Consider the following 72,089-nt stretch of genomic DNA (forward strand, 5'->3'; position numbering starts at 1 on the left):
AACACCATAGTACTGGTTGATCAGGCTTTAACAAATTAAAGAAATAAAAAAAAAATAATTTCACATTCAACTTTCACATACGATTGAGCTCTATACGTACGGATCATTAACTTATTTTGCGAGTAATTGCATGCATGCATGACAACAATAACATAAATGATGGTAATAGAAAAAGGGAAAAAAACATTGACAGTAATCTTGAACATTCATGCAAATTAAGAACGATACTTTCATTAATTGCAGATCAATGGAGGGTAATATTATATGATGATCAATATAAGAATTAACAGGTTTTTTTGGTGATGCATATGTATATACACTGTAACAGATTTGGCTTTTGTGACTGATGAAACCGTCACTAGAAATAAGCAAACCGTCACAAATATTTTTTTTATGACAGTTTGAGACCTTCAGCTAAAAGGCGTCATAGAAAGTAATTTGTGACGGTTTACTGTTCAATCGTTACAAAAGTTTTTTTGTGACAGTTAAAATCCATCATAGAAAGTAATTTGTGACGGTTTACTGTTCAACCATTACAAAATTTTTTTTTTTTGACGGTTAGAGGTCTTTCATGAGATATAACGTTCGAATGTGAATTTTTTTTGTGACAATTAAAATCCATCACAGAAAGTAACGTTTGCATGTAAAAACCTGACCGATTAACATTTGAACGAAAAAAAATTAGACATTCGTTTTTTTTATTCACATGATTAATATTTACATTCAAACGTAACAACGTTTGAATGTTTGCTTGGAGACGTTTGAATGTAGCATTAAGATGTTATTAGTGAAGCGTTCGAACGTAAAATGTTTAATGTTCAGATGTTGGGTTGACATTTGAACGTGTCTATTCTATTCATTCGAACGTTTAGATTGTTTGTGGGTGTAAACATTTGAACGGAGTGACTTACGTTTGAACGTTTTGTTGAAATTCGGTAGTATTATGTTCGAATGTTGGTTCGAATGTGAAGCCTTGTTCGAACATTTGTTCTTTACATTCGAGCGTACCGATCAAAAATACTAATTTCAAAAAATTAAAAAGCATATAAATTGTATCATATTACACCATAAATATAACAACTAATAATGTCTTATAGAGTTGTAAAATTAGACAATAAAAGTTTTTAATAATGATAATGATATATTCATTTCTTCTTCTTTCCTCGCCCACCGCGATCCTGCTGCAATAACATAACATGTTCTATTTGGACCAGCATCTCCCTCTATACTTGCTCTTAAATTTTAATACTTATTCTCTTCTCCTGATCTATTTGTCGCTCCTACAAACACGTCTCTAAATCAAACTGTCACAATAAGAGAGACTCCAACTCCTGCTGTCTCGACTTCATCTGCTCAATTTCTTGGCATGCTGCATCTGAATTTTTGGTAAGATTATTAACTTCCGAAGTCGAGATCATGGAGGATGAACTGACATGCTTGAAAGAACGTCCCAAACCTCTTATCAAACTAGACTCGCTTTCGAGCACTTGCATGGATATGTCCATGTCACTAGGAGAAGATTCCTCTGAGCCTGACTACATCTCAATCATTTTTCTTGCAATTATAAAGAAAATACACAATAAGTAACATATTAAAAGAAAAGAGAAATCAAACATAATATCTATTCACATGTTGCATAATTTATTCATAGAAAATAACCACACTTACATAATTATCTTTAGTGATAGGATCAATCCATTTAATGTGCTCATCAGTGTGAGTAACAAGATAGATAATATAATCATAAACTATTCACACTGGACAATTTAGGAATTCCTAAACAGATCTAAAATTATTCATGGAATGTCACACAAAATCTAACAAATAACATATAGATATATACTACACACAAGCTATGTCCAGAGTTAGGAGGCTTTGCTTTGAGTAATGTGTGTGGAGTATGTTGTTTAAATTACTTAGAAATTAAATATATTAATATAAATTAAATTAAATCAAAGTTATTGTTATTTATTAGTTATTTATTTTTTATTAGTTATCTGAAGTCATTAGTTATGAATTACTTAATATGTTTTTTTCTTATTTGATATATATTATTCTTAGTATGCTTTGATCTTATTTGTTTTATTTACTAAGAATGTTATGAATTACTTAGTATATTTAATATCATATTAGTCAATTAGCTTTTTCTTTTATATTGTTTTATTTCTATTATTCATTACATTTTTGTATTGTATAATATCATATTAATTAGCTATTTGTTTCAAACCTAGTATATGTTATAAATAATTTATTTGTTTTATACATATTATATGTTACAAATTATTTTTTAATAGTGTTTAATTACTTTTTTATATTAATAATATCTTATATTTTTATATTATTAATATCTTTTTTGTTTCAAACTTAGTATATAATATAAATTATTTAGTATATATTAATCAATATATGCTTATATTGCTTGATATCTTATTAATTTGTTATATATTAGTTAATTATGAATTCATTACTTTTCCTATATTTTCTATTTCCTAATTCTATCTCCTATATTCACAATAATCACAAATCACAATATATGCCCAAATCACAATATTATCATAAATCACTCAAAATATTTTTAATTCACAATATATTAACAAATCACAATATACGCACACAAAATCACAATATATTCACAATAATCACAAATCAAAATATAATCACAATATATTTACAATATATGCACAAATCATATTATGCTCACAATATATGCCCAAATCACAATATTATCACAAACCATAATATTTTTTTTATTCACAATAATCACAACATATTTACTATATATTTTTTTAAATTCACAACATATTCACAACAAATTATCAATATATTCACAACATATTCACAATATATTAAAAAAATCACAACATATTCTTCTTAAATTTTGAACATATTCACAACAAATACCAATATATTCACAACATATTCACAAAATATTCACAGCATATTCACAATATATTCACAAAATCACAACATATTCACAATCAATTCACAAAAAATACAACATATTCACAACAAAGTTTAGAAATATACATAGTCCAACAATATCCATTTACAAATCAAAAGCTTCAACAAGTCCCAACAAATAATCCTTAAAAAAATATAATACTAGTTAGTTCAAACTAAACAATACATCCTTACAACAAAATAAATCTAAATAAAAAAAGAGAAAAAAAACACAAGAAAATCACAAGTTTTCCCTTACCTCTCTTCAAGAACAAAGAAAAAAATTACACTCACAATCACAAAAAAAAAACCTCTCACTCTTAACTCTCTCACTCTCTCTCTATTATACACGAGTTGAAGGCAAATATGATGAATTTCCTTCAACTCATGCAAATTAAAGGGGCCCCAAACTTGTCTAGGGTGACTTTTTTTTTTTTTTTTGAATTTTTAAGACTTATTGTAGCGACGGTTGCTGCAATAGGTCTACTTAAACAGAACAATGACGTTGACCAAAAGTAGAAACCTTTTGTCAAAACCCTTGGATTTCTGTCCAAGGGGGAGGTTCTATAAACCTTTTGCCAGACCATGAAGGAAAGTGGAAAGGGTCTTGGTCTCTGATACCAAAAGTAGAATAAACAGAAGGTAAGGTAAGTAGAATAAACAGATTGTAGAATATGCCCAGTTAAGAGCAGGCGGTGAAACCGACCATATGCATGTATGAAAAATACAGAAAATAAATAGATGTGAAAATGACAATTTGCATTGAAATATAAGCTTAATAAAATTACAAGCTTGAACTTACAGAAGAGCAGGTGGAAGTGGTAGAAGAGGGAAGAAGAGAAGGAAGGTGAATTTGGAAGAAGGAAAGAGGAAGGTCTTAAAAATTAAGCCTACCTCTCTCGTTCATCAGGTTCTCCTTTTATAGACCAAGGAGTTCCTGTTTACAATAATTAAAGTAAAAGAGTAAAAGCATAAAGCTATGAGTGAACAGTAAATGTTACTGTTTATTCACGTGAAAGTAAAATCATCATTATGTTTTCAGCGCAATTTGCGAAAGCATCTTGCTTTCTGACATAAAGTGACAGGAATTTTGACAGAGAGGACTAGTCAGTTTGTGAGACGACAGTCTTCCTTTGTCTTCTAGTATTGGCGGATCATTTATCTTTAGATAACCTAAGGGTCCCTTCAGAATCATGTCCGAAAATATTGCTGTAAGGATCAGAGACTGAAGCATTAGATGATGCTTTTGACTTTTCTTCATCAGAATTATCATTTCCCAAAGACTTTTTTAGCAAATGAATTAAATCCTTTTTAGTAAGGCCATCAAGAACATCATTTTTCTTTTTGGTCTTTGAGGATTTATTAGAAGAAGCAGTTGCCTTTCCTTTTTGTGAGGCAGGTGGTGAAACAGGGGTCTGGATTTGAGGATATCCAGTTGAAGTAAGAGAGCCGTATGTGATTGCAGGGAATTCTTCTTTATTTTGCAGATCTGGTGCAGTTTGTGAGAAATCCCTTATCACATAATAAATGATATTTTGGGTATAAGGGAACCTATCCCACCATTTTGTAAAGTAGTATCGGACTAGGATATCGTCATTTCTTTCATAATTCCATTTCATGATCAAAAGAATCTTGTACCATTTGTAGAAATAGAAAGAGTAGGGAAATTTGGCCATATGTCTGTCCAACTTTGAAACAACAGCATTGGTAAAACACTTGAATGCTCTCAAGAGCATGTTAGGGAAATTTTCAGGAATAGGGCCAAACTGGTTCCACCATTTGAGAAACCAGAGAGGGAGTGTTCCCTAGAACTTTTTGTCAAAATGAAAAAAACTATGGATGACTCATATCAGGTATCTAGAACAACATAAATCTGGACCAAGAATCAATATAGTCATAATAGTGGTATGCAATATCATAATCGGCTAGCCTTTTTGATGTAAAGGGGTTGGTGCCCCATTCTTCTTCTGTAATGACTCGGAGGATATAGGTACTATGATAAATTAGTTTTGATTTATCAGTCTTGTCATAAATAGGAGTTATGACAACTGAATCAGTCTGAACTAAAACATTGGAATAAAATTGGAATGTTTTTGTGGAATTCTCTGAGATCCAGTGAAATTCAGGCAAAAAATAGGATGAAACAATTTTAAAGGGATCTATATACATAGACCGGTTAGATTCTATGTAAAACAGATTAAAAGAAAATAGTTTTCGGATATACTCAGTTTTGGATTTTGGAAGCAAATAGTGAGTAGTGGATTTTGAAGCAGATTTTGAAGCAATGACTTTAGCATATGAATCATATGGGGTTAGAATAGTAGAAGCATATGAAGCCGGTTGAATTCCTTTGCCAAGGGTGGTAAACCTACCTTCGATCACCAAGCTGTTAAGCATTCTCATTGGCAATATGTTATGTCTGCAGAATTATCTACACTAGAATCTAATAACACTTGGGTTCTTACAACATTAATTCCCTCAAAACAAAATTCTTATAGGTTGCAAGTGGGTCTATAAAATTAAACACAATGTTGATGGTTTTATTGAGGGATATAAGGCAAGACTTGTAACCAAATTGTATACTCAAAAGGAACGCTTAGAATATATATATATATATTTTAAACTTTCTCACTTGTTGCAAAAATGGTTGCAATCATATGTGTGTTGTCTGTTGCTACCATTCATAATTGGCATTTTTTCATTTAGATGTCAATAATGCATTCTTATAAGGAAGATGGCTCGTTCGAGAAGTGAGATGAGATGAGAATTTTATAAATAGTAGTAAAATAGTTTGTGAATAGTAGAGAGAAGTTTGAGTTGAGTATTTTCTAGATTTTGGGAAATGAGGGAGAAAAAGTAGAACAAAAAATATTATAAAGTCAAAATATTGTAAGAATATAGTCTTATAATATTATTTTTGTTCGAGATTTGAAAACGTTGGAATTGTTTTTTTTTTATTTAAAAATTTGAAAAATTGTAATGATTAGTTTGAAAAAGTTTTAATGATTAGTTTAAAAATTTTGTGTTTGAATTATGTTTGACAATAAGATGAGATAAGATAAAATGAGATGAGATAAAAAAATTTATGTCTTTTCCCATGCCCCAAATAGGCCCGAAATTTACATGAAAACACCTCCTGGTTATCTTAGTAAGGGGAACACAAGATTATGCAAACTTGTATAGATTGAAACAAGCGTCTAAGCAATGGAATTAGAAAAATTTACATCTGTTTTGTTTGATATTGGTTTCTCACAATCTAAGGCAGACTACTTATTGTTCACTAAAAAGGAAGGCAACTCATTTGTGGCCTTATTGTTTTATATGGATGGCATTCTTCTTGCTAGTAGTGACTTATCTTCAATTGATTCTGCAAAAGCATCTTTAAGTGCTCAATTTAAATTGAAAGACATCAGTCCTACCAAGTTTTTTCTTGGGATGGAGATTGCAAGTTCACAGAAAGGTATTTCTTTGTTTCAAAGAAAATATACTCTTGAGTTGATTTCAATCATGTTTTACTTGCTGCTAAGCCAATCCTTTTTTCTCTGGATACTCATACCTAACTATCCAAAGAAGATGATGAGTTAGTTTCATATATTTCTGCTTATAGAAGATTAATTGGCAGATTACTTTATCTTTTTCATACTAGACCAGATATCACATATATATCCAGTCCATCATCTAAGTCAATTTCTCGACAATGCTAATGTACCACATCTAGAAGTTGCTTTAAGAATTCTTAGATATCTCAGCTTAGCACCTAGTCAGGGTTTGTTTTTCCCAGCTTCTTCTGATGTTCACATCAAGGCCTTTTTAGACTCGGATTGGGCTAGTTGCCCTGATACTCGTCGTTTAATCGGTGGCTATTGTATTGTTATTGGTGAATCACTTGTTTCTTGAAAATCCATGAAACAACATACATTTTCTCGATCCTCTGTAAAAGCTGAATGTAGGTCAAGGGCCTAGACAACTTGTCAAATAACTTGGATTCATGCCTTTTTTTTTTTTTTTTTGAGAACCAAAGAACTTCATCCATTATGAAGAAAATAAAGTGTAATACAAAGCACAAGACAAACAAACTTAACAAATACATTAAGCCCGTAGGCTAATTTCAGCATCAACATCCAAACTGGCTTGAAGAAAATCTTGAGGGTAATGCCACCATTGAAGAGTACTCTTCACCACCCTTGCATACTGGCCAATTTATATGCCATCCCATTTCCCTGCCGTCCAACATGTAAGACATCATAAGATTGGAATTGAGATAACAACAGTTTAATCTCCCTAATAATAGGGCTGTAACTAAACTCTTCAATAGTATTTGACTGAATGGCTTCAACTACAACAAGTGAATCTCCCTCCAAGATCAAGTGGGAAATTCCCAAGTGAGAAATAAATTGTAAGGCTCGTAAGGCTGCAATAGCTTCAACATCCTCTACCAACAGGATACCTTCTTCAATTCTAGACATGGTCATAATCATACCTCCATTGTCATCCCTTAAGACAGCACCCACTCCAGACTTAACTTCCTAGTAAAAAATAGCTCCATCAAAGTTTAACTTCAACTGCCCAATTGGTGGAGGTTGCCAACACAACCGAGTTTAAGGCTGTACCACTTGCATGCACTGTCGAGCCAATAAAAAACAATCAACATAGGAAAAGCAGCCCTTCACAACATCAGTGACTGTATCTAAAGATTTCTGTAAAATCTTCAGATTCCTAAACTTCCAAATACCCTAAAAAACAATAGCAAAGCAAGAAATAGCACCGGGATCATGTAGATCCAAAATAGCCTCAACCAAGCTGTCAATCCGAGAATAAGAATTCAAAACATGAAGATGTTTTCCAAAGTATTTCCCCCACACACTTGAACTGCTGGGACATTTACAAAGTGTGTGATACACATCCTCAGGAGCAACATGGCATAACTCACATATAGTAGAATCAACTATTCGACGATAATGCAACTGATTTTTTGTGGGTAAGCCATTAGTACAAGCTTTCCACAAAAAATTCTTAACTTTATTAGGAAGATTCAAAAGCCAAATGTTCTTCCAAAAACCATTATTCAAGCCTACAAGAGAGCTACTTTCAGCAGCAGCAGTACTTCTCAACTGAAGCACTAAATGGTAGGCAGACTTCACACTAAACTGGCCGTTACTCGTGCAGTCCCATACCATTTTATCAACAGGCCAATGAGAAAATAAAAGAATGTTAAGAATCTCCCAAGCTTCAAAAGGAAGAAATACCTGATGCAACAAATCAGCTTTCCACCTTCTTAGCTAAGACAAGTCTATTAGATTGCTAACACGTGCATCAGCATTGAGGTAACTACAGGTGGTAATTATTCTCCTGCTAGGAGAATTGGGCAGCCAATTATCCCTCCAAATCTTCACTTGTTCACCATTTGCAATGCGCCACAGATGACCAGCCTGAATAATAGGTCGAGACTCAAAGATGCTATGTCACACATAAGAAGGATTAGAGCCAATAGAGGAAGATAAAAAATCACAATGTGGGAAATATTTAGCCTTGAAAACAAGGTAAAACAGAGAATTAGCATGGGTTTGCAAACGCCATCCTTGCTTTGCTAAGAGAGCCAAATTAAAAGCTTCCAAATCCCGAAAACCCATCCCACCAGAAAATTTAGAATAACACAAACATTTCCAGCTCATCCAATGAATCCTCCTCGTTTGCTCTCGTTGTCCCCACCAAAAACGAGCAATCATTCCCTCCAACTCACTACATAAACCTTTTGGAATTTTAAAACAACTCATTGCATATGTGGGTATGGCTTGAACAACTGCTTTTATCAAGATTTCACGACCAGTTAGTGACAAAAGTTTCTCTTTCCAACCTTGTAACTTCGCCCAGACCTTGTCTTTTATATCCCGAAAAGTACTTAGTTTTGACTTGCCTACAAAGGAGGGAAGTCCAAGATATCTATCATGAGAATGGATAGAAGTAACTCCCCAAAGTTCCTGAATGGCAGTCCTTACTCCCCCATCCACATTTCAGCGAAATAATAACTCAGTTTTCTCCATATTTAACAATTGCCCTGAGGCAGCCCCATAAAGATTCAAAATATTTTGCAAATGCACATTTTCTGCCACTGTAGCTCGACAAAAAACAATGCTATCATCAACAAAAATAAATGACTAATCTATGGAGCTCTATTGCAAACACGAACCCCTCTCATCAAGTGACTTGATTCAACCCGCTGCAACATTGAAGACAAAGCTCAGCGCATAAAACAAATAGGTATGGAGAAAGTGGGCAACCTTGTCTTAAACCACGTGTTGGGATAATTAAATCGGAAGGTGTACCATTAATAAGAACCTTATATGAAGCTGTAGAGATACACATCATAAGTAGCCGAATAAAATTAGAAGTAAAATGCATCTTAGACAAAATCTTCTCTAAGAACACCCATTCCACCCTATCATAAGCCTTGCTCATATCTAATTTAATCGACATACAGCCTGTTTTGCCCCTTTTTCTTCTCCGTATAGCATCTACTAACTCATAAGCCACCAAAACATTATCCGTAATAAGACGACCCGGGATAAAAGCACATTGAGATGGTGATATGACAGAAGGGAGCATAAGCTTCAACCAGTTGGCTAAAACCTTAGCAATGATTTTATAAACCACATTGCATAAGCTAATGGGCCTATAATCCTTAATAAACATAGGCTGTCTTTTTTTTGGAATCAACACAATATGGGTTAAATTCAAATCAATAGGCATAATGCCAGTATTTAAAACCTGCAGCACCGTATCCAACACTTTTCCACCCACTACATGCCAATACTTCTGAAAAAATAATGGCGGCATCCCATTCGGACCCGGGGCTTTATGAGCTTGCATCTGGAAAACTGTACTTCTAATCTCAACATCAGTGAAAGGCCTGGTTAGCTCAGCATTCATAGAGTCCGAAACATGTTGCTGCACATTACTCAACACAACAACAACATCAATGGGATTAGTGGACTTAAATAAATCAGCAAAATAATGTGTTACCACAGGAACCAAATGACAGTCGTCATATACTCGACCAGATTCATCTTGAAGACTATTTATTGTGTTTTGACGACGGCGCTGAGAAGCTTTAAAGTGAAAAAAATTCGTATTCTGGTCGCCAGCTCCCAACCAGTGTACTTTAGACCTCTGTCTCCACATCAATTCCTCATTTTCCAGCAAATAATTTATATCCTTCTTCACCTCACACAAGGCTTGGTGGGAAGGTATGGGAGAGGCTTGAAGTGAAGCCAGTTTCCTCCTTTTAGCATCCAAGTCTCTCCGGATATTACCAAAATGGGAACGACTCCAATCCCTTAAACCAGCCCCACAATGCTTCAGAGTCTCTACTAAAGGAGCATTTTTATACATATCCCATATTTGCTCAATTGTTGTGTCACATCCCCTCGTACCTACCCACATAGCCTCAAATTTAAATAAACGGACAGGACTAGAGCCAGAACAAGCCATATCCATAGTATTCAAAAGCAAACAACTATGGTCAGATGTAGACAAATGAATATTTCTAATCCTGCAGAGAGGATATTGATCAAGCCAATCAATGGTACTAGTAAACCGATCCAATCTTTCTTGTATTAAATCTCCCCCTTCCCTCAAATTGCTCCATGTAAAATTAGAACCCAGTGTATCAAGACTCTTCAATTGACAATAATCCAAAGCAGCCCGAAAATCATGCATCTGCCGAGATGGCCTTACCCATCCACCCAACTTCTCAGATTGAGAAATAATTTCATTAAAGTCACCAAAAGCCAGCCACGACTCATCTGACTGAGATTTCAGATTGCACAATAAATCCCATGTTTGATGTCTAAGGTGAGTTACAGGTTGACCATATATGGCAGATAGTCTCCAGGTACAAGAATTAACAGGGTCCGAAACAGCATCAAAATGAAAAATGGAATAAGAGCGAAGAATGAGAGTTACCTCACGACGCCAAAAGAGACCGAGCCCCCCACTTCGTCCATTACTAGGCACATCAAGACAACCAGAAAAACCCATCAGAAATTTAAGCCTTTCCATACACCAAACATCACAATGAGTCTCCATAACAAAGACTACGTTGGGATCTTCTCTTCGTACCAAATCACGGAGTACACGAACTCCCCGAGGGTTCCCAAGCCCTTGGGAGTTCCAACTTAGGATCCTCATGGCGTCCGGCGGGGCTGAGCCTCAGCCTCAGCCTCCGCCGATGTGATCGGAACCTCCAGCAAAGCCCCTTCATCGAGACACTTCAATTTCTTGAGGGGACTCAAAGAAACCGCAGAGAGTGATGGAGACGCACCGTGGCAATGGTTCCGTTTGCACGGAATCTCCATTCCCCGCTGTGAAGCCCCGCGCCGAACTCGTGCTCCCCGATTCTGCACTTTCCCCTTTCCCCTTTCCCCTTTGCAGATTAGAAACATCACTCAAAACACAATCAGGTAGGGCAACATAGGAATTTACTGGGCCGGACTCCATACGAGGCCCACTTAAATCAGCATTAGGCCTCAAGCCCACCTCCATTGAGTCACGTAGCAGCGCCAATTTTTCTCCCAATTGAAACTGGTTCACAGCCGAAATCACGGGTGACGGACGAGTTGCATAATTCAATCCAACTAACGGCTGCACCGGAGATGGAGACCCATCATGCCCCCCTAGCGACGCCTCTCCCGACAAGGATCCATCCACCATGTTCTGATTCACCTCGCCTTTGAAGTTACTGCGAACTAAAGGCCTCTCAACCCGTAACCAAGGGCCATAAGGAAAACCATCCAACTCGAACTTCTCCTTATTTGTATTCCATAGCAAACAATCCCGATCACCATGCCCAAGTAAGCCACAACAATAGCAAAACTGCGGTAACCTCTCATATTTGAAATGGATCCACACGTTATCCTGACTTCCCATAGAAATTTGCTTACCACGCGGCAATAGCAAGTTTATGTCCAAGGATATGCGAACCCGTACAAATTCTCCCCACCCAGGTTGAGACTCCTTCAAATCAATATCCACAACTGAGACCAAAGTCTCTGCAATCTTTCTCACTGCTCTTGTATTCATCCCATCCATTGGCATATCATAAAATCGTACCCAGAAGGAAGCCACAGAGAGAGGTATTTTTGAGACCTGTAACGAACCATCATACTCTGCCAACACCACCAAACTGTTACTAAATGTCCATGGGCCATTATTCATAACTCACTCATTTTCTCCATGTTTCTCAAAAGCAGCCAAGAATAGATTATCGCCCATATCATAAATTCGGAACCCATTAGAGGGACGCCATAACTTAAGCTTCATTGTCTTGAAAGCCTCTTTATTAAAATACTTCCTAGTTAGAAGCTTGAAAATGAGACATTGATCAGTAGCAAAAGCCCTATTCGAGTCCCAACGATTAGATAAATTGACAATTGTTTTCTCAGATTTCGATAATGACAGTTCCTTCCATTTTTCAGAAATATCCTCCACCATTGCGATGAAGAATGATGGCCAAAACACTAGAAAAATATAAGCACAAACTAACGGTAGAACCAAGCACAACAAATGATAATCGAACTCTCATAAAGAGAGAAAGACACTCTCATGCAATAGAGAGAAGAAACAACTCCCGAGACAAGAAGCAGTTGAAAACGGTTACATAAAATCGCCCGTAATCGCCGGAGCACTACGGATGACCTAATTTCGCCACCCCGGTTGTTATAATAACGTCACTTGGATTCGTGCCTTGCTTGTTGATCTTCATCAACTTCATCCTCAACCAACACTTCTTTTTTGTGATAACCAAGCTGCACTTTTCATAGCAACTAATCTAGTTTATCATGAATGTACTATAACACATTGAGTTAAATTGTCATTTAGTGCTTGAAAAGCTGCAAGAAGGATCCTTAACTGCTTTACATGTTGCTTCAGTTCACTAAGTTGCTGATTTGATGACCATGCCTTCATGTTCTAAGATTTTTCAGTCCTTGTTATCCAAAATGAATGTGCATTATATATAGACATCATCTTGAGGGGGACTATTACATATTTAATATATTGATATGTGATGTGTATAGATGTTAGATGTACGATGTGTAATTTTCTCATTGTTTACCACCATGTTTCTCTGCATATATAAATAGACTTTCTTGTAAAAGAATCATAAAGAATAAAAGTGAATTCTTCCTCTCCGAGCCAAGATCTTCTTACTTTTCTCCTCTCTGTTTCAAGATCTTCTTATCTGCCCCTGGTCATGTGTTGCCTAAAATGATGTTCTAGAATCTTTATGCAATGTATAGTATACTTTTATGCACAAATCATTTGAGTATTTTTCGTATTAGTTTATCCAATATAACACGATCGTGTCATAAATATGTGTTACGTACGTACCCATCTCTCGGTCTAGCTAGTTGTGATTGAAGTTTATAAATTTTCATTGTGGAAGTTGTTGTTCTTGCCTAATATTGATGCTCTTAATGAAAGTTCTTGAAAAATCAGATCAAAGCTATTCAGTTTTTGGTTTGAAGCTTGGAGAGGAGATCCTATGGTTCTCTTAAGAACCGGGTTTATGCTGTGACTAATTTTGCTTTGCTTTCGAAAGATTATTTAAGATGTGAGTACTAGATTTCATCGTGCATCAACAAGAAGTGTCTCCTCCACCCCCAGCCATTCACAGTACCTCTTGTATATATGCACCATATTGTAAAGTATAGTCAAGATCATTCTTGTCGATCTCTATTTTATTTATTAACAAAAAAAAGTATATAGTAGTACTACTGATGTCATACTCAGTACTCATCGTACTGTTACAATCAAGTGTGAAGATGCGTGTAAAAAAGACATGAATGTTGATATTTAAAAAATCATCTTCATCATCATCATCTTCAACATCACATACGTTATATATATATGTGCGTTAGAGAAAAGACATAAGATCATCAGTTCATTTTACATAATTTTGTTTATGATAACGGAACTGATCAACACCATGGTACTGGTTGATCAAGCTCTAACAAATTAAAGAAATATCAGAAAAATTAATTTCACGTTCAACTTTCATGTACGCTTGAGCTCTATACGTACGGATCATTAACTTATTTTGCGAGTAATTGCATGCATGCATGACAACAATAACATAAATGATGTTAACAGGAAAAGGGAAAAAAACATTGAGAATAATCTTGAACATGCATGCAAATTAAGGACAATACTTTCGTTTATTGCAGATCGATTGAGAATAATATTATATGATTATCTATATAAGAAACAGGTATTTTTGGTGGTGCACATGTGTGTGTATGTATATATATATAAATATATATATATATATATATATATATAAATATACATGATCAAATCAGTAAATTTGATGGAGGACTCCAACGGAGGCCTGACAGAAACCGTCCAGTGCACCTAGCTGGTTTGCCAGAGACTTGGGGAGACTGAACTTCTTCAGTTCACTGCCACAATCATTGATAATGTTGACCGCAGTCCACATCAGCCTGCTAGAGAGCGCAAAACGTGCCAGCTGCCATGCCTCATCTGCGTTCTTGATTTTTCTATCCACAGTCATCAGCTTGAAAAAGCAACGATTGCATGCGTTCTGTAACCCCGGCCCCAGGTTTTTGGTATTCTTCATATGCGAAAGTAAAGAGGATCGGAATATGTCAAACACTGAGAAAGCACACCGAATTGATGTGCGTCCTAGGTCTTTCACATTCATTTGTGAGCTTTGTCTGTAAAATTGAAAGCACGTTTTGCAATGGAAAGGCCTTGAAGTTTCGTTGCACACATCTTGTATTAGTGCCGCATTTCCACTCACAGACACAACCATACCCAGCAGGGAGACGCACAAAATTAGTACTGGAAAGAAAACTTTCCACCTTGTGCTGACCGCCATTCGCAAAATTAGAAAGATGAATCTGGCCTGCTGGATGCAGGGAATTAAAAATAATGTATTTAATATTGCAATTAATTAATTAGCTGTGTATTATATAATATTGTGCATGTATATTTGATCAATCAACGACCGGAAAATCATGTTGATCTTAAACATTAAGTAAACCTACATAACAATTAAATTCGTAATTAAACGTCGTATATACTGCATGCATGCAGATAACATGAGATCAGAGGAATACGCAGATCACTAGATAAAAATTAAAATAAAATATAATATCAGACTACTAGATCAAGATCGTTAAATATCAAGAAATTAATTAACATCGAATATTTTCCATGCAGTACTACTACGTACATGATATAATAATAATTAATTAATTAATTAATTAATAGCCTAGCTTTTAGATCGAATGAATGCATGGGTACTTGTTTCATTCTATCTTAGGTGACATGAAAACAACATCTCTATCAAAGTACGTACTCGAAAAGAGAATTTTATCCAAGGAAGAAGAAAAACAAAATCTTATCACAAGAAAGAAAGAAAGAAAGAAAGAGCAAAGGAATGGAAGACCAGAGCAAGAAATAGAACGGTAAAGAGTCTAACCTGAATATTTGATCAACAACTTGAAGGAATTCCGAACCAAAAGCGAGGCCGTCTTATATATATATTACTAGCATGCATGCATGCAGCACAACTTGGGCCCTGAAACTGATCAGGAGCCCCTTATTTAATTAGCTGGCCTAAAATAAGCTGTCGACTTGACAAAAATATATCGGTTGGAGATCTCTCTCAATTAAACTCTTTTGACCCAGCAATTATTAGCAATAATAATAGCATTGCATTTTGGATACATATATCGTCCACATTCCTGGGGAAAGTAAATCACTTTCAGCCATTCCGTTTTTGACCTCTCATTATTGCGGATGAAAATGATAAAAATAATAAAAGAAGAAATTGAAAATAATAATAATAATAAAATCTAATAAGAAGCCGAAGGTGAGGTACGAGGAGACTCGATCGATAGCCAGACATTCCTCGGAAGAAAGGAAAGTTCATGCCATCAAACTCAAGGCTATTGACTTCTAGTGCTGATGTTCAAACAGTACTAACAACTTCCTCCAACAAAAGTAGCACTGGATGCAGGTTGGTGTATCTTATCTAAATACGTACCTATGGTGGGTGTTAATGCAAAAAATTATACAATAGATCGATAAGGAAGAAAGAGTCATTCTCGATCCACGTTGGGGATTCGAGTTTTGATACGGTGTTCTATGTGTTCATCCATAAAATAAATAATAAATAAGTAAATAAATGGAGACACAAAAATTTACGTGATTCAGCATAAAAGCCAGCCTCCACGGGTTGTTGGGGCAAAATCCACTATATTATGTGATGATTTTACAATGTCTCGTAGCCTCACATATCGCTCAATACAATAGGAGAATTTAGTCTCAAAAAAGTTCCTCTAGAGAATTGGAGGAGAGTGTACGGAGTGAGCCTCCCAAATTTGTGGGGGAGCTGCTCCTTATATAGAGATTATTTCTTTAGAGTGAGAGGGTCTAACTTGACTTGTGATGTCTTTCCCGTTTAGGAGTCTGAACCAACATATTTGTCTTATCTCTTTCCTAGTGATAAATTTTCAAAGAGTTTGACCCAGTCAATTTAATAAAAAAAATAGACACAAAAACATATCTGATCAAGGCTCCAAACCTATGAGCAATGCTTGACTTTTGTCAATTAATTTGCATGCAGACGATGAGGTGTATGATAATCAATTCTCCACCCATTCATAGTTCCAAATGGTCCCATGTATATATGCATGTATGTATATATGTGAATCATTATATATATATATATATATATATATATATATATTTATAAGTTTTTAGAAGATCTATGTGGTGTTTTGAACCGATACTAACCCGTGGGGAAACTGTGTTAAGTGTTAGGCCACTGTAGGATCTTATTGGGCTTCAGCTTATTGTTAATTATTTCTTTTTGCATATGTAAAAATTGATGAAACTTTCTTTGGTGTGGCTGTCAAGAACACAAACCACACATAGTGTCTCTCGCCATACATAGTATTTTCCACGCCATATACACATGACTTTTATTCAGTGATGCAGTGAAAAAAAAAAAACACTCGACAGGGAATGGCTTCAATCAAGGAATAATTGGATGCAACAACCAAATTACTCGGGTTTGTCTCTTTCAAATTTGTTATTTTATTTTTACTAAGAAATTTGATTTTTGGAAGATTTTCCCCACAAAATTCCTCAAGGCTCCACGAAGACTTAGTGTCTAAATGTTTAGGGAATATACTTAGTTGGAGATCACCTACATGGCGTGAAACACCGGCTGCCTCTCCTTTCAAGCATTCTTCACCATCTTAAATTGTTGTCATCAGAATAGACCGATCGGTATTTTGAGCATCCCATCATTGCTAAAGAATGGTGGCCTACGGATGTTGCCCATGTGTCACCAGCCTTCACCACTCAAGTGAGATGAACCATGTTTTCAAACTTCAAACTTGTGATTTGGATTATTTAACCTAATATGTTTGTTTTTGTTATCCTTAGCTCCCGCCACAGATTCTTGTAGAGCTTTGTCTCCCACCTCAAAGGGTTACACGGTCGAGGCACTCTTCTGCTACACCCATCGCAAGAGTTACTCTGTTGAGTGCATCTCCCACTTCACTCGCATCGCCAGAGTTACGCGATCGAGGGCATCTCCCACAACACCCATCGCCAGAGTTACGCGATAGAAGGCATCTTCCGCTACACTCGCATCTCTAGGGTTACACAGACGAGGCACTCTCCCACTAACCTAATAATTAAAGGTAAAACGGTCAAGAGATCTCCCATTAACACCTTCTTGCCAAAAAGTGACGTGGTCGAGGGATCTCCCACTAGCCTAAAACTTAAAAGTTAAAACGGTCGAGTGATGTCCCACTAGCCTTATGCTTCAAGGTTAAAACGGACGAGGGGTCTCTCGTTAACACATTCTTGCCAAAAAGTGACGTGGTCGAGGGATCTCCCACTAGCCTAATACTTAAAGGTTAAAACGGTCGAGGGATCTCTCGTAAACACCTTCTTGCCAAAAGGTGATGTGGTCGAAGGATCTTCCACAAGCCTAATACTTAAAAGTAAAACGGTCGAGATATCTTCTGTTAACACCTTCTGGCCAAAAGGTGACGTGATCGAGAGATTTCCCACTAGCCTAATACTTAAAGGTTAAAACGGTTGAGGGATCACCTGTTAACACCTTCCTGGCAAAAGGTGACGTGGTCAAGGGATCTCCCACTAATCTAATACCTAAAGGTTAAAACGGTTGAAAGATCTCCCATTAACAGGTGGCGTGGTTGAGGGATCTCACACTAGCCTAATACTTAAAGGTTAAAACGGTGGAGGGATCTCCCGTTAACACCTTCTCACCAAAAGGTGACGTGGTCAAGGGATCTTCTACTAGCTTAATACGTAAAGGTTAAAACGGTTGAGGGATCTCTCATTAACACCCTCTCACCAAAAGGTGACGTGATCGAAAGATCTCCCACTAGCCTAATACTTAAAGGTTAAAACAGTCGAGAGATCTCTCGTTAACACCTTCCCGGCAAAAGGTGATGTGATCGTGGGATATCCCACTAGCCTAATACTTAAAGGTTAACATGGTCGAGGGATCTCCTGTTAACACCTTCTCAACAAAAGGTGATGTGGTCGAAGGATCTTCTACTAGCTTAATACTTAAAGGTCAAAACGGTCGAGGGATCTCTCGTTAACACCTTCTAGCCAAAAGGTGACGTGGTTGAAGGATCTCCCACTAGCCTAATACTCAAACGTTAAAACGGTTGAAAGATCTCCCGTTAACAGGTGGCATGGTCGAGGGATCTCCTACTAGCCTAATACTTAAAAGTAAAATATTCGAGGGATCTCTTGTTAACACATTCTAGTCAAAAGGTGACGTGGTCAAGATATCTCTCACTAGCCTAATACTTAAAGGTTAAAACGGTCGAGAGATCTCCCGTTAACACCTTCTCGCCAAAAGGTGACGTGGCCGAGGGATCGCCCACTAGCCAAATACTTAAAGGTTAAAACGAGTGAGGGATCTCCTGCTAACACCTTCTCGCCAAAAAGTGACGTGATCGAGGGATCTCCAACTAGCCAACTACTTAAAGGTTAAAACGGCCGAGAGATCTCCCTTTAACACCTTTTCCCATTACACTCACATCCGAGTGTCTCCTTCGAGAACGAGTCAACGGGTTCGGCAACCGCCTAAGATGGATCTAGGGGGTCGACAGGCACCCTGAGCTCTTAAGCGCGGGATACTACAAACAAACTCTTACATCTACATAAAAACGGAGAAACTCCAACAAAAAGATCACAGCACGGGGCAAAATCCCCTGAGGCCACTAAAAATCCAAAAACGATCACCGGGCACAGAAATATACGCACTACTAACGATAAACATTCACATACAATCACTACGCAAATGTTCTTACAAACAAGCTTCACAAAGGCCCATTCTCGAAGGCCCTTACTACAAATTTTACAATTTCTTCTTGACAACCACTTATGGAGATCTCCATTGCATAACAGTGAAAAACTATGAACCAACTACCAGAATTTCTTTTCCTGCATGTTGCCTCCACCACAGTTGACTTAAAGATTCTCAAGGCCTTCCTGATAAACAAGTTGACCTAAAAAATCAAAAGCATTTGTTAGGGATTAAATTGAATGGGTCAAACCCTCTGGAAATCTATCACTAAGGGAAGAGATAAAGTAAAAAAATCATGCAGGAAAGAGATAAGACAAATAAATTGGCTTAAACTCTTAAACGGAAAAGATATCACAATTCAAGTTGGACTCTATCACTCCATGGAAATAACCTCTTTATAAGCAGCCACTCCACCACAAATTTGGGAGGCTCACTCTATGCACTCTCCACCAATTCTCTAGAGAGACTCAACTGAGACTAAATTTTGCTATTGTATTCAGCGATATGTGAGGCTACGAAATATTGTAAAATCATCACCTGATATAGTGGATTTTCCCCCAACAACCCGTGGACTCAGGTTTTTATGCCGAATCACGTAAATTCTTGTGTCACCCTTTATTTACTTCTACTTGCTTATTTATTATTTATTTCATAGATGAACTCGAAAAATACCGTATCGAAGTCCGAAACACCAACGTGGGTAGGGGATGACTCTTTTTTCCTTTCCGGTCTACTGTGCAATTTTTGGCATTAACAATGGGCTTTTATTTATTTATTTGAATAGTAGATGTAGTGTCTAAAATAAACAAACACACTGATGTAAAGTGTCAATTTGGCCTAATACTCCAATTCAAAATTGAAGAATGATGCCAATATTGGTTCTAAATATTTTCTTTCTATTGTTTGATGATCATTCTAGGTCTACTTGGGTTTATTTGATGAAATTAAAGTCTGAAGTTAGGACTATTCATTTCCTTCTACAATCATTGACACACCATTTGGAACAAAAGTACAATATGTAAGAAGAGATAATGGCTTAGAATTTAAAATGACAGATTTTTTCTCATCAAGAGGAATCATTTATCAAGTCTTATGTGTAGAGACACCTCAACAAAATTCTATAGTTGAAAGAAAACTTCAGCACTTACTAAATGTATCAAGAGCATTAACATTTCAGTCAAATGTACCCTTTTTTTGGAGAATGTATCCTTACTGGAATGTATCCTTACTGCTACTTATTTTATAAATTGCATTCCCTCCTCAATCCTAAACAATAAATCTCCACATGAGATCTTTTACAACTCAATTCCATCATATAATCACTTCATGAGGAATTTTGGTTGTTTGGGTTATGCTTCCACTCTTACCCAAAATACATTAAAATTTTCTCCTAGAGCAAGAAAATGCATTTTTGTATAATATCCTTTTGGTACACAAGGATATAAACTTTTTGATATCAAATCTCATACATTTTTTTGTTTCCAGAGATGTAATTTTTCTTGAATCTATTTTCCCTTTTCTTTCTCAGTCCACTTCTTCAAATTCTAACTTGCCAATATCTAAGGAAAATCATGTTGTTCTTCTTAAATTGATTCCTGATTGTACTGAAAGCTTCACATATTCTAAACCTTTTCAATCTCAAACAAATTTTGTTGATCCAATTACTTAAGACACTATAAATATCCCATCTCTACACGATGAAATTCATTTTCTACCTCTTAGAAGGTCAAATCGACAGCATAAGACACTTGGATACTTGCAAAGTTATCATTGTAAATTGACTGGTTCTAGCTTTTCTACATTTTCTGAAGATTCTTGTAACACCGCTTCCCAAAAAGACATTTTAGAATTTTCGGAGAGATAGTGTGCTACTACTAAACTTAAACTTAAAAGCTTTTCTTTTTAACAGCGCCAGATGCGAAAGATTTCCATAAATAACAAATTTCAATAAATCCTAGAAATCCAAAATAAAGTCTGCGGAAATACTTATTTAAAAAAAATACGGAAGTCTTATGTGCTTATCAAAATAATTTATTTAAACTATAAACCATAGAAATAATCATAGCATAATCTGTCTAGGCCTCTACCTCGCCTCTTGGGGTCAAGTCCTGTTCTGCAGTCTCATCCCCATAAATACCATCACCTGAGGTAGTTTAAAAACATAAAAATAAACTTAAATGAGTAGAATACTCAAAAAATAACACATCATATAGTAAACATAATAAACATAAGGTTTCTTGAAAAACGTGTATACTCACAAATACATATGTAATTAACATGAACATGAACATGAAATTATCTTTTCATTTATCATAGGCCGTTACCCATTGTTGACCTCCGTGAGTTAGGGTTAGCGAATCTAAGTAGATTACGATTCCGCCCGTGGCCGCGGGTTGTGGAATCTATATATAAGGAAGACATACTGGGTACACTACCGGCATGCACGACTTGACAATGCAATATGCCCATAACATAGGTACCGTCTTCATATCATAACATAGGCTGTTACATATTTTATCAAAATCATACTTTCATACTTGTCATTTCATAGATTTCAAAAGAAATCACATACATACTTGTCATATCGTGTCATAGATTTCAAATGAAATCGCATTCTTTCATAAATATCGTGGTACATGTTCCCTCACATAAATTCATGACTTTTGTAGAAAATTTTATACATAACTCTCACATAAAATAATTTTATGCATAACTCTCACATAAAATCATGCATTTCATAAATAATTCTATGAAATAACTCTTACGTAAAATCATGCATTTCATAAATAATTTTATGAATAATCTCTCACATAAAATCATGTATGCTTTTCCAGAATTATTTTAATGCATAAATTATCACATGAGATCATCAATATTCATAAACTTTCACATCAAATCATGGATTTTAATAAATAATTTAATGCATAAATCTTCATATAAAATCATAGATTTTCATAAATATATCATGATTGAGTACGTAAAGAGGAGCTTCCAAAAAAGGGCATACATGCAAAATATTTTTATAAAAGACATGCCATTTACCGTACATACATGGGTATGATCATGCTACTTACCTTGTAGTGCTAATCCACTATTTTCGGCACGTAATCGGTCACCTATAAAATAAATACGTAATCATGTAATTTGCATAAATTTCTAATTAAACCTGTGATTTTATTTAAAACCTAAACTACTATAATATTCTATATTTCCTAAACCTAGATTCCTCTTAACACTAAAATATTCTCATCTTTTAATCCTAAATAGGCATGGGTATTTTTGGAAAACAATACAAAGGGCATTATTGTAATTTAACTAACCCACTTAAGATTGATCTTACGGGTTGCATGCATTCGGGTTGGGTGGTTCGATGCTCACCGAGAGAGGAAGAAGCAGTCGCGACGGTGGGTCTGGTGGCTAGGCACAACATCAACTCTGACGAGTGGCGGCTATGCAGCTGAGAGTCAGAGAGTTATGAGAGAGAGAGAGAGAGAGAGAGAGAGAGAAACTGAATCTTAGAGAGAGAGATTACGAGGAGAAGGTTTATGCACCACGCAGCGTGCATGTGGCTTCAGGCGGTGGCGCTGGGCGTCACTGGGTGGTGGAGGCTAGATCTCCGGCATCGTCTGTTGCTGCTGATGGTGGAATCGCGGCGCAACAGTGGCATAATGTGGCTTTTAGTTTGGGCGAGGATATCTCCTTTGTTTCGGTGCAGTAAAACAGAGTATTGTCCGTGTGGTTCTCACGGCTGGGCGACGATGGTGGAAGGAAGAGCTACGGTTGCTGCGTATGGGAAAGTTGGTGGTTCTTGGTGTAGCTGCACGGCTGTGTCCGGCATGCTGGAGTCTTGTTTTCGTGGTTGTTCGCGGTAGGGGAGGAGCGTCTCGGTGGAAGAGGCTCACAGTGGAGGGCTGTGCTAGGAAACACTGCTGTTTTCAGTATTCACGGTGGAGAGAAAACGGCGTGATAGTCTGGGGACGGGCTGAGCGTTCGATGAGTTCGTGAAAGGTGGTCTGTGTGCTTGCGTGTACTTTGACATTGGCGGTAGTGGACTATGATTTTCATGCAGGAGGGCTAAAGCATCTTTGTAAACAAAGGTGGATGAGAAACAAAAGAGAAAAGAAGACTCTAGAGGTGATAAATGTGTATGCAGAGGAAGCGGTACGATGGAGCCGTGTATGCAGTGATAGATGGACAGCAACTAAACCGTGCATGAAGAGAAATCTACCCAGGTGAGGAGTCTAGGTGATGGAGGGCTGTTGCGGCAACCATAGTTTGATAGCAATTAATAAGGAAGTTCTCGTATGTATATAAAAAACATGGTGGAAAATCCTAGAGAAAACAAAGGGGAGAGACGTGCATGTGCATGTGAGTGGATTTTTTGAAATTTATGGAAGAAAAAATCCGGTAGGGAAGAGTTTTATTATGAAGAGGAAATAAAAATAGTAATCATGTTTGGACTCTAACACACACGTACTTGGAGTAAATAAAATAATAATAATGGAGCCTTAACTCTAGGTTTAAAAAAAGATCATCTATAATTCTCATATGAGCTTTAACTCATTTATTGAGCTTAAAAAAATTTATCTGTAATTTATCCCTAAAAATATAGGATCGGGTCGTTACAATTCTGCTCTATATTCAGGTAACAAATATAGCATTTCTAATGTACTATCTTACTCTAAATTGTCTCCATTACATAGAGCCTTTACTGTAGCTATATATTCTGATTTGGAACCTACCTTATATCACCATGCTATTAAGCATTCTCATTGGCAAGATGTTATGTCTGTAGAATTATCTGCACTAGAATCTAATAACACTTGGGTTCTTACAACATTCTCTCAAAACAAAATTCTTATAGGTTGCAAGTGGGTCTATAAAATTAAACACAATATTGATGGTTCAATTGAGGGACAAAAGGCAAAACTTGTTGCCAAATGGTATAATCAAAAGGTAGGCTTAATTTTTTTTTTTTTTAAGTAGATCACATTTTGCAAAAATGGTTACAATCATATGTGTTGTCTCTTGCTGCCATTCATAATTGGCATTTTTTTCATTTAGATGTCAATAATGCATTCTTATATGGAAGACAGCTTTTTTGAGGAGTAAGATGGGATGAGAATTTTCTTAATAGTAGTAAAATAGTTTGTGAATAGTAGTGAGAAGTTTGAGTTGAGTATTTTTTAGGTTTTGGGGAAGGAAAGAGAAGAAGTTGAGTAAAAAATATTATAAAGTTAAAATATTATAAGAATATAGGCTTATAATATTATTTTTGTTCGGGATTTGAAAATTTTGGAATTGTTTTTTTGTTTTTTATTTAAAAATTTGAAAAAATTGCAATGATTAGTTTGAAAAAGTTTTAATAATTAGTTTGAAAATTTTGAATTTGAATTGGGTTTTAAAATAAGATGGGATGAGATAAAAAATTTATGTCTCATCCCATGCCCCAAACCTACCTGAAATTTACATGAAAATACCTCCTGATTATCTTAGTAAGGGGGACACAAGACTATGCAAACTACAAAATTCTTGTATGGATTGAAACAAGCGTCTAAGCAATGGAATTAGAAAAATTTACATCTGTTTTGTTTGATATTGGTTTCTCACAATCTAAGCCAGACTACTTATTGTTCACTAAAAGGGAAGGCAACTCCCTTGTGGCCTTCTTGGTTTATATGGATGTATTCTTCTTGCTAGTAGTGACTTATCTTCTATTGATTCTGTAAAAGCATCCTTAAGTGCACAATTTAAATTGAAAGACCTGGGTCCTGCCAAGTTTTTTCTTGGGATGGAGATTGCACGTTCATAGAAATGTATTTCTTTGTTTCAAAGAAAATATACTCTTGAGTTGATTTCAATCCTGTTTTACTTGCTGCTAAGCCAGTCGTTTTTCCTCTGGATACTCATTCCAAATTATCCAAGAAGATGGTGAGTTAATTTCATATATTTCTGCTTATAGAAGATTAATTGGCAGATTACTTTATCTTTCTCATACTAGACCAGATATCACATATCCAGTCCATCATCTAAGTCAATTTCTCGACAATGCTAATGTACCACATCTACAAGTTGCTTTGAGAATTCTTAGATGTCTCAGCTTAGCACCTGGTCAGGGTTTTTTTTTTCCCAGCTTCTTCTGATGTTCACATCAAGGCTTTTGTAAACTCGGATTGGGCTAGTTGCCCTGATACTCGTCGTTTAATCAGTGGCTATTGTATTGTTATTGGTGAATCACTTGTTTCTTGAAAATCCACGAAACAACATACATTTTCTCGATCCTCTGTAAAAGCTGAATATAGGTCAATGGCCTATACAACTTGTCAAATAACTTGGATTCGTGCCTTGCTTGTTGATCTTCATCAACTTCATCCTCAACCAGCACTTCTCTTTTGTGATAACCAAGTTGCACTTTTCATAGCAACTAATATAGTTTATCATGAATGTACTAAACACATTGAGTTAAATTGTCATTTAGTGCGTGAAAAACTACAAGAAGGGTCCTTAACTACTTTAATTTACATGTTGCTTCAGTTCACCAAGTTGTTGATTTGATGACCAAGCCTTTATGTTCTAAGATTTTTCAGTCCTTGTTATCCAAAATGAATGTGCATAATATATAGACATCATCTTGAGGGGGACTATTACATATTTAATATATTTATATGTGATGTGTATAGGTGTTAGATGTATGGTGTGTAATTTTCTCATTGTTTACCACCCTGTTTCTCTGCATATATAAACCGACTTTGTTGTAAAAGAATCATAAAGAATAAAAGTGAATTCTTCCTCTCCAAGCCAAGATCTTCGTACTTTTCTCCTCTGTTTCAATACACGATGCATGCAGTTTCCTCGGTTTGTCTATATATATATATATATTCATGGTTCAAATCATCAATAATGATGGTTTCTAGAATTAATTTTGTAGAGGCTTATAAGAAATTAAGGGAGGGACCATGCCTGCATACGTCCTGCCATGAACATTACCTAGTTTGGGAGAAAAATGATAAGAAAAAAATGGAGGAAAATTATCTGCCCCTGGTCATGTGTTGCCTAAAGTGATGTTCTAGAATCTTTATGCAATGTATGGTCTACTTTTATGCACATATCATTTCAGTATTTTTCGTATTACTTTATCCAATATAACATGATCGTGTCTTATATATGTGTTACGTACGTACCTATCTCTCGGCCTAGCTAGTTGTGATTGAAGTTTATAAATTTTCATTGTGGAAGTTTTTGTTTTTGCCTAATATTGATGCTCTTAATGAAAGTTCTTGGAAAATCATATCAAAGCTATTCAGCTTTTGGTTTGAAGCATGGAGAAGAGATCCTATGGTTCTCTTAAGAACCGAGTTTATGCTGTGACAAATCCTGCTTTGCTTTCGAAAGATTATTTAAGATGTGAGTACTGGATTTCATCATGCATGAACAAGAAGCGTCTCCTCCACCCCTGGCCACTCACAGTGCCTCTTGTATATATGCACTATATTGTAAAGTATACTCAAGATCATTCTAGTCAATCTCTATTTTACTTATTAACAAAAAGAAGTATATAGTAGTACTACTGATGTCATACTTGGTACTCATCCTACTAATATAATCGAGTGCGAGGATGCGTGTAAAAAAGACATGAATATTGATATTTAAAATATCATCATCATCATCGTCAACATCACATAGGTTATATACATATATATATATGTGTGTGTGTGTGTTAGAGAAAAGATAGAAGATTATCCGTTCATTTTACATAATTTTGTTTATGATAAGGGAACAGATCAACAGTACCATTGTATTGGTTGATCAGGCTCTAACAAATTAAAGAAATATCAGAAAAAAATAATTTCACGTTCAACTTTCTCGTATGCTTGAGCTCTATACGTACGGATCATTAACTTATTTTGCGAGTAATTGCATGCATGCATGACAACAATAACATAAATGACGTTAACAGGAAAAGGGAAAAACACATTGACAGTAATCTTGAACATGCATGCAAATTAAGGACAATACTTTCGTTTATTGCCGATCGATTGAGAATAATATTATATGATTATCTAGATAAGAAACAGGTTTTTTTGGTGGTGCACATGTATTTATATATATATACATGATCAAATCATTCAGGAATTTGATCGAGGACTCCAATGGAGGCCTGACAGAAACCGTCCAGTCTAACTTGCTGGTCTGCCAGAAACTTGGGGAGATTGAACTTCATCAGTTCACGGCCACATGAATCATTGATAATGTTGACAGCAATAAGCATCTGTAGGCTAGAGCTCGCATAACTTGCCTTCTGCCATTTTTCAGCTGCGTTCTGGATTTTTTTATCCACAGACTCCAGCATGAAAAGGCACTGATTGCATGCGTTCTGTAACCCCGGCCCTAGGTTTTTGGGATTAATCATAAACGAACGTAAAGAGGATCGGAATGTGTCAAACTCTGAGAAAGCACACCGAATGGATGTGCGTCCAAGGTCTTTCACATTCTCTTTTGAGCTTTGGCTGTAAAATTCATAGCACGTTTCGCAATAGAAAGGCCTTGAAGTTTTGCTGCACACATCTTTTATTAGTGCTGCATCTCCACTCACAGACACAACCATACCCAGCAGGGAGACGCACAAAATTAGTACTGGAAATAAAACTTTCCACCTTGTGCAGGCCGCCATTCGCAAAATTAGATGGATGAATCTGGCCTGCTGCATGCAGGGAATTAAAAACAATATATTTAATATTGCAATTAATTAATTAACATTAAGTAAACCTAGCTAGCTAGCTAGCTTTATACAGACATTTTTTTACCTGTTTATATATATATATATATATATATATATATATATATCGTTTTTTTAGTCCTATCAGTTTTCACTATTTCAGGACAATTAATTTTGACTTTGAATTTAATCACATACACAAGCTGATCATGGCCGAGAGACAAAATAATTAAAATCGTAATTAAACGTCGTACTGCATGCATGCAGATAACATGAGATCAGAGGAATATGCAGATCACTAGATAAAAATTAAAATAAAATATAATAATTAATGAATTAATTAATTAATAGCCTAGCTTTTAGATCGAATGCATGCATGGGTACTTGTTTCATTCTATCTTAGGTGACATGAAAACAACATCTTTATCAAAGTACGTACTCGAAAAGAGAATTTTATCCAAGGAAGAAGAAAAACAAAAAACTTATCACAAGAAAGAAAGAAAGAAAGGTCAAAGGAATGGAATGGAAGACCAGAGAAAGAAATAGAACGGTAAAGAGTCTAACCTGAATATTTGATCAACAACTTGAAGGAATTCCGAACCAAAAGCGAGGCCGTCTTATATATATATTACTAGCATGCATGCATGCAGCACAACTTGGGCCCTGAAACTGATCAGGAGCCCCTTATTTAATTAGCTGGCCTAAAATAAGCTGTCGACTTGACAAAAATATATCGGTTGGAGATCTCTCTCAATTAAACTCTTTTGACCCAGCAATTATTAGCAATAATAATAGCATTGCATTTTGGATACATATATCGTCCACATTCCTGGGGAAAGTAAATCACTTTCAGCCATTCAGTTTTTGACCTCTCATTATTGCGGATGAAAATGATAAAAATAATAAAAGAAGAAATTGAAAATAATAATAATAGTAAAATCTAATAAGAAGCCGAAGGTGAGGTACGAGGAGACTCGATCGATAGCCAGACATTCCTCGGAAGAAAGGAAAGCTAATGCCATCAAACTTAAGGCTATTGACTTCAAGTGCTGATGTTCAAACAGTACTAACGGCTTCCTCCAACAAAAGTAGCACTAGCAGGTTGGTGTATCTTATCTAAATTGGTACCTATTAATGCCAAAAGTTATACAACAGAACGATAAGGAAGAAAGAGTCATTCTTGACCCACGTTGGCGATTCGAGTTTCGATACGGTGCACTTTGTGTTCATCCATGAAATAAATAATAAATAAGCAAATAAAAGTAATTAAATGGAGACACAAGAATTTACGTGGCTTGGCATAAAAGCCCGCGTCCACAGGTTGTTGGGGCAAAATCTACTATATCAGGTGATGATTTCACAATGTCTCGTACCCTAACATATCGCTCAATACAATAAGAGAATTTAGTCTCAGGAAATTCCCTCTAGAGAATTGGAGGAGAGTGTATGGAGTGAGCCTCCTAGATTTGTGGGGGAGCTGCTCCTTATATAGAGGTTATCTCCTTGGAGTGATAGAGTCTAACTTTACTTGTGATGTCTTTCCCGTTTAGGAGTCTGAGCCAACTTCTTTGTCCTATCTCTTTATTGCTGATAGATTTCCAAAGGGTTTGACCCAGTCATTTTAATCAAAAAAGTTGACGCAAAAACATATTTGATCAAGGCTCCAAACCCGTGAGCAATGCTTGACTTTTGCCAATTAATTGCATGCAGACGATGAGGTATATGATAATCAATTCTCCACCCATTCATAGTTTCAAAAGGCTGGTCCCATGTATATATGTGAGTCATTATATATATATATATATATATATATATATATATCTATAAGTTTCTAGAAGGTCTGTGTGGTGTTTTGAACCGATACTAACCCGTGGGGAAAGTGTGTTAAGTGTTAGGCCATTGCAAGATCTTATTGGGCTTGAGCTTATTGTTAATTACTTCTTTTTGCATATGTAAAAATTGATAAAACTTTCCTTGGCATGGTTGTCAAGAACACGCACCACACAAAGTGTCTCTCGCAGTACATAGTATTTTCCACGCCATATATACATGACTTTTATTCAGTGATGTAGTGAGAAAAAAAAAGCACTAGGCGACGAACAACTTCAATCAAGGAATAATTGGATGCAACAAACAGATTACTCGGGTTTGTCTCCTTCAAATTTGTTATTTTATTTTTACTAACAAATTTGATTTTTAGAAGATTTTTCCCGCAAAATTTATCAAGGTTCCACGAATACTTAGTGTCTATACGTCTCGGGAATATACTTCGTTAGAAATCACCTACATGGCATGGAACACCGGCTACCCCTCCTCTCAAGCATTGTTCACCATCTTAAATTGTTGTCATCAGAATAGACCGATCGGTATTTCGGGCATCCCATCATTGCCAAAGCAGGGTGGCCTACGGACGTTGCCCATGTGTCACCAGCCTTCACCACTCAAGTGAGATGAACCAGGTTTTCAAACTTCAAACTTGTGATTTGGATTATTTAACCAGAAGTGTTTGTTTTTGTTGGTACGATCAATCTCTAGCTCCCGCCACAGATTGCTGTAGAGCTTTGTCTCCCACCTGAAAGGGTTATGTGGTCGAGGCACTCTTCCGCTACACCCATCACCAGAGTTACGCTGTCGAGGGCATCTCCCCCTACACTCGCATCGGCAAGGTTACGTGGTCAAGGGCATCTCCCACTACACCCATGGCCAGAGTTACGTGGTCGAGGGCATCTCCCGCTACACTCGAATCGCCAGGGTTACGCGGAAGAGGCACTCTCCTGCTAGCCTAATAATTAAAAGTGAAACGGTCAAGGGATCTCCTATTAACACCTTCTCGCCAAAAGGTGACGTGGTCAAGGAATCTTCCACTAGCCTAATACTTAAAGGTTAAAATGGTCGAGGGATCTCTCGTTAACACCTTCTAGCCAAAATGTGACGTGGTCGAGGGATCTCCCACTATCCTAATACTTAATGGTTAAAACGGTCGAGGGGTCTCCCGTTAACAGGTGACGTGGTCGAGGTATCTCCCACTAGCCTAATACTTAAAAGTAAAACGGTCGAGGGATCTCCCGCTAACACCTTCTTGTCAAAAGGTGACGTGGTCAAGAGATCTCCCACCAGCCTAATACTTAAAGGTTAAAACGGTTGAGGGATCTCCCGTAAACACCTTCTCGTCAAAAGGTGACGTGGTTGAGATATCGCCCACTAGCCTAATCCTTAAAGGTTAAAACGGGTGAAGGATCTCCTGTTAACAACTTCTCGCCAAGAGGTGGCGTGGTCGAGGGATCTCCAACTAGCCTAATACTTAAAGGTTAAAATGGTCAAGGGATCTCCCTTTAACACCTTTTCCCGCTACACTCACATCCGAGTGTCTCCTTCGGGAATGAGTCGACGGGCTCAGCAACCGCCTAAGATGGATCCAGGGGGTCGACGGGCATCCTGACCCCTCAAACGCGGGATGCTACAAACAAACTCTTAGATCTACATCAAAACGGAGAAACACCAATAAAAAAATCATAGCACGGGACAAAATCCACCGAGGCCACCGAAAACCCAAAAACGATCACCGGGCACAGAAATATACGCACTTACTAACGACTCACATACAATCACTACGCAAATGTTTTTACAAACAAACTTCACAAAGGCCCATCCTCGAAGCCCCTTACTACAAAGTTTACAATTTCTTCTTGAGGACCACTTATGGTGATCTCCATTGCATAACAATGAAGAACTATGAACCAGCTACCAGAATTTCTTTTTCTGCAGGTTGCCTCCACCACGGTTGACTTGAAGATTCTCAAGGCCTTCCTGATAAACAAGTTGACCTTAAGAATCAAGAGCATCTATTAGGGATTAAATTGATTGGGTCAAACCCTCTGGTAAAATCTATCACTAAGGGAAGAGATAAAGTCAAGAGATCATGCAGGAAAGAGATAAGACAAAGAAGTTGGCTCAGACTCCTAAACGGAAAAGATATCACAAGTCAAGTTGGACTCTATCACTTTAAGGAAATAACCTCTATATAAAGAGCCACTCCACCACAAATTTGGGAGGCTCACTCCATGTACGCTCCACCAATTCTCTAGAGGGACTATCCTGAGACTAAATTCTTTCATTGTATTGAGCGATATGTGAGGCTACGAGACATCGCACAATCATCACCTGATATAGTGGATTTTGCCCCTAACAACCCATGGACGCGAGCTTTTATGCCGAACCACGTAAATTCTTGTGTCTCCCTTTATTTACTTTTATTTGCTTATTTATTATTTATTTCATGGATGAATGCGAAAAAGATTGTATCGAAGCCCGAATCATCAACGTGGGTAGGGGATGACTCTTTCTTCCTTTCCGATCTATTGTGTAATTTTTTGCATTAACAATGGGCTTTTATTTATTTATTTGAATAGTAGATGCATTGTCTAAAATAAACAAACACACTGATGTAAAATGTCAATTTGGCCTAATACTCCATTCCAAAATTGAAGAATGATGCCAATATTGGTTCTAAATATTTTCTTACTATTGTTTGATGATCATCCTAGGTCTACTTGGGTTTATTTGATGAAGTTAAAGTCTGAAGTTAGGACTATTCATTTCCTTCTACAATCTTTGACACACAATTTGGAACAAAAGCACAATATGTAAGAAGAGATAATGGCTTAGAATTTAAAATGACAGATTTTTTCTCCTCAAGAGGAATCATTTATCAAGTCTCATGCGTACAGACACCTCAAAAAAATTCTATAGTTGAAAGAAATCATCAGCACTTACTAATTAAATGTAGCAAGAGCATTAACATTTCAGTCAAATGTACCCTTAACTTTTCTGGGAGAATGTATCCTTACTGCCACTTATCTTATAAATCGTATTCCATCCTCAATCCTAAATAATAAATCTCCACATGAGATATTTTACAACTCAATTCCATCATACAACCACTTCATGAGAAATTTTGGTTGTTTGGGTTATGCTTCCACTCTTACCAAACACACATTAAAATTTTCTCCTAGAGCAAGAAAATGCATTTTTGTATAATATCCTTTTGGTACACAAGGATATAAACTTTTTGATATCAAATCTCATACATTTTGTGTTTCCAGAGATGTAATTTTTCATGACTCTATTTTCCCTTTTCGTTCTCAGTCCACTTCTTCAAATTCTAACTTGCCAATATCTAAGGAAAATCATGTTGTTCTTCCTAAATTCATTCCTGATTGTACTGAAAGCTTCACATATTCTAAACCTCTTCAATCTTAAACAAATTTTGTTGATCCAATTACTTCAAACACTATAAATATCCCATCTCCACATGATGAAATTCATCTTCCACCTCTTAGAAAGTCAAATCGACAGCATAAGACACCTGGATGCCCACAAAGTTATCATTGTAAATTGACTGGTTCTAGCTCTCCTACATTTTCTGAAGATTTTGCTCTATATTCAGGTAACAAATATAGCATTTTTGATGTACTATCTTACTCTAAATTGTCTCCATCACATAGAGCCTTTACTATAGCTATATCTTCTGATTTGGAACCTACCTTCTATCACCAAGCTGTTAAGCATTCTAATTGGCAAGATGTTATGTCTGCAGAATTTTCTGCAATAGAATCTGATAACACTTGGGTTCTTAATACATTCCCTCAAAACAAAATTCTTATAGGTTGCAAGTGGATCCATAAAATTAAACACAATGTTGATGGTTCTATTGAGGGACATAAGGCAAGACTTGTTGCCAAATGGTATACTCAAAAGGAAGGCTTAGATTTTTTTTTTTTTTAACTTTCTCACTTGTTGCAAAAATGGTTGCAATCATATGTGTGTTGTCTGTTGCTACCATTCATAATTGGCATTTTTTCATTTAGATATCAATAATGCATTCTTATAAGGAAGACGACTCGTTTGAGAAGTGAAATGAGATGAGATTTTTATAAATAGTAGTAAAATAGTTTGTGAATAGTAGAGAGAAGTTTGAGTTGAGTATTTTTTAGATTTTGGAAAATGAGGGAGAAAAAGTAGAACAAAAAATATTATAAAGTCAAAATATTGTAAGAATATAGTCTTATAATATTATTTTTGTTCGAGATTTGAAAACGTTGGAATTGTTTTTTTTATTTAAAAATTTAAAAAATTTGTAATGATTAGTTTGAAAAAGTTTTAATGAGTAGTTTAAAAATTTTGTGTTTGAATTATGTTTCACAATAAAATGAGATGAGATAAAAAAATTTATGTCTCTTCCCATGTCCCAAACAGGTCCGAAATTTACATGAAAACACCTCCTGGTTATCTTAGTAAGGGGAACACAAGATTATGCAAACTTGTATAGATTGAAACAAGCGTCTAAGCAATGGAATTAGAAAAATTTACATCTGTTTTGTTTGATATTGGTTTCTCACAATCTAAGGCAAACTACTTATTGTTCACTAAAAAGGAAGGCAACTCATTTGTGGCCTTATTGGTTTATATGGATGGCATTCTTCTTGCTAGTAGTGACTTATCTTCAATTGATTCTGCAAAAGCATCTTTAAGTGCTCAATTTAAATTGAAAGACATCAGTCCTACCAAGTTTTTTCTTTGGATGGAGATTGCAAGTTCACAGAAAGGTATTTCTTTGTTTCAAAGAAAATATACTCTTGAGTTGATTTCAATCCTGTTTTACTTGCTGATAAGCCAATCCTTTTTTCTGTGGATACTCATTCCAAATTATCCAAAGAAGATGGTGAGTTAGTTTCGTATATTTTTGCGTATAGAAGATTAATTGGCAGATTACTTTATCTTTCTCATACTAGACCAGATATCACATATATATCCAGTCCATCATCTAAGTCAATTTCTCGACAATGCTGATGTACCACATCTAGAAGTTGCTTTAAGAATTCTTAGCTATCTCAGCTTAGCACCTAGTCAGGGTTTGTTTTTCTCAGCTTCTTCTGATGTTCACATCAAGGCCTTTTTAGACTCAGATTGGGGTAGTTGCCCTGATACTCGTCGTTTAATCTGTGGCTATTGTATTGTTATTGGTGAATCACTTGTTTCTTGATAATCCACGAAACAACATACATTTTCTCGATCCTCTGTAAAGGCTCTAACAAATTAAAGAAATATCAGAAAAAATTAATTTCACATTCAACTTTCACGTACGCTTGAGCTCTATACATACGGATCATCAACTTATTTTGCGAGTAATTGCATGCATGCATGACAACAATAACATTAATGATGTTAACCGAAAAAGGGAAAAAAACATTGACAATAATCTTGAACATGCATGCAAATGAAGGACAATACTTTCGTTTATTGCAGATCGATTGAGAATAATATTATATGATTATCTATATAAGAAACAGGTTTTTTTGGTGGTGCACATGTGTGTGTATGTATATATATACATATATATATATATACACATGATCAAATCAGTAAATTTGATTGAGGACTCCAACGGAGTCCTGACAGAAATCGTCCAGTGCACCTAGCTGGTTTGCCAGAGACTTGGGGAGACTGAACTTCTTCAGTTCACTGCCACAATCATTGATAATGTTGACCGCAGTCCACATCAGCATGCTAGAGAGTGCAAACCGTGCCAGCTGCCATGCCTCATCAGCGTTCTTGATTTTCTATCCACGGTCATCAGCATGAAAAAGCAACGATTGCATGGGTCCTGTAACCCCGGCCCCAGGTTTTTGGTATTCTTCATATGCAAAAGTAAAGAGGATCGGAATATGTCAGATTTTTTCTCCTCAAGAGGAATCATTTATCAAGTCTGATGTGTAGAGACACCTCAAAAAAATTCTATAGTTGAAAGAAATCATCAGCACTTACTAATTAAATGTAGCAAGAGCATTAACATTTCAGTCAAATGTACCCTTAACTTTTTTGGGAGAATGTATCCTTACTGCCACTTATTTTATAAATCGCATTCCCTCCTCAATCCTAAACAATAAATCTCCACTTGAGATCTTTTACAACTCAATTCCATCATATAATCACTTCATGAGGAATTTTGGTTGCTTGGGTTATGCTTCCACTCTTACCCAAAACACATTAAAATTTTCTCCTAGAGCAAGAAAATGCATTTTTGTATAATATCCTTTTGGTACACAAGGATATAAACTTTTTGATATCAAATCTCATACATTTTTTGTTTCCAGAGATGTAATTTTTCTTGAATCTATTTTCCCTTTTCTTTCTCAGTACACTTCTTCAAATTCTAACTTACCAATAGCTAATTAAAATCATGTTGTTCTTCTTAAATTGATTCCTGATTGTACTGAAAGCTTCACATATTCTAAACCTTTTCAATCTCAAACAAATTTTGTTGATCCAATTACTTCAGACACTATAAATATCCCATCTCTACAGGATGAAATTCATTTTCTACCTCTTAGAAGGTCAAATCGACAACATAAGACACTTGGATACCTGCAAAGTTATCATTGTAAATTGACTGGTTCTAGCTCTTCTACATTTTCTGAAGATTCTTGTAACACCCCGCTTCCCAAAAAGACATTTTAGATTTTTCGGAGAGACAGTGTGCTACTACTAAACTTAAACTTAAAAGCTTTTCTTTTTAACAGCGCTAGATGCGAAAGATTTCCATAAATAACAAATTTCAATAAATCCTAAAAATCCAAAATAAAGTCTGCGGAAACACTTATTTAAAAAAATACGGAAGTCTCATGTGCTTATCAAAATAATTTATTTAAACTAGAAACCATAGAAATAATCATAGCATAATATGTCTAGGCCTCTGCCTCGCCTCCTGCGGTCAAGTCCTGTTCTGCAGTCTCATCCTCATAAATGCCATCACCTGAGGTAGTTTAAAAACATAAAAATAAACTAAAATGAGTCGAATACTCAATAACCAACACATTATACAGTAAACATAATAAACACAAGGTTTCTTGAAAAACGTGCATACTCACAAATATATATGTAATTAACATGAACATGAACATGGACTTATCTTTTCATTTATCATAGGTCGTTACTCACTGTTGAGCCCCTTGAATTAGGGTTAGCGAATCTAAGTAGATTCCGATACCGCCCGTGGCCGCGGGTTGTGGAATCCATACATAAGGAAGACATACTGGGTGCACTATCAGCATGCACGACCTGGCAATACAATATGCAGATAACATAGGTACCGTCTTCATATCATAACATAGGCCGTTACATATTTTATCAAAATCATACTTTCATACTTGTCATTTCATAGATTTCAAAAGAAATCACATACATACTTGTCATATCGTGTCATAGATTTCAAATGGAATCGCATTCTTTCATAAATATCATGATACATGTTCCCTCACATAAATTCATGACTTTCGTAGAAAATTTTATACATAACTCTCACACAAAATAATTTTATGCATAACTCTCACATAAAATCATGCATTTCATAAATAATTTTATGAAATAACTCTTACGTAAAATCATGCATTTCATAAATAATTTTATGAATAATCTCTCACATAAAATCATGTATGATTTCCCATAATTATTTTAATGCATAAATTATCACATGAGATCATCAATATTCATAAACTTTCACATAAAATCATGGATTTTAATAAATAATTTAATGTATAAATCTTCATATAAAATCATAGATTTTCATAAATATATCATGATTGGGTACGTAAAGAGGAGCTTCCAAAGAAGGGCATACATGCAAAATATTTTTATAAAAGACATGCCATTTACCTTACAGACATGGGTATGATCATGCTACTTACCTTGTAGTGCTAATTTACTATTTTCGACACGTAATCGGTCACCTATAAAATAAACACGTAATTTGCATAAATTTCTAATTAAACCTGTGATTTTATTTAAAACCTAAACTACTATAATATTCTATATTTCCTAAACCTAGATTCCTCTTAACACTAAAATATTCTCATCTTTTAATCCTAAATAGGCATGGGTATTTTTGGAAAACAATACAAAAGGTATTATTGTAATTTATCTAACCCACTTAAGATTGATCTTATGGGTTGCATGCATATTCGGGTTGGGCTTTATGCTTTAATGGGTTGCATGCATTCGGGTTGGGTGGTTCGATGCTCACCGAGAGAGGAAGAAACAGTCGCGACGGTGGGTCTGGTGGCTAGGCACGACATCAACTCTGACGAGTGGCGGCTATGCAGCTGAGAGTCAGAGAGTTATGAGAGAGAGAGAGAGAGAGAAACTGAATCTTAGAGAGAGAGATTACGAGGAGAAGGTTTATGCACCACGCAGCGTGCATGTGGCTTCGAGCGGTGGCGCTGGGCGTCACTGGGTGGTGGAGACTAGATCTCCGGCATCGTCTGTTGCTACTAACGGTGACGTCGCGGCCCAATAGTGGCAGAATGTGGCTTTCAGTTTGGGCGAGGATATCACCTCTGTTTCGGTGTAGTAAAACAGAGTATTGTCCGTGTGGTTCTCACGGCTGGGGGACGGTGGTGGAAGGAAGAGCTACGGTTGCTGCGTATGGGAAAGTTGGTGGTTCTTGGTTTAGCTGCACGGCTGTGGTGTGGAGGCCGTGAGATGTGAGGGAGAAAGGGATGGTTTCCGGCATGCAGGAGTCTTGTTTTCGTGGTAGTTCACGGTAGGGGGAGGAGCAGCTCGGAGGAAGAGGCTCACGGTGAAGGGCTGAGCTAGGAAACACGGTTGTTTTCAGTATTCACGGTGGAGAGAAAACGGCGTGATAGTCTGGGGACGGGCTGAGCGTTCGATGAGTTCGTGAAAGGTGGTCTTTGTGCTTGCGTGTACTTTGACATTGGCGGTAGTGGACTATGATTTTCATGCAGGAGGGCTAAAGCATCTTTGTAAACAAAGGTGGATGAGAAACAAAAGAGAAAATAAAACTCTAGAGGTGATAAACGTGTATGCGGAGGAAGCGGTACAATGGAGCCGTGTATGCAGTGATAGACGGACAGCATCTAAACCGTGCATGAAGGGAAATCTACCCAGGTGAGGAGTCTAGGTGATGGAAGGCTGTTGCGGCAACCATAGTTTGATAGCAATTAATAAGGAAGTTCTCGTATGTATATAAAAAACATGGTGGAAAACCCTAGAGAAAACAAAGGGGAGAGACGTGCATATGCATGTGAGTGGATTGTTTGAAATTTATAGAAGAAAAAATCCGATAGGGAAGAGTTTTATTATGAAGAGGAAATAAAAATAGTAATCATGTTTGGACTCTAACACACATGTGCTTGGAGTAAATAAAATAATAATAATGGACCCTTAACTCTAGATTTAAAAAAAAATCATCTGATAATTCTCATATGGGCTTTAACTCAGCTTAAAAAAAATTAGCTGTAATTTATCCCTAAAAATATAGGATCTGGTCGTTACAATTCTGCTCTATATTCAGCTAACAAATATAGCATTTCTGATGTACTATCTTACTCTAAATTGTCTCCATTACATAGAGCCTTTACTATAGCTATATCTTCTGATTTGGAACCTACCTTATATCACCAAGCTGTTAAGCATTCTCATTGGCAAGATGTTATGTCTGTAGAATTATGTGCACTAGAATCTAATAACACTTGGGTTCTTACAACATTCCCTCAAAATAAAATTCTTATAGGTTGCAAGTGGGTCTATAAAATTAAACACAATATTCATGGTTCTATTGAAGGGCAAAAGGGAAAACTTGTTGCCAAATGGTATAATCAAAAGGAAGGCTTAAATTTTTTTTTTTTTTTTTAAGTTAATCTCATGTTGCAAAAATGGTTATAATCATATGTGTATTGTCTCTTGCTGCCATTCATAATTGGCATTTATTCATTTAGATGTCAAAAATACATTCTTATATGGAAGACGGCACGTTTGAGGAGTGAGATGAGATGAGAGTTTTGTAAATAGTAGTGAGAAGTTTGAGTTGAGTATTTTTTAGATTTAGGAAAATGAGAGAGAAAAAATTGAATAAAAAATATTATAAAGTCAAAATATTGTAAGAATATAATCTTATAATATTATTTTTGTTCGAGATTTGAAAAAGTTGGAATTATTTTTTATTTTTTGTAACACCCCGTATTTTAGCATATTTTTAATTGAAGGGTTATTTTTATTGATTTAAATATTGATTCTCTCGTTTTAAGTTTATCGGATTTTTTTCGTTGGTTTATTTCTATGATTTTTAATTTGTATAAATTATTTTGATATATTTTCTTAATATTAATTATTGTTATACATTTAAATTGCTCTTTATTTTAATATTAATTTATTGTTGGGCTTAATTATTTTATTTTCATTTAATCACTACGTTTAAATTAATTTATTTAACTTGCTGTTTTGAAATCTTTTTCGTTGGATCATTTGTGTGATCCAAGATGTGAGAATTGTACCTCATTTCTTTCCTCCACTTTTTCTTTTTCCTTTTTCTTTTCCTCTTTTTCTTTCTTCTTCTTTTCTTTTCTCCCTATTTTCTTTTATCCTCTCTCTCTCTTCTCTCCCACGTGCAAGGCCTCTGTTTCTCCTGTCCGTGCACCGTCCACCCACTGCCGCCGTGGTCGTCACCACCCCACCCATTCTCTTCCCCTCCAGCCCGCACCACCCCCCTCCGTTCCCAACCCCCTCGTGCCGCCATTCTCCTCCATGCACCGCTTCAAGTCGCGGCCACCATTTGTTCTAGCACTGTCGTCGCACCGCCATTGGCCGCCATCTTTTTACCACATCATCCTTGAGCTCCCAGCGACCTAACCCACCCATCCTCAGCTTCGGTCTGCCACCGATGTAGCTCCACCATCCACTTTTTCGATTTGAGCATTTTGGCCTCCAAACACCTCCCACGCCGCCACCCACCCACCCCACCATTAGCTTCACCAACATCCCTAAGCCATTCTCTAGTAATCTCAAGTCTTCGTTTGTCCCCATTCAAAATCTAGCATTTTGAAACCCACGGCCATAGTGCATTTTGCATTGTTAATTTGCTGTGCCGCCACTTTTAGCATCTCCGTGATCTTTCGAAAAGTATATTATAGCGCTATAAGTATTTTTCCAAAGAACTTTCGTGATTTAAATGTATTTTTGTACTAACTCATTTTCATTGTGATCTGGTTGGTTAATGGAGATGTGTGTTGTGATTTATTGGTTGTTGGATATTGTGTCGTTTCATGTACATGGCATATTTGCACGCATGTTCATGTTTGTAAATGAAAACTGGGTTTTCGCATGATTGCATACATGTTCATGTGTATTTTATGAAAACTGGGTTTTCATGTGAGGAATGGATTTTTTGGTGCGTGTGTATCACGACCCCAAGCCGAGATGGGGCATTATCTCGGTGGAGCTCCTCTGGTCACTCGAAAGCGGAATATACTGAGTGAAGTCCCTTGGGTTGTCGCTGGACGACAATGGGATTGGACGGGATGGTAACACTCTCGTGCAGACTCCGTGGCCCCTCTGCTGGCGGGGGCTAAAGGATGCTTGGCCATGAACTTGTTGGGCGCCGAACTAGGCATCGCTCGTTACGAAGTCACTCGCAAGGTCTTTATCCGTGGTGTGACGAAGGAAGCCAGGGTGTGCGGATGATCCCTAGGGGAGATCATGGTGCACACGGTTAAAATGGATTAATGGGTTGTTTTCTGGGAAAATGGCGTGCGTTGGATAAAAGGATTTTACGTGAATCATTATTTGGGAAAGAGATGAATTATTGTTTTGGGACATTTTTAGGGAAAATGGAGGGAAAATGTTTTATGGATATGTTTGGGCCAAAATGGAACTTTGGCGTGCGTTGAAAAATATTCATTTTCTGGGAAAATAATGTTTTGGACATAATGCATATTTCATCATATGCATGCATAATTGTTGGTTGCATTAATGCATTTTTATTCTCGATGGTTGTTTGGATTATACTTACATGCGGTACCGTTTTATGGTAATGCAGATTTTGATGCAGATGATGCTGAAGGTGAGCTTGAGGATACGGCTCCACCAGAGAAGTGATATGGGATCACTCGTTCATGTATTTAGACTTCGTATTATATTTTTTGGGATAACTGTATAACTCTTTTTAAACGTTTTACTTATGTAATATGTATCAACATTCTGGTACTTAGTTGACTTAAATTATCTGATGCATTGTTCATTGTACACTGTTGCATGTACACACACTTGGCAGTAATGTTGGGATGCGTGACCATATTGTCATCATCCGAGCGTCTCAAATCTCGTGTTTCCGTACATGGGGGTTGGGGGCGCAACATTTTTTATTTAAAAATTCGAAAAAATTGTAATGATTAGTTTAAAAAAGTTTTAAAGATTAGTTTGAAAATTTTATATTTGAATTATATTTGAGAATAAGATGGGATGGGATAAAATGAGATGAGATAAAAAATTTATGTCTCATCCCATGCCCCAAACCTGCCCAAAATTTACATGAAAACACCTCCTGGTTATCTTAGTGAGGGGGACACAAGACTATGCAAACTACAAAATTCTTGTATGGATTGAAACAAGCGTCTAAGCAATGGAATTAGAAAAATTTACATCTGTTTTGTTTGATATTGGTTACTCACAATCTAAGCCAGACTACTTACTGTTCACTAAAAAGGAAGGCAACTCATTTGTGGCCTTATTGGTTTATATGGATGGTATTCTTCTTGCTAGTAGTGACTTATCTTCTATTGATTCTGTAAAAGCATCCTTAAGTGCTCAATTTAAATTGAAAGACCTGGGTCCTGCCAAGTTTTTTCTTGGAATGGAGATTGCACGTTCATAGAAAGGTATTTCTTTGTTTCAAAGAAAATATACTCTTGAGTTGATTTCAATCTTGTTTTACTTGCTGCTAAGCCAGTCGTTTTTGCTCTGGATACTCATTCCAAATTATCCAAGAAGATGGTGAGTTAATTTTATATATTTCTGCTTATAGAAGATTAATTGGCAGATTACTTTATCTTTCTCATACTAGACCAGATATCACATATCCAGTCCATCATCTAAGTCAATTTCTCGACAATGCTAATGTACCACATCTACAAGTTGCTTTGATAATTCTTAGATATCTCAGCTTAGCACCTGGTCAGGGTTTTTTTTTTCCCAGCTTCTTCTGATGTTCACATCAAGGCTTTTGTAGACTCGGATTGGGCTAGTTGCCCTGATACTCGTCGTTTAATCAGTGGCTATTGTATTGTTATTGGTGAATCACTTGTTTCTTGAAAATCCACGAAACAACATACATTTTCTCGATCCTCTGTAAAAGCTTAATATAGGTCAATGGCCTATACAACTTGTCAAATAACTTGGATTCGTGCCTTGCTTGTTGATCTTCATCAACTTCATCCTCAACCAGCACTTCTCTTTTGTGATAACCAAGCTGCACTTTTCATAGCAACTAATCTAGTTTATCATGAATGTACTAAACACATTGAGTTAAATTGTCATTTAGTGTGTGAAAAACTACAAGAAGGGTCCTTAACTACTTTAATTTACATGTTGCTTCAGTTCACCAAGTTGCTGATTTGATGACCAAGCATTTATGTTCTAAGATTTTTCAGTCCTTGTTATCCAAAATGAATGTGCATAATATATAGACATCATCTTGAGGGGGACTATTACCTATTTAATATATTGATATGTGATGTGTATAGGTGTTAGATGTATGGTGTGTAATTTTCTCATTGTTTACCACCCTGTTTCTCTGCATATATAAACAAACGTTCTTGTAAAAGAATCATAAAGAATAAAAGTGAATTCTTCCTCTCCAAGCCAAGATCTTCGTACTTTTCTCCTCTGTTTCAATACACGATGCATGCAGTTTCCTCGGTTTGTCTATATATTAATAAATATATAAATATTCATGGTTCAAATCATCAATAATGATGGTTTCTAGAATTAATCTTGTAGGGGCTTATAAGATATTAAGGGAGGGACCATGCCTGCATACGTCCAGCCGTGAAAATTACCTAGTTTAGGAGAAAAATGATAAGAAAAAAATGGAGGAAAATTATCTGCCCCTGGTCATGTGTTGCCTAAAGTGATGTTCTAGAATCTTTATGCAATGTATGGCCTACTTTTATGCACATATCATTTGAGTATTTTTCGTATTACTTTATCCAATATAACATGATCGTGTCATATATATGTGTTACGTACGTACCTATCTCTCGGCCTAGCTAGTTGTGATTGAAGTTTATAAATTTTCATTGTGGAAGTTTTTGTTTTTGCCTAATATTGATGCTCTTAATGAAAGTTCTTGGAAAAACAGATCAAAGCTATTTAGTTTTTGGTTTGAAGCTTGGAGAGGAGATCTTATGGTTCTCTTAAGAACCGAGTTCATGCTGTGACTAATCCTGCTTTGCTTTCGAAAGATTATTTAAGATGTGAGTACTAGATTTCATCGTGGATGAACAAGAAGCGTCTCCTCCACCCCTCGCCACTGACAATACCTCTTGTATATATGCACTATATTGTAAAGTATACTCAAGATCATTCTAGTCGATCTCTATTTTACTTACTAACAAAAAGAAGTATATAGTAGTATTACTGATGTCATACTCGGTACTCATCCTACTGTTATAATCGAGTGCGAGGATGCGTGTAAAAAAGACATGAATATTGATATTTAAAAAATCATCATCATCGTCGTCAACATCACATAGGTTATATATATATATGTTTGTGTGTGTTAGAGAAAAGATAGAAGATTATCAGTTCATTTTACACAATTTTGTTTATGATAAGGGAACAGATCAACACCATAGTACTGGTTGATCAGGCTCTAACAAATTAAAGAAATATAAAAAAAAAAATTAATTTCACGTTCAACTTTCACGTACGCTTGACCTCTATGCGTACGGATCATTAACTTATTTTGCGAGTAATTGCATGCATGCATGACAACAATAACATAAATGACGTTAACAGGAAAAGGGAAAAACACATTGACAGTAATCTTGAACATGCATGCAAATTAAGGACAATACTTTCGTTTATTGCCGATCGATTGAGAATAATATTATATGATTATCTAGATAAGAAACAGGTTTTTTTGGTGGTGCACATGTATTTATATATATATACATGATCAAATCATTCAGGAATTTGATCGAGGACTCCAATGGAGGCCTGACAGAAACCGTCCAGTCTAACTTGCTGGTCTGCCAGAAACTTGGGGAGATTGAACTTCATCAGTTCACGGCCACATGAATCATTGATAATGTTGACAGCAATAAGCATCTGTAGGCTAGAGCTCGCATAACTTGCCTTCTGCCATTTTTCAGCTGCGTTCTGGATTTTTTTATCCACAGACTCCAGCATGAAAAGGCACTGATTGCATGCGTTCTGTAACCCCGGCCCTAGGTTTTTGGGATTAATCATAAACGAACGTAAAGAGGATCGGAATGTGTCAAACTCTGAGAAAGCACACCGAATGGATGTGCGTCCAAGGTCTTTCACATTCTCTTTTGAGCTTTGGCTGTAAAATTCATAGCACGTTTCGCAATAGAAAGGCCTTGAAGTTTTGCTGCACACATCTTTTATTAGTGCTGCATCTCCACTCACAGACACAACCATACCCAGCAGGGAGACGCACAAAATTAGTACTGGAAATAAAACTTTCCACCTTGTGCAGGCCGCCATTCGCAAAATTAGATGGATGAATCTGGCCTGCTGCATGCAGGGAATTAAAAACAATATATTTAATATTGCAATTAATTAATTAACATTAAGTAAACCTAGCTAGCTAGCTAGCTTTATACAGACATTTTTTTACCTGTTTATATATATATATATATATATATATATCGTTTTTTTAGTCCTATCAGTTTTCACTATTTCAGGACAATTAATTTTGACTTTGAATTTAATCACATACACAAGCTGATCATGGCCGAGAGACAAAATAATTAAAATCGTAATTAAACGTCGTACTGCATGCATGCAGATAACATGAGATCAGAGGAATATGCAGATCACTAGATAAAAATTAAAATAAAATATAATAATTAATGAATTAATTAATTAATAGCCTAGCTTTTAGATCGAATGCATGCATGGGTACTTGTTTCATTCTATCTTAGGTGACATGAAAACAACATCTCTATCAAAGTACGTACTCGAAAAGAGAATTTTATCCAAGGAAGAAGAAAAACAAAAGTCTTATCACAAGAAAGAAAGAAAGAAAGAAAGAGCAAAGGAATGGAACGGTAAAGAGTCTAACCTGAATATTTGATCAACAACTTGAAGGAATTCCTAAACAAAAGCGAGGCCGTCTTATACCATGCATGCATATATATATATATATAAATATTACTAGCATGCAGGCATGCAGCACAACTTGAGCCCTGAAACTGATCAGGAGCCCCTTATTTAATTAGCTGGCCTAAAATAAGCTGTCGACTTGACAAAAATATATCGGTTGGAGATCTCTCTCAATTAAACTCTTTTGACCCAGCAATTATTAGCAATAATAATAGCATTGCATTTTGGATACATATATCGTCCACATTCCTGGGGAAAGTAAATCACTTTCAGCCATTCAGTTTTTGACCTCTCATTATTGCGGATGAAAATGATAAAAATAATAAAAGAAGAAATTGGAAATATTAATAATAATAAAATCTAATAAGAAGCCGAAGGTGAGGTACGAGGAGACATTCCTCGGAAAAAAGGAAAGCTAATGCCATCAAACTTAAGGTTATTGACTTCAAGTGCTGATGTTCAAACAGTACTAACGGCTTCCTCCAACAAAAGTAGCACTAGCAGGTTGGTGTATCTTATCTTAATTCGTACCCACCTATAGTGGGTGTTAATGCCAAAAATTACATAACAGATCAATAAGGAAAAAATAGTCATTCTTGACCCACGTTGGCGATTCGAGTTTCGATACAGTGCGCTTTGTGTTCATCCATAAAATAAATAATAAATAAGCAAATAAAAGTAATTAAATGGAGACACAAGAATTTACGTGGCTCGACATAAAAGCCTGCGTCCACGGGTTGTTGGGGCAAAATCCACTATATCAGGTGATGATTTCACAATGTCTCGTACCCTAACATATCACTCAATACAATAAGATAATTTAGTCTCAGGAAAGTCCCTCTAGAGAATTGGAGGAGACTGTATGGAGTGAGCTCCCAGATTTGTGGGGGAGCTGCTCCTTATATAGAGGTTATCTCCTTGGAGTGATAAAGTCTAACTTTACTTGTGATGTCTTTCCCGTTTAGGAGTCTGAGCCAACTTCTTTGTCTTATCTCTTTCCTAGTGATAGATTTCCAAAGGGTTTGACTCGGTCATTTTAATCAAAAAAGTTGACGCAAAAACATATCTGATCAAGGCTCCAAACCCGTGAGCAATGCTTGACTTTTGCCAATTAATTTGCATGCAGACGATGAGGTATATGATAATCAATTCTCCACCCATTCATAGTTTCAAATGGCTGGTCCCATGTATATATGTATGTATATATGTGAGTCATTATATATATATATATATCTATAAGTTTCTAGAAGGTCTGTGTGGTGTTTTGAACCGATACTAACCCGTGGGGAAAGTGTGTTAAGTGTTAGGCCATTGCAAGATCTTATTAGGCTTGAGCTTATTGTTAATTACTTCTTTTTGCATATGTAAAAATTGATAAAACTTTCCTTGGCGTGGTTGTCAAGAACACGCACCACACAAAGTGTCTCTCGCAGTACATAGTATTTTCCACACCATATACACATGACTTTTATTCAGTGATGCAGTGAAAAAAAAAAACACTAGGCAACGAACAGCTTCAATCAAGGAATAATTGGATGCAACAACCAAATTACTCGGGTTTGTCTCCTTCAAATTTGTTATTTTATTTTTACTAACAAATTTGATTTTTCGATGATTTTCCCCACAAAATTCATCAAGGTTCCACGAAGACTTAGTGTCTATACGTCTCGGGAATATACTTCATTGGAAATCACCTACATGGCATGGAACACCGGCTACCCCTCCTCTCAAGCATTGTTCACCATCTTAAATTGTTGTCATCAGAATAGACCGATCGGTATTTCGGGCATCCCATCATTGCCAAAGCAGGGTGGCCTACGGACGTTGCCCATGTGTCACCAGCCTTCACCACTCAAGTGAGATGAACCAGGTTTTCAAACTTCAAACTTGTGATTTGGATTATTTAACCTAAAATGTTTGTTTTTGTCGGTACGATCAATCTCTAGCTCTCGCCACAGATTGATGTAGAGCTTTGTATCCCACCTGAAAGGGTTACGCGGTCTAGGCACTCTCCCGCTACACCCGTCGCCAGAGTTACGCTGTCGAGGGCATCTCCTGCTACACTCGCATCGCCAGGGTTACGCGGTCGAGGGCATCTCCCACTACACCCATGGCCAGAGTTACGTGGTCGAGGGCATCTCCTGCTACACTCGAATCGCCAGGGTTACGCGGAAGAGGCACTCTCCTGCTAGCCTAATAATTAAAGGTGAAACGGTCAAGGGATCTCCTATTAACACCTTCTCGCCAAAAGGTGACGTGGTCAAGGAATCTCCCACTAGCCTAATACTTAAAGGTTAAAACGGTCGAGTGATGTGGCGCCCTCAATCCCCCTTATATAAATACACAGGGATTGAGACACAAGGATGGTGACAACACGGTCACACATCCCAACGAAGTGCCAATGTGTGTACATGCAACAGTGTACAATAAAATAACGCAGCGGATAGTCAACTAAGTACCAGAATTTATTTACAATCAAACATCAGTAAAAATTTAAATAGCAGTTATACAGTCATCCATAAAATATGTTATAATAGTTTTCAAATAAACAAACGAGTGATCCCAGATTACTCCTCAGGCGAAGCCGTCTCCTCAGGCTCGCCCTCCTCCTCCTCATCTGTATCAAAATCTGCGTTACCACAAAAAGGTATCGCAGGTAAGTATGACCCAAAATAACAACGTAATATAAAATGCATTAAATGCAACTAACATGCATGCACATGAAAAATATGCATTTACTCAACACATTATTTTCCCCGAAAATAATTATTTCAACACACGCCAAAATCTCATTTTGGTCCAAAATATCTGTAAAACATTTTCCCAGAAAATGATTTACCCAAAAATCTAACTCGCACTATTTTCTCAGAAAATAGTGCATTAATTCCATATGCACCATGCATTAATTCCATATGCACCATGGCCTCCCCTATGGACCATCTGCACGTCCTGGCTTCATAGCGGTGCTCAGTTCCGCACCCGGCGCGTACATGGCCAAGCACCCACACTACGCAACGAGCGATGCCCAGTTCCGCGCCCAGCTCGTACGTGGCCAGACATCCTTTAGTCCCCGCCAGCAGAAGGACCACGGAGTCGGCACGAGACCATCTCGTCCGATCCCATTGTCGCCCGGCGACAATCCAGGGGACGTTACTTAGTATATTCCGCTCCTGAGTAACCAGAGGAGCTCCACCGAGATAATACCCCATCTCGGCTTGGGGTCGTGTTACACACGCACCCAAAATCCATTCTCACATGAAAACCCAGTTTTCATAAACACATGAACATGAATGCAAAACACGAAAACCCAGTTTTCTTTACAAACATGATCACGCATGAAATAATGATATGAACATGCACCAACACTAATCCAACATCCATCCAGAACCAATCACAACAAATCCAATCAAAACAACTCATCAACAACCAAACCAAATAAACCAAATCAACCAAACAACTCCAATCACAAATCCATCCGACCCCCGAACTCCTCGGACTCAGTCCGGCATGCCAAAAATACAGTGAAATGGGTTAGTGCAAAAATACATTTAAATTACGAAAGTTCTTTGGAGAAATACTTACAATGCTATATAATAATTTTTCGAGGATCACGGGTGCGCTCGAAGTGGAAAAATAGCTGTCGAATAGTGTAAAATACACTGTGGCCGTGGGTCACAGATACCCACTTTTCAACGGTGACAAACGAAGACTCAAATTTGATAGAGTAGGGTCTAGGGAGGTCGGTGAAGCTAGTGGTGGTGGTGGTTTGCCGTGGCTGGCGGCGCAATGGGCGGTAGAAGACCAAAATACCCAAATCGAAAATGTAGATGGTGGAGCTTCACCGGTGGCGGATCGGAGCTGTGGTTGGGTCCAATGGATTGCTAAGAGGTCGAGAATGAAGTGGTGTGAAGATGGTGGCCAATGGTGGTGCGATGGCGGCGCTGGAACGAAAGTGACGCCGCGGCTTTGAAGGGCTACTGGTGGTTAACGGCGGCGCGAATGGAGGTGAGGTTGGTGGGGTAAGGTCGCCGGCGGCTGGGGAACCAAATGGGGTGGGCGGTGATGGTCACGGCGGCGGGACGGCGGCGGGTTGGGTATGGGTGACGGACGCATGGGAGAGAGGGAAAGCGGGCTGGGCTTCGCGCGGGAGAGAAGGGGAAATAAGGAAGAAAAAGAAAAGAAAGAAAAGAAAAGGAGAGGAAAGAAAAATGGAGGGAAAAGAAATGAGGTCCAATCCTCATAACTTGGGTCACAAAAATGATCCAACGGAAATGATTTCAAAATCTCAAGTTAAATAAAATAATTTAAACGTAATGGTAAAGTCAAATTGAAATAATTAAATCCAACAGTAATTAATTAAATATGAAAAACAATTTAAATGCACAACAATAAATAAATATTAAGAAAGCACATCAAAATTAATTTTCACCAATTAAAAAAATCCTAAAAATAATCCAATTAAAACCCAATAATTTTAAAACAAGAGAATAATTTTTGAATAAAATAAAAATAATACTTCAATAAAAATACACTAAAATACGGGGTGTTACATCCTCCCCCCTTAAAAAAATTTCGTCCTCGAAATTAGCAAGGTCAAACATTAAACCATGACAGGATCAAGATTCAACCGAGAGAATACTTAGAACATACCGTCAAAATCAATCAAACAAGTACGGATATTGCTCCCTCATGTCGGCTTCTCTCTCCCAAGAGAAATCTTGAGCCAACGGATCACCCAATGACACTTTCACCATAGGTATTATCTTGGACCTTAACTCTTGCTCTTTCCAATCCACGATCTATGTTGGGGCAACTTCATAAGTAAGGTTGGGTCGCAATTGAATGTGTTCGGGATCCACAAAACGTGGCTCTTGCGGTCCAAAACTCTTCTTCAATGAGGACACATGAAACACATCATGAACATCCCCAAAATAATCTGGCAAGGCAACTCTATAAGCAACAAGCCCAACCTTCTCTACGATCTGAAAAGGGCCAACATATCTTGGACTAAGCTTTCCTTTCTTACCAAAGCGCTTAACGCCTTTCATAGGAGAGACTTTAAGATAAACCCAATCACCTTCTTCAAAGGATAAGTCTCTTCTTCTTGTATCTGCGTAACTTTTCTAGCGACTTTGCGCTTCAGCCATCTTCTTCCTGATAAACTGAACTTGATCCTTCATTTTTTGAATTATCTCAGGCCCAAACAATTTGTTTTCGCCAACTTCATCCCAACATAAAGGCGATCTGCACTTCCGTCCATATAAAGCTTCATACAGGGCCATCTGAATGGAGGAATGAAAACTGTTATTATAAGAGAACTCAATAAGCGGTAAGTGATTCTCCCAACTTCCTTGGAATTCCATGACACAAGACCGCAACATATCCTCCAGAGTCTGAATAGTACGCTCTGATTGGCCGTCCGTTTGGGGGTGATACGCCGAACTAAACTTCAATTTAGTGCCTAATGCTGCTTGCAAACTCTTCCAGAAATGGGACGTGAATCGCGAGTCCCAATCTGACACGATACTCTTGGGTATTCCATGCAAACGCACTATCTCCTTGACATATAACCGAGTCAGTATTATTAACAGGCAAGAAATGGGCACTCTTGGTCAACCGATCCACAATCACCCAAATGGAGTTCTTCCCACTAGGAGTCCTCGGCAAACCTACCACAAAATCCATAAAAATATCATCTCACTTCCACTCCGGAATAGGGAGAGGTTGGAGTCTACCAGAAGGTCTCTGATGCTCAGCCTTCACCTGTCGGCATGTGTCACATTTCTCAATAAACAAAGCGATGTCCAACTTCATTCCTTCCCACCAGAAATTCTTCTTTAAATCTCTATACATCTTCGTGCTTCCTGGATGAACCGAATAAGGAGCCGCATGAGCTTCTGCTAAAATCCGCTCTTTAAATTCAAAATCTCGGGGAATCACTCTACGATCCCGAAACTGAAGAATGCCATCCTTATCCAAGCTGTAATGCAAGGGTCCTCTAGACTTTCTGACTCTTTTCCTGATAGCCAACAAATTAGGGTCCCTTCTTTGAAGAGTCTTTAATTCTTCAAAATCCACTATTCGGACATCCAAGACTGAAGATAATAATTCTTCTTGCTGTGAACTCTCGATAAGAAGTCTCCTCATTCCACAAAGGAGAGAGTCCACATCTGATGATTCCGCTTCATCCACTTGTTGTGACTTCCTACTCAAGGCATCAGCGACTAAATTTGCCTTTCCTGGATGATACTTGATTTCACACTGATAGTTGCTAATTAGCTCTAACCACCGTCTCTGCCTCATGTTTAGATTCTTCTGAGTAAACAGATGCTTCAAGCTCTTGTGATCAGTATAAACTTCACAGGCTTCGCCATACAGATAATGCCGCCAAATCTTAAGCGCAAAAACTATTGCGGCCAACTCCAAATCATGCGTGGGATAATTCCTTTCATGAATCTTCAGCTGACAAGATGCATAAGCAACAACCCGTCCCTCTTGCATAAGAACGCATCCCAACCCGAATTTGGATGCATCACTAAAAATCACAAATGGCTTGTGTGGCTCCGGAAGTGCCAAAACAGGTGCCGTTGTCAATCTTCTCTTCAACTCTTGAAAACTTCTCTCACATTTGTCAGACCATACAAACTCAGTATTCTTCCTAATCAAGGCAGTGAGAGGTCCTGATAGTCGAGAACAACCTTCCACAAATCTTCGATAGTAACCGGCAAGTCCCAAGAAACTTTGTATCTCACGAACTGTCGAAGGGCGAGGCCACGACAAAACAGCTTCTACTTTACTAGGATCTACAGCCACCCCTTCTTGAGAAATCACATGTCCAAGAAACTTAACTTCTTCTAACCAGAATTCACACTTGCTCAACTTAGCGTATAATTGATGCTCTCTTAATTTCCCAAGTGCCAGACGAAGGTGACAAGCATGCTCTTCCAAATCTCGAGAATAAATCAAAATGTCGTCGAGAAACACCACCACAAAAGAATCCAAGAAAGGCCGAAACACCCTATTCATCAAATCCATAAAAGCAGCAGGGGCATTAGCTAACCCAAAAGACATCACCTTAAATTCATAATGCCCATACCTCGTCCTAAAAGCAGTCTTGGGCACGTCCTTATCTCTTATTCTCAACTGATAGTACCCTGACCTCAAGTCAATCTTCGAAAAGATAGCCGCTCCCTGAAGTTGGTCAAACAAATCATCAATTCTCGGTAGAGGATACTTGTTCTTAATAGTCACCTTGTTAAGCTCCCGATAATCTATACACATTATGAGGGTACCATCTTTCTTCTTGACAAACAACACGGGCGCTCCCCACGGTGAAGTACTAGGCTGAATAAATCCCTTGTCGACCAATTCTTGCAATTGAGTCTTCAACTCTTTTAATTCAGCCGGTGCCATGCGATAAGGTGCTTTATGCACAGGAGCCGCACAAGGTTCCAAATCAATAACAAATTCCATATCGCGAACGGGAGGCAATCCGGGCAAATCATCTACAAACACATCAGGAAACTCGCCCACAACTGGAATATCTACTAACGACTTCTTCTCAGATGGCGTAGATTGGACCAAAAAAGCATCTGCTCCACAAGCTATATCTCTCCTAGCTTGAATTGCTGATATAATTGTTGGTTTTGCCTTCAACTTACTTCCCGCGAATTCCAAATAATCATCATCCGAGAGTTGAAAACCAATTACCCGACTTCTACAATCAATATTTGCTGAATATCGATATAGCCAATCCATTCCCAAAATTATATCAAATCCCAGCAACTTGAATACAATCAAATCTGCATCCAGTGTCCTCCCTCCAAAATCCAAAGGACAGCCTAAAGCAACTTTAGAGCACCACACCATCTCACCATTTGGAAGTGCCACTACTAGAGATTGCGATAAAGGCTCCGTGACCAGATTACACATCCGTGCAAAAGTGGCAGACACAAAAGATCGAGACGCCCCGGAATCAAACAAAGTACATGCATAGAAGTCATATAGGCGAACTCTACGTAAAGCAAACACATCCACCAGACAATTCCAAAAAATCCAACCATATCAAACATTAAATCAAATTAAAATAATTAAATGCATACCAGTAATAACCCCAGCATCGTGGGTCTCTGGAGCTCCATAATCCACATCACCAGGGGTCACTACATAAACCCGAGCTTGTACCAACTGTCTCTGGTTGCCCTTTCCACCTCGTCGACCTCCTCACGCTTCTTGCCCTCCTTGAACTTGACCAGGACACTCCGGAGCAAAGTGACCCGGCTGGCCACATCTAAAACACTGAATTCCTCTCTGGCCGCAGTCACCCTCATGGGCTCTATTGCACCTGTTACAAACTAGAGCTCGACCTCCAGCACGAACACCTGTGGTCGTCTGCGAACGGGCACTAGTCCTTTGCACGAACTAATGAGGCGACCCAGAACTACTCCCTTCACCAACGTAACTCCGTCTCTTCTGACCCGGAGGGGAGCCTACTCCAAAACTATTTTCCCGTTCTGCAATGCTGGCTAAATCCACTAACTCTTGAAAGTCCTTAATCCGAAGGCAGGCCACTTGTCTACGTACCTCATGGCGCAGACCCTCCTGGAAGCACTCGACCCGCAACTCCTCCGTAGTAATGAGGTGAGGAGCGAACCGTCCAAGCTCCATAAATTTTCTTGCATATTGCTCAACAGTCATGCCTCCTTGAACCAAATTATTGAACTCCCGAGCCTTTTGCCTTCTCACTGAAACAGGAAAGAACCGGTCATCAAACTCTTTCTTGAAACGCTGCCAAGACACAGCAGCCAAGGAACCCAACTCCATTTCTAATAATGTCCGCTTGGTCTCCCACCAATTTGCCGCTTCACCTTGCAGCATATAGCTTCCATATAATACCATCTGAGCCTCCGTGCATCCACAAACTTCAAATGTTCTTTCCAAATCTTAAATCCACCTCCTAGCTCGCATTAGGTCCTCCTCCCCAATGAAGGCAGGAGTCCTATGTGTTAGGAAGCGCTCATAGGGGCACCCCACTTGGACTCCTCTACTTGAATCTCCTTGCGGCGGTCGGAAATTCTATTGAAGAAATTCTGTCATTCTATTTAATGCTCTTGCCATAGCATAATTTCCATCACCTCTAGGTAACTCATCTTCAGGCACATCAGCTTGCCTTCTTGGTCTCACCATAGTCCTATCATAGAGCATTCTCCAACCCCGCTTAAATCCAGATAAATCATACTCAACCAAAAATAAACACTAATTAAAGTGATAAATAAAATAATTCAAATAATATCAATTAACATAAAATCACATAGCAATAAACTCATAATATAAAATAAATAACTTAACTTACACCACTTAAACAAAAATTTTATTATTTTAAAATAATAATAAAAATAATTTTCTGGTACTATCCTAAGGGACATGTGGTTTTACCCAGATCCGAACGGCTCTGATACCACCTGTGGCGCCCCCAATCCCCCTTATATAAATACACAGGGATTGAGACACCAGGATGGTGACAACACGGTCATACATCCCAACGAAGTGCCAGTGTGTGTACATGCAACAGTGTACAATAAAATAACGCAGCGGATAGTCAACTAAGTACCAGAATTTATTTACAATCAAACATCAGTAAAAATTTAAATAGCAGTTATACAGTCATCCATAAAATATATTATAATAGTTTTCAAATAAACAAACGAGTAATCCCAGATCACTCCTCAGGCGGAGCCGTCTCCTCAGGCTCGCCCTCCTCCTCCTCATCTGCATCAACATCTGCGTTACCACAAAATGGTATCGCAGGTAAGTATGACCCAAAATAACAACGTAATATAAAATGCATTCAATGTAACTAACATGCATGCACATGAAAAATATGCATTTACTCAACACATTATTTTCCCCGAAAATAATTATTTCAACACACGCCAAAATCCCATTTTGGCCCAAAATATTTGTAAAACATTTTCCTAGAAAATGATTTACCCAAAAATCCAACTCGCACTATTTTCCCAGAAAATAGTGCATTAATTTCATATGCACCATGCATTAATTCCATATGCACCATGGCCTCCCTTATGGACCATCCGCACGTCCTGGCTTCGTAGCGGTGCTCAGTTCCGCGCCCGGCGCGTACATGGCCAAGCACCCACACTACGCAACGAGCGATGCCCAGTTCCTCGCCCAGCGCGTACGTGGCCAGACATCCTCTAGTCCCCGCCAGCAGAAGAACCACAAAGTCGGCACGAGACCATCTCGTCCGATCCCATTGTCGCCCGGCGACAATCCAGGGGACGTTACTCAGTATATTCCGCTCCCGAGTAACCAGAGGAGCTCCACCGAGATAATACCCCATCTCGGCTTGGGGTCGTGTTACACACGCACCCAAAATCCATTCTCACATGAAAACCCAGTTTTCATAAATACATGAACATGAATGCAATACACGAAAACCCAGTTTTCTTTACAAACATGATCAAGCATGAAATAATGATATGAACATGCACCAACACTGATCCAACATCCATCCAGAACCAATCCCAACAAATCCAATCAAAACAACTCATCAACAACCCAACCAAATAAACCAAACCAACCAAACAACTCCAATCACAAATCCATCCGACTCCCGAACTCCTCGGACTCAGTCCGGCATGCCAAAAATACAGTGAAATGAGTTAGTGCAAAAATACATTTAAATTACGAAAGTTCTTTGGAGAAATACTTACAATGCTATATAATAATTTTCCGAGGATCATGGGTGCGCTCGAAGTCGAAAAATAGCTGTCGAACAGTGTAAAATACACTGTGGCCGTGGGTCACAGATACCCACTTTTCAACGGTGACAAACGAAGACTCAAATTTGATAGAGTAGGGCCTAGGGAGGTCGGTGAAGCTAGTGGTGGTGGTGGTTTGCCGTGGGTTGCAGCGCAATGGGCGGTAGAAGACCAAAATACCCAAATCGAAAATGTAGATGGTGGAGCTTCACCGGTGGCGGATCGGAGCTGGGGTTGGGTCCAATGGGTTGCTAAGAGGTCGAGGATAAAGTAGTGTGAAGATAGTGGCCAATGGTGGTGCGACGGCGGCGCTGGAACGAAAGTGACGCCGCGGCTTTGAAAGGCTACTGGTGGTTAACGGCGGCGCGAATGGAGGTGAGGTTGGTGGGGTAAGGTCGCCGGCGGCTGGGGAACCAAATGGGGTGGGCGGTGATGGTCACGGCGGCGGGACGGCGGCGGGTTGGGTATGGGCGACGGACGCATGGGAGAGAGGGAGAGCGGGCTGGGCTTCGTGCGGGAGAGAAGGGGAAATAAGGAAGAAAAAGAAAAGAAAGAAAAGAAAAGGAGATGAAAGAAAAATGGAGGGAAAAGAAATGAGGTCCAATCCTCATAACTTGAGTCACAAAAATGATCCAACGAAAATGATTTCAAAACCTCAAGTTAAATAAAATAATTTAAACGTAATGGTAAAGTCAAATTGAAATAATTAAATCCCACAGTAATTAATTAAATATGAAAAACAATTTAAATGCACAATAATAAATAAATATTAAGAAAGCACATAAAAATTAATTTTCACCAATTAAAAAAAATCCTAAAAATAATCCAATTAAAACCCAATAATTTTAAAACAAGTGAATAATTTTTGAATAAAATAAAAATAATACTTCAATAAAAATACACTAAAATACGGGGTGTTACAAGTGATCTCCAACTAGCCTTATACTTAAAGGTTAAAACGGTCGAGAGATCTCTTGTTAACACCTTTTCACCAAAAAGTGACGTGGTCAAGGGATCTCCCACTAGCCTAATACTTAAAGGTTAAAACGGTCGAGTGATCTCCCGTTAACACATTCTCACCAAAAGGTGACGTGGTCGAGGGATCTCGCACTGGCCTAATACTTAAAAGTAAAACGGTCGAGAGATCTCCCGTTAACACCTTCTCGGCAAAAGGTGACGTGGTCGAAGGATCTCCCACTAGCCTAATACTTAAAGGTTAAAACGGTCGAGGGATCTCCCGTTAACACATTCTCACCAAAAGGTGAGTGGTCGATGGATCTGCCACTAGCCTAATACTTGTAACACCCCTTATTTTAGTGTATTTTTACTGAAGGATTATTTTTATTTTTCCAAAAATTTATTCTCTTATTTTATGTTTATCGGATTTTTAGTGGGTTTATTTTTATGATTTTTAGTTTGTGAAAAATTAAATTTGATATGTTTCCTTAATATTAATTATTGTTATGCATTTAAATCTCTCTTTATTTTAAATTAATTGATTGTTGGATTTAAATATTTTACTTTCATTTTATCATTACGTTTAAATTATTTTAATTGAGATGCTGTTTTAAAATTATTTTCATTGGATCATTTTTTGTGACCCAAGATGTGGGGATTGGACCTCATTTCTTTCCCTCCATTTTTTCTTTTTCCCTTATCTTTTCTTTTTCTTTTCATTTTCTCTTTCTTTTCTCTCCTCTCTCTCTCTCCCCCGTGCGGCCTCTCTCCCCGCCCGTTTATCTCTTCTCCCAGCCCAACCGCCGCCGTGGCCGGCACCGCCCACCCCTCCAGCTTCCCCTCCCTCCGGCGACCACCCCCCTCCAGTTTCAGCCTCCATCGCGCCGCTGTTAGCCACCACGAACTCCTCAAAGCCGCGGCGCATCTTGAGCTCCAGCGCCGCCGTCACGCCACCTCCGGCCACCAACTCTTCACCACTTCATTCTCAACCTCTTAGCAACCCAAAGTAACCATCTCCAGCTCCGATCCGTCACCGGTGAAGTACATCCAACTCCATTTTCGTTTTGGGTATTTTTGCACTTCAACCATCCTCTACGCCGCCACCCACGGCAAACCACCATCACCACTAGCTTCACCGACATCTCTAAGCCTACCCTATCAATTTCGAATCTTGGTTTGTCCCCATTCGAAAATGGTTATTTGAGATCCACGGCCACAGTGCATTTTACACTGTTACGTTGCTGAGCCACCACTTCTTGCACCTCCGGGATCCTTCGAAAATCATATTATAGCGCTGTAAATATTTTTCCAAAGAACTATCGTGATTTAAATATATTTTTACACTAACTCATATTATTGTGATCTGGTTGGACATGCCAGACTGAGTCTGAAGAGTTCGGGGGTCGGATGGATTGTGAACGGAGTTGTGTGTTTGATTGGTATTGTGAAATGTTGGTTGTTGGTATGGTGTTGTTCAGGTACATGGCATATTGCACACATGATCATGTTTGTAAAGGAAACTGAATTTTCGTGTACATGCATTCATGTTCATGTGTTTCATGAAAATTGAGTTTTCATGTGTTAAAAAATTTTGGGTGCGTGTGTATCATGACCCCAAGCCGAGATGAGGCATTATCTCGGTGTAGCTCCTCTGGTCACTCAGGAGCGGAATATGAGTGACGTCTCCTAGGTTGTCACCGGGCGACAACGGGATCGGATGAGATGGTCTCGTGCCCCTGTGACGCCCCGACTCCCACGTGCAAAAATAAGATAATCGTGACGTCAGGATGATGACAACACGGGTCACGCATCCCAACGAAATGTGCTCAAGTGTGTGCAACATGCTAAAGTGCACAATAAAAATCGCAGCAGATAATATAAATAAGTCATCTAAGTACCAGAAATTTAAATACAAATATTTAAAACAAATTACCTTTAAAGAGTTATATAGTCATCCCAAATATATTACAAAGGCAACACATAAATTGATAAAAAATGAAACTTGATAAACAAGAGCAATCCCAAATCACTCCACCAACGGAGCCAAGCTAAGGCTCGTCATCCTCATCTGCATCAAAATCTGCGATACCATAAAATGGTACCACAGGTAAGTATAAACCAAACAACTCTCGAGATAAAAACATATTAATGCAACCAACATGCATTCATACGACAAAATCCACTTAGCCATAAAATACCGTTTTTTTCAAAAAACGATAATTTCCAACACACGCCAAAATCTCATTTTGTCCCAAAAACATAATCTGTCATTTTCCAGAAAATGATTCACATAAAACAAACCATTTATCGGACACTGTAGGCGGGAATCGCAGGCGGGACTCTACCACCGTCCCTGCTTACCACCATCCCTACCTCGTGCACCGTAGGCCAGAATCACAGGCGGGACACAACCACCATCCCTGCTTACCACCGTCCCTACCGCGTGCACCGTAGGCGGGAATCACAGGCGGGACTCTACCACCATTCCTACTTACCACCATCCCTACAGTTCCTTTCCACACAATGAATACTTATCACACAAAATGAATACTTATCACACACCATGAATACTTATCAGAGCACTGTAGGCGGGAATCACAGGCGGGACTATACCACCATCCCTGCTTACCACCATCCCTACCGCGTGCACCGTAGGCGGGAATCATAGGCGGGACACAACCACCATCCCTGCTTACCACCATCCCTACAGTCTCTTTTCCTTTTTCTCAAACCAGTCAATCTAGTCGTTTCAAACACGCTCAAATCATTTCACATGAAAATCTAATTATCAGATAAACACATGAACATGTATGCAATCATGTGAAAACTCAGTTTTCATTTATAAACATGAACATGCGTGCAAATATGCCATATACATGAAACGACACATTATCCAACAACCAACAAATCACAACACACATCTCCATTCTCCAATCCATCCGACCCCCTTATGTAATATGTATCAACATTCTGGTACTTAGTTGACTTATTTAAATTATCCGCTGCGTTGTTCATTGTACACTGTTGCATGTACACACACTTGGCAGTATCGTTGGGATGCGTGACTGTGTTGTCATCATCCTGGTGTCTCGATTCTCGTGTTTCTGTACATGGGGGTCGGGGGCACCACATTTCTTATTTAAAAATTCAAAAAAATTGTAATGATTAGTTTGAAAAAGTTTTAATGATTAGCTCATGCCCCAAACCTGCCCGAAATTTACATGAAAACACCTCCTGGTTATCTTAGTAAGGGGGACACAAGACTATACAAACTACAAAATTCTTGTATGGACTGAAACAAGCCTCTAAGCAATGGAATTCGAAATTTACATCTGTTTTGTTTGATATTGGTTTCTCACAATCTAAGCCAAACTACTTATTGTTCACTAAAAAGAAGGCAACTCATTTGTGGCCTTATTGGTTTATATGGATGGTATTCTTCTTGCTAGTAGTGACTTATCTTCTATTGATTCTGTAAAAGCATCCTTAAGTGCTCAATTTAAATTGAAAGACCTGGGTCCTGCCAAGTTTTTTCTTGGGATGGAGATTGCACGTTCACAGAAAGGTATATCTTTGTTTCAAAGAAAATATACTCTTGAGTTGATTTCAATCTTGTTTTACTCACTGCTAAGCCAATCCCTTTTTCTGTGGATACTCATTTCAAATTATCGAAAGATGAATCTGAGTTAGTTTCATATATTTCTGCTTATAGAAGATTAATTGGCAGATTACTTTATCTTTCTCATACTAGACCAGATATCACATATCCAGTCCATCATCTAAGTCAATTTCTCGACAATCCTAATGTACCACATCTACAAGTTGCTTTGAGAATTCTTAGATATCTCAGCTTAGCACCTGGTCAGGGTTTTTTTTTCCCAGCTTCTTCTGATGTTCACATCAAGGCTTTTGTAGACTCGGATTGGGCTAGTTGCCCTGATACTCGTCGTTTAATCCGTGGCTATTGTATTGTTATTGGTGAATCACTTGTTTCTTGAAAATCCACGAAACAACATACATTTTCTCGATCCTCTGTAAAAGCTGAATATAGGTCAATGGCCTATACAGCTTGTCAAATAACTTGGATTCGTGCCTTGCTTGTTGATCTTCATCAACTTCATCCTCAACCAGCACTTCTCTTTTGTGATAACCAAGCTGCACTTTTCATAGCAACTAATCTAGTTTATCATGAATGTACTAAACACATTGAGTTAAATTGTCATTTAGTGGGTGAAAAACTACAAGAAGGGTCCTTAACTACTTTAATTTACATGTTGCTTCAGTTCACCAAGTTGCTGATTTGATGACCAAGCATTTATGTTCTAAGATTTTTCAGTCCTTGTTATCCAAAATGAATGTGCATAATATATAGACATCATCTTGAGGAGGACTATTACATATTTAATATATTGATATGTGATGTGTATAGGTGTTAGATGTATGGTGTGTAATTTTCTCATTGTTTACCACCCTGTTTCTCTGCATATGTAAACAAACGTTCTTGTAAAAGAATCATAAAGAATAAAAGTGAATTCTTCCTCTCCAAGCCAAGATCTTCGTACTTTTCTCCTCTGTTTCAATACACGATGCATGCAGTTTCCTCGGTTTGTCTATATATATATAAATATATAAATATTCATGGTTCAAATCATCAATAATGATGGTTTCTAGAATTAATCTTGTAGGGGCTTATAAGATATTAAGGGAGGGACCATGCCTGCATACGTCCAGCCGTGAAAATTACCTAGTTTAGGAGAAAAATGATAAGAAAAAAATGGAGGAAAATTATCTGCCCCTGGTCATGTGTTGCCTAAAGTGATGTTCTAGAATCTTTATGCAATGTATGGCCTACTTTTATGCACATATCATTTGAGTATTTTTCGTATTACTTTATCCAATATAACATGATCGTGTCATATATATGTGTTACGTACGTACCTATCTCTCGGCCTAGCTAGTTGTGATTGAAGTTTATAAATTTTCATTGTGGAAGTTTTTGTTTTTGCCTAATATTGATGCTCTTAATGAAAGTTCTTGGAAAATCATATCAAAGCTATTCAGTTTTTGGTTTGACGCATGGAGAAGAGATCCTATGGTTCTCTTAAGAACCGAGTTTATGCTGCGACAAATCCTGCTTTGCTTTCGAAAGATTATTTAAGATGTGAGTACTAGATTTCATCGTGGATGAACAAGAAGCGTCTCCTCCACCCCTCGCCACTGACAATACCTCTTGTATATATGCACTATATTGTAAAGTATACTCAAGATCATTCTAGTCGATCTCTATTTTACTGATGTCATACTCGGTACTCATCCTACTGTTATAATCGAGTGCGAGGATGCGCGTAAAAAAGACATGAATATTGATATTTAAAAAATCATCATCATCATCGTCAACATCACATAGGTTATATATATATATGTGTGTGTGTGTGTGTGTGTTAGAGAAAAGATAGAAGATTATCCGTTCATTTTACATAATTTTGTTTATGATAAGGGAACAGATCAACACCATAGTACTGGTTGATCAGGCTCTAACAAATTAAAGAAATATAAAAAAAAAATTAATTTCACGTTCAACTTTCACGTACGCTTGAGCTCTATACGTACGGATCATTAACTTATTTTGCGAGTAATTGCATGCATGCATGACAACAATAACATAAATGACGTTAACAGGAAAAGGGAAAAACACATTGACAGTAATCTTGAACATGCATGCAAATTAAGGACAATACTTTCGTTTATTGCCGATCGATTGAGAATAATATTATATGATTATCTAGATAAGAAACAGGTTTTTTTGGTGGTGCACATGTATTTATATATATATACATGATCAAATCATTCAGGAATTTGATCGAGGACTCCAATGGAGGCCTGACAGAAACCGTCCAGTCTAACTTGCTGGTCTGCCAGAAACTTGGGGAGATTGAACTTCATCAGTTCACGGCCACATGAATCATTGATAATGTTGACAGCAATAAGCATCTGTAGGCTAGAGCTCGCATAACTTGCCTTCTGCCATTTTTCAGCTGCGTTCTGGATTTTTTTATCCACAGACTCCAGCATGAAAAGGCACTGATTGCATGCGTTCTGTAACCCCGGCCCTAGGTTTTTGGGATTAATCATAAACGAACGTAAAGAGGATCGGAATGTGTCAAACTCTGAGAAAGCACACCGAATGGATGTGCGTCCAAGGTCTTTCACATTCTCTTTTGAGCTTTGGCTGTAAAATTCATAGCACGTTTCGCAATAGAAAGGCCTTGAAGTTTTGCTGCACACATCTTTTATTAGTGCTGCATCTCCACTCACAGACACAACCATACCCAGCAGGGAGACGCACAAAATTAGTACTGGAAATAAAACTTTCCACCTTGTGCAGGCCGCCATTCGCAAAATTAGATGGATGAATCTGGCCTGCTGCATGCAGGGAATTAAAAACAATATATTTAATATTGCAATTAATTAATTAACATTAAGTAAACCTAGCTAGCTAGCTAGCTTTATACAGACATTTTTTTACCTGTATATATATATCGTTTTTTTAGTCCTATCAGTTTTCACTATTTCAGGACAATTAATTTTGACTTTGAATTTAATCACATACACAAGCTGATCATGGCCGAGAGACAAAATAATTAAAATCGTAATTAAACCTCGTACTGCATGCATGCAGATAACATGAGATCAGAGGAATATGCAGATCACTAGATAAAAATTAAAATAAAATATAATAATTAATGAATTAATTAATTAATAGCCTAGCTTTTAGATCGAATGCATGCATGGGTACTTGTTTCATTCTATCTTAGGTGACATGAAAACAACATCTTTATCAAAGTACGTACTCGAAAAGAGAATTTTATCCAAGGAAGAAGAAAAACAAAAAACTTATCACAAGAAAGAAAGAAAGAAAGGTCAAAGGAATGGAATGGAAGACCAGAGAAAGAAATAGAACGGTAAAGAGTCTAACCTGAATATTTGATCAACAACTTGAAGGAATTCCGAACCAAAAGCGAGGCCGTCTTATATATATATTACTAGCATGCATGCATGCAGCACAACTTGGGCCCTGAAACTGATCAGGAGCCCCTTATTTAATTAGCTGGCCTAAAATAAGCTGTCGACTTGACAAAAATATATCGGTTGGAGATCTCTCTCAATTAAACTCTTTTGACCCAGCAATTATTAGCAATAATAATAGCATTGCATTTTGGATACATATATCGTCCACATTCCTGGGGAAAGTAAATCACTTTCAGCCATTCAGTTTTTGACCTCTCATTATTGCGGATGAAAATGATAAAAATAATAAAAGAAGAAATTGAAAATAATAATAATAGTAAAATCTAATAAGAAGCCGAAGGTGAGGTACGAGGAGACTCGATCGATAGCCAGACATTCCTCGGAAGAAAGGAAAGCTAATGCCATCAAACTTAAGGCTATTGACTTCAAGTGCTGATGTTCAAACAGTACTAACGGCTTCCTCCAACAAAAGTAGCACTAGCAGGTTGGTGTATCTTATCTAAATTGGTACCTATTAATGCCAAAAGTTATACAACAGATCGATAAGGAAGAAAGAGTCATTCTTGATCTACGTTGGCGATTCGAGTTTCGATACGGTGCACTTTGTGTTCATCCATGAAATAAATAATAAATAAGCAAATAAAAGAAATTAAATGGAGACACAAGAATTTACGTGGTTCGGCATAAAAGCCTGCGTCCACGGATTGTTGGGGCAAAATCCACTACATCAGGTGATGATTTCACAATGGAGGTGCATGAAGGCCCCATACCCTTTGTTAACTTTACTCATCCCTGGCCCGAGATCACCTGGAAATGACATTGACGTATTCATACAGCCGTTGATTGAATAGCTGAAAGAGTTATGGGAAACAGGTATTAGAACTTATGATGCATCCATGTCGACATCTTTTCAGATGCATGCTGCGGTAATGTGGATCATAAATAATTTCTTGACATATGGGAATCTTTCTGACTGGAGTACGAAAGGGAAGTTAGTGTGTCCAACGTGTAATAAAGAAACTGCTAGTGAGTGGCTAAAATATTCTCAAAAGTTGTGTTTCATGGGTCATCGACATTATCTACCAACAAATTATGCATGAAGAAGAGAATGTGCTAAGTTTGATAGGAGAGTAGAGGATAGAATTGCACCAAAAGAGTTGTCTAGGGAAGAGATAGTGGAACAACTGCAACATGTTAAAGTGAAATTTTGGCAAAGGTCGGGGAAAGAACAAGAGAAAACGAGGCGCAACAGAATTGAATTGAACAAAGCGTAGTATTTTTTTTGACTTGCCGTATTGGTCGTCCTGCATGTTGCGACATAGTTTGGATGTAATGCACATAGAGAAGAATATTTGTGATAATATACTGGGTACATTGATGAGTATTAACAAAAAGAAGAAAGACACGATCAAGACGAGAAAAGATCTTGAGAGAATGGGAATTAAACATAATCTACATTTGCGGGTGGAAGGCAATAGAGTGGTCATGCCACATGCATGTTTTATGATGACCAGGGAGAAGAGGATGGATTTCTGCAAATGGTTGCAAGGTGTGAAGTTGCCAGATGGTTATGCTTCAAATATTGGTAGATGCGTGAGTCCTGATGATTGGAAAATCAGTGGATTGAAAAGTCATGACTGTCACGTATTTTTGCAGATGTTATTACCTGTGGGAATTCGTGGGAAGATGACATCTAATGTACGTGTCGCCATATCTGAACTCTGTATGTTTTTTAAGGATTTGTGCGCTTGGGTAGTAAATCAAGATGTGTTGTCGAAATTTGAAGAAGACATTGTTACCATACTATGTAAATTCGAGCAAATCTTTCCACCATCATTTTTTGATGTCATGGTCCATTTAGCAATACATTTACCGCGAGAGGTACTTTTGGGTGGACCAGTGCAGTTCCATTGGTTGTATCTAGTTTAAAGATATTTGGGTCGACTGAAGCACAATGTTGGGAATAAAGCCAGAGCTGAGGGTTCAATAGCAGAGGCCTATATACACGATGAATGGTTAACATTTTGCTCTCTATATCTTCGTGGTGTTGAGACAAGATTTAATCTTCAAGAGCGAAATGCTGATCTTGCTGCTCCGCCTCCTCGTGAGCTATCAGTGTTTTTCCAGAATGTACGACCCTTAGGTGCACAAACAGGTTACGATTTAATTGACGGAGAGTTGGGTAAAATTCGGTGGTATGTGCTAAATAATTGCCTGGAGATTGATGATTATCTCAGGTATGTCATTCCATGCTTCGAATAATTATAGTTTTCTTAAAATTAACTATAATTGTTGTGCTCAAAATATACTTCTTTTGTAACATGTTATAATAGTAAGCAGATAGACAAACTTAGGACGGAAGGCATAGAAAATATAGAGGCAAGACACGAGGAAGAATTTTCCAGATGGTTTGAAGAACGTGTATGAACTAAAATTAAATATATGTTATATTTTGAAATTTTTAACTTTGGATAATGAAATAATAAATATATACTATTTCAATTTTTAGATTTTGGAACAACGTGCTCGTGATCCCTGATCAATTTCTTCTCAATTGTATGCATTGGTCCGTGGTCCCTCAAATAAAGCACTTCGATACACTGCATGCACGGTTCGAGGTTATAGATTTCATACTCTGGACCGTGAACGTAATAGAAAGACTCAAAACTGTGGTGTGTTGGTCGAGGGGAGTCATGGTACAGATGATATTGACTATTATGGTATCATACATGATATTATCGGATTGAAATATCTGGGTGAGTCTGTAACATATGTCTTTAAATATGATTGGTGGGATCTAGGCAGTGGTCGGGTTTCGATACATAGGGATAATCACTTTACGAGTGTCAATACTGCATCTAAATGGTACGAAGATGATCTATTTGTATTGGCTTGTCAAGCTACCTGTGATGCCCCGACTCCCACGTATAAAAAAATACGGGAATCGTGACGTCGGGATGATGACAACACGAGTCACGCATTCCAACGATAGTGCCAAGTGTGTGCAACATGCAAAAGTGCACAGTAAAAATCGCAGCGGATAATATAAATAAGTCAACTAAGTACTAGAATTTTAAATACAAATATTTATAACAAATTATCCTTAAAAGTTATACAGTCATCCCAAATATATTACAAATGCAATATATAAATAATTGATAAAGCGAATCTCGAGAAACAAGAGTAATCCCAGATCACTCCGTCAACGGAGCCAAGCTTAAGGCTCGTCATCCACATCTGCATCAAAAGCTGCGATACCATAAAATGGTACCACAGGTAAGTATAAACCAAACAACTCTCGAGATAAAAACATATTAATGCAACCAACATGCATTACGACAAAATACACTTAGCCATAAAATACCATTTTTCCAAGAAAAATGATTATTTCTAACACACGCCAAAATCTCATTTTGGCCCAAAAATATAGTCCGTCATTTTTCCAGAAAATGATTCACACAAAACAAACCATTTATTAGACATTGTAGGCGGGAATCACAGGCAGGACTCTACCACCGTCCCTGCTTACCACCACCCCTACCGCGTACACCGTAGGCGGGAATCACAGGCGGGACACAACCACCATCTCTGCTTACCACCATCCCTACTGCGTGCACCGTAGGCGGGAATCACAGGCGGGACTCTACCACCATCCCTACAGTTCCTTTCCACACAATGAATATTTATCACACACAATGAATACTTATCAGAGCACTATAGGCTGGAATCACAGGCGGGACTATACTACCATCCCTGCTTACCACCATCCCTACTGCGTGCACCGTAGGCAAGAGTCACAGGCGGGACACAACCACCATCCCTGCTTACCACCATCCCTACCGCGTGCATCGTAGGCGGGAATCGCAGGCGGGACTCTACCACCATCCCTGCTTACCACCATCCCTACAGTCTCTTTTCCTTTTTCTCAAACCAGTCAATCCAGTCGTTTCAAACACACTCAGAATCATTTCACATGAAAATCCAATTTTTAAATAAACACATGAAAACCCAGTTTTCAATCAATACATGAACAACGCCATAACCAACAACCAACAGTGCAAACCAAACACACAACAACTCCGTCCACAATCCATCCGACCTCCGAACTCCTCGGACTCAGTCCGGCATAACCAACCAGTTTACAGATAAAATGAGTTAGTGCAAAAATACATTTAAATCACGAAAGTTCTTTAGAAAAATACTTACAGTGCTATATAATAATTTCGAAGGATCACGGAGCTGTAAGAAGTGGCAACACAGCTGCAGAACAGTGCAAAATGCACTGTGGCCGTGGGTCTCAAAAACCCACTTTTGAACGAAGACAAACCAAGACCCAAAATTGATAGGGTAGGGCCTAGAGAGGTCGGTGAAGCCAATGGTGGTGGTGGTTGGCCGTGGGTGGCGGCGCAAATGGTGGTTTTAGGCCAAAGATGTCCAAATCAGAAATAGAGATAGATAGGTTTCACCGGTGACGGAACAGGGCTAACGATGGGTGCTTTGGGTTGCTAGGAGGTCGAGAATGAAGTGGTGAAGAAATGGTGGCCGGAGGTGGCGCGACAGCGGCGCTGGAACGAAGAGAAGGCTACGGCTTTGGACGGTTTGTGGAGGCTAACGGCGGCGCGATAGGGGCTGGGATTGACAGAGAGTGGTCGCCGGCCAGTGGGGAGCGAACTAGAGGGGCAGTGAGGGCCACAGCGGCTCGGCGGCAGTGGGCTGGGAGAAGAGGAGAAACGGACGGAGAAGAGAGGGAGGGCTTGTCGCGCGCGGGAGAGGAAGCATGGGAAGAAAGAAAAAAGAAAGGAAAAGAAGAAAAGAAAAAAGAGAGGAGAGAGAAAATGGAGGGAAAGAAATGAGGTACAATCCTCACATCTTGGGTCACAAAAATGATCCAACGGAAACGATTTTAAAACAGCAATTCAATTAAAATAATTTAAACGTAATGATACAATGAAAATAAAATAATTAAATCCAACAATCAATTAATTTAAAATAAAGAACAATTTAAATGCATCACAATAATAAATATTAAGAAAACATAACAAATTAATTTTCACAATTTAAAGATTATAAAATAAGCCATTTAAAAATATCCGATAATTTTAAAACAAGAGAATAAATTTTTGAATTAATAAAAATAATCATTCAATAAAAATACACTAAAATACGGGATGTTACACTACCCAAGTCTATTACTTGATTGATCCAATGAAAAGTACTGATGAAGATAGTGGAGAGATAACTTGGCGAGTCATACAAAAATTTATCCCTCAAAATATATATGAAGCAGGAACGAGTACAGATTACGAGAATAGTGGAGATGAAGATCATGACACTCCGATTGTAGAGGCATACCAGGAAGATGGAGAGGGTATTAACTTGTTTGTTGACCTCGGTGCACTCGAGTTGCTCCTCTTATGTAGAGATGATGTCCCACCCATCCATCTCTACCCGTCTGTATTAAATGATCATTCAATTCAAGTAAGTGAGGAGGAAGAAGAAGAGAAAGAGTCAGAATATGAAGACGAATCGAAATCCGGACAGGAGGTGGATAAGGACAATGAAGAAGAGGTGCATGATGATGATGAAGATGTTATTGATGGAGATTCTGAAACAAGCATGGAAAATTCATCCGAAGATGAAGAATAAAAGTACTAAATATTTAATTCATATAGGTGACTATAAAATATCTTGAATTTTCATAATTTCTTCTAATTAATTTCCGTGATATAATTAATTATTTTCAAGAATGCCGCCAAAACGACAACGAAGAAATGTGCCTCCACCAAGTCCAAGTCCTGAACCCATTGAGGACTTCCCACTCGAGGAATCCGTTCCTAAAGATCAAGTTAACACAGAAGAGAACAACGGCCAGTCGACACCTACTAATAAGGAAATATTGTTCTTGATAATTAATCATATAGTTAATACTTTTGTCTCAATAACTATATAATTTATAATTATACTATCTATTATCATGTAGTTGACACATCTGCACATCGCGATCGTGGCTATACACATGGCATCTCTCTTAAAAAAATAGAAGGCACGAAAAACTGAAGATCACAATTCCTGATAATTCCACTAGAGGAGTGGATGATAGTGCAGCAGCGCTTTCCTCCTATATTAGCACAGTAGTTCGAGCTTATGCTCCATTTTATGTGCGCTCATGGCGAGATGTTCTGAATGAGATTAAGGAGCACATTCGAAGTCGTGTGCTGGTGAGTTTGCTTTGACAGTACATTTTTTTCACCTAAATTAGTATATCATATTTTTTACCTGATTTCCTTATTAGGATGAATTCGACCTTGACTTTGGCCGTAGCGAGGATTTGAGAACCGTGAATGAGTTGATGGCTACATTATTCCGACGTCACAAAGGATGATGTCATGACCACTTCAAGAAGTTTAAGACGTTGGAAGAGGCTGTGCAGTCTCCTTTTCAGCAGATGAAGTTAGATGATTGGAAAAAGTGTTGTGATCTTTTCGCATCTCCAGATTATCAGGCATTTTACATTTATATCTTTTAATTATTTACATTCATATTCGTTCCATATATTATATGTATACATATTACAATTAACATTCTTAAAATATTTTGTAGCACTTGAGTTCTACAAATGCACAGAATAGATCCGCTCTGACTGTCCACCATCGTACCGGTTCAAGGTCATTCCACCGTCTTGCTGAAAAAATAGTAATTAAAAAATTATAGAATTCATTTATTTTCCTGATATTCTTTTATTTAAGTATTAACATTATATTTTTAAAATTTCTAATGTCGCTTTGTTAGAAACATGATGATCTAGAAAACTTTTTCCTCATTCATGTCTATGCTGCTGCTCACACTAATGAGCATAGAGAGTGGATAGATCCTGTCGCTGTAGATAATTATGTAAGCAGTGTTAATTTTGTTAAATAAATTATTTATGTAACATTTGAATAATTTAATTTTTATTTCTATTTCTTTTAATACGTTACAAATTATTTACGATCATTACCTTTCAAATTGCAAGCAAAAATGATGGAGATGCAGTCGACTTCTGGGGAATCCTCTCCTAGTGACATAGACATATTCA

At 37.7% G+C, this 72,089-nt stretch overlaps 3 protein-coding genes across 9 annotated transcripts; all 3 read right to left on the reverse strand.

Moving 5' to 3' along the window:
* Window positions 1-27,323: 27,323 nt before the first annotated feature.
* Window positions 27,324-28,675, reverse strand: LOC121240084. Of its 3 annotated transcripts, none has more exons than XM_041137546.1 (2): window positions 28,611-28,675; window positions 27,324-28,028 (listed from the first exon to the last, which is right to left on the reverse strand). In XM_041137546.1, the coding sequence occupies exon 2, from the start codon at window positions 27,999-28,001 to the stop codon at window positions 27,453-27,455; it is 549 nt and encodes a 182-aa protein (XP_040993480.1). In that variant the 5' UTR covers window positions 28,002-28,028; window positions 28,611-28,675; the 3' UTR covers window positions 27,324-27,452. The 3 variants fall into 3 exon arrangements, with proteins under 3 accessions (XP_040993480.1, XP_040993478.1, XP_040993479.1); XM_041137544.1 differs by having other exon boundaries at window positions 27,324-28,031; window positions 28,611-28,647; XM_041137545.1 differs by having other exon boundaries at window positions 27,324-28,034; window positions 28,611-28,643.
* A 16,273-nt stretch (window positions 28,676-44,948) lies between these two features.
* Window positions 44,949-46,370, reverse strand: LOC121240086. 3 transcript variants are annotated; one of them, XM_041137549.1, is made up of 2 exons: window positions 46,207-46,370; window positions 44,949-45,653 (listed from the first exon to the last, which is right to left on the reverse strand). In XM_041137549.1, the coding sequence occupies exon 2, from the start codon at window positions 45,624-45,626 to the stop codon at window positions 45,078-45,080; it is 549 nt and encodes a 182-aa protein (XP_040993483.1). In that variant the 5' UTR covers window positions 45,627-45,653; window positions 46,207-46,370; the 3' UTR covers window positions 44,949-45,077. The 3 variants fall into 3 exon arrangements, with proteins under 3 accessions (XP_040993483.1, XP_040993482.1, XP_040993481.1); XM_041137548.1 differs by having other exon boundaries at window positions 44,949-45,656; XM_041137547.1 differs by having other exon boundaries at window positions 44,949-45,659; window positions 46,207-46,321.
* A 17,330-nt stretch (window positions 46,371-63,700) lies between these two features.
* Window positions 63,701-65,026, reverse strand: LOC121240087. 3 transcript variants are annotated; one of them, XM_041137553.1, is made up of 2 exons: window positions 64,962-65,026; window positions 63,701-64,405 (listed from the first exon to the last, which is right to left on the reverse strand). In XM_041137553.1, the coding sequence occupies exon 2, from the start codon at window positions 64,376-64,378 to the stop codon at window positions 63,830-63,832; it is 549 nt and encodes a 182-aa protein (XP_040993487.1). In that variant the 5' UTR covers window positions 64,379-64,405; window positions 64,962-65,026; the 3' UTR covers window positions 63,701-63,829. The 3 variants fall into 3 exon arrangements, with proteins under 3 accessions (XP_040993487.1, XP_040993484.1, XP_040993486.1); XM_041137550.1 differs by having other exon boundaries at window positions 63,701-64,408; window positions 64,962-64,998; XM_041137552.1 differs by having other exon boundaries at window positions 63,701-64,411; window positions 64,962-64,994.
* Between the last annotated feature and the right edge of the window lie 7,063 nt (window positions 65,027-72,089).

Source organism: Juglans microcarpa x Juglans regia, chromosome 7D (assembly GCF_004785595.1).
Source record: "Juglans microcarpa x Juglans regia isolate MS1-56 chromosome 7D, Jm3101_v1.0, whole genome shotgun sequence".
Lineage (NCBI taxonomy): Eukaryota > Viridiplantae > Streptophyta > Magnoliopsida > Fagales > Juglandaceae > Juglans > Juglans microcarpa x Juglans regia.

Coding starts and splice junctions, on each gene's coding strand:
- LOC121240084 (XM_041137546.1), bottom strand. CDS start 28,001: ATGGCGGCCTGCACAAGGTGGAAAGTTTTATTTCCAGTACTAATTTTG.
- LOC121240086 (XM_041137549.1), bottom strand. CDS start 45,626: ATGGCGGCCTGCACAAGGTGGAAAGTTTTATTTCCAGTACTAATTTTG.
- LOC121240087 (XM_041137553.1), bottom strand. CDS start 64,378: ATGGCGGCCTGCACAAGGTGGAAAGTTTTATTTCCAGTACTAATTTTG.